The sequence below is a fragment of the Copadichromis virginalis genome, linkage group LG4 (assembly GCF_057382275.1).
Source record: "Copadichromis virginalis isolate Kocher_CV1m ecotype Utaka linkage group LG4, C_Virginalis_male_GT1.1, whole genome shotgun sequence".
NCBI lineage: Eukaryota > Metazoa > Chordata > Actinopteri > Cichliformes > Cichlidae > Copadichromis > Copadichromis virginalis.
In genome coordinates, this window is record NC_140621.1 from 36,036,335 (window position 1) to 36,107,218 (window position 70,884).

The 70,884-nt window shown below is 45.2% G+C and overlaps 4 protein-coding genes across 6 annotated transcripts in view; 1 reads left to right on the forward strand and 3 right to left on the reverse strand.

Moving 5' to 3' along the window:
• Positions 1-834: 834 nt before the first annotated feature.
• LOC146712083 (uncharacterized) lies at positions 835-12,257 on the forward strand. 3 transcript variants are annotated; one of them, XM_085455219.1, is made up of 3 exons: positions 835-1,064; positions 2,377-3,087; positions 8,063-12,257. In XM_085455219.1, the coding sequence occupies exons 2-3, from the start codon at positions 2,623-2,625 to the stop codon at positions 9,185-9,187; spliced, it is 1,590 nt and encodes a 529-aa protein (XP_085311345.1). In that variant the 5' UTR covers positions 835-1,064; positions 2,377-2,622; the 3' UTR covers positions 9,188-12,257. The 3 variants fall into 3 exon arrangements, with proteins under 3 accessions (XP_085311345.1, XP_085311346.1, XP_085311347.1); XM_085455220.1 differs by having other exon boundaries at positions 858-888; XM_085455221.1 differs by lacking the exon at positions 835-1,064 and adding an exon at positions 1,459-1,675.
• Positions 12,258-12,756: 499 nt separating this feature from the next.
• LOC146712084 (keratin, type I cytoskeletal 13-like) lies at positions 12,757-17,454 on the reverse strand. Its single transcript, XM_085455226.1, has 8 exons — positions 16,917-17,454; positions 16,087-16,169; positions 14,963-15,119; positions 14,730-14,891; positions 14,525-14,650; positions 13,908-13,982; positions 13,677-13,822; positions 12,757-13,098 (listed from the first exon to the last, which is right to left on the reverse strand). Exons 1-8 carry the CDS (start codon positions 17,379-17,381, stop codon positions 13,026-13,028), a joined length of 1,287 nt encoding a protein of 428 aa, XP_085311352.1. The 5' UTR covers positions 17,382-17,454; the 3' UTR covers positions 12,757-13,025.
• A 13,014-nt stretch (positions 17,455-30,468) lies between these two features.
• LOC146712085 (keratin, type I cytoskeletal 13-like) lies at positions 30,469-41,340 on the reverse strand. Its single transcript, XM_085455224.1, has 14 exons — positions 40,870-41,340; positions 39,638-39,720; positions 38,884-39,040; positions 38,570-38,731; positions 38,365-38,490; positions 37,988-38,062; positions 37,755-37,903; positions 37,344-37,670; positions 31,876-31,971; positions 31,686-31,779; positions 31,484-31,595; positions 31,238-31,391; positions 30,993-31,120; positions 30,469-30,879 (listed from the first exon to the last, which is right to left on the reverse strand). The coding sequence occupies exons 1-8, from the start codon at positions 41,281-41,283 to the stop codon at positions 37,550-37,552; spliced, it is 1,287 nt and encodes a 428-aa protein (XP_085311350.1). The 5' UTR covers positions 41,284-41,340; the 3' UTR covers positions 30,469-30,879; positions 30,993-31,120; positions 31,238-31,391; positions 31,484-31,595; positions 31,686-31,779; positions 31,876-31,971; positions 37,344-37,549.
• Positions 41,341-69,811: 28,471 nt separating this feature from the next.
• LOC146712086 (keratin, type I cytoskeletal 50 kDa-like) overlaps positions 69,812-70,884 on the reverse strand; it is a 4,176-nt gene continuing 3,103 nt past the window's right edge. The window contains exons 5-7 of the mRNA XM_085455228.1: positions 70,516-70,641; positions 70,213-70,433; positions 69,812-69,984 (exon numbers count right to left, since the gene is read on the reverse strand). Coding sequence (XP_085311354.1) covers positions 69,885-69,984; positions 70,213-70,433; positions 70,516-70,641 — 447 coding nt within the window. The 3' untranslated portion in view covers positions 69,812-69,884. The remainder of the gene's footprint in view (positions 69,985-70,212; positions 70,434-70,515; positions 70,642-70,884) is intronic.

Genomic DNA, 70,884 nt, shown 5'->3' on the forward strand with positions numbered 1-70,884 from the left:
CCCCAACAGGTGGTTTGATTTAAAGTGACCCCTGAAGGGGATTTGGGTCTGTGGAATCAAACCACACTCACTTTCACTTTGCCCTGAAACAAACACCTTGCCACCCCCTTCCTCAGCCAGTATTCACCTGATTGGCAGGTTTAAACAGCAGGTGGGTAGGGTCTCTTAAGATGACCATATAAGGACAGCCAATCTGTGTGACTGTGATCAACATTAACAATGAAAAAAAAAAATTCTGCATTAATACAAGGTGTATCAGAAACAGTCATCTGATTTCAAAAGGCTTTGAATAAATTTCAAGTTTTACATACACCAACTGGCAACTATGCGAATGACAGCTGTTTCATACACCTTGAACTTGTTTCTGTAAAATTCTGAACTGGTAGCAGGACAGATGGCGTGCTCTTATTTTTGATATTTTTTGCAGGAAAAAAGTATTTTATTTGAAAGATATTTTCAAAGACGCCCACCTGCTTTTGTTCAGCTAGCTGACCCCAGTTTTAGCAGCTGATACCCGCCTTAATAAAAAAAAAAGACGCCGACCCCATGGACACGTGCTGACGTCACTCGCCTGCACTTGACTGCCTTGACCCGGCTCTGCGGGCGCGTGCTGTTCCCTATTGATTCATATTAACACACCGGCGCGTGCGGATGGAAACAAGCCGAGATCAAAGGGAGCGCGAGGGGATGACGGTGTCTGTGTTGCAACAATGTAGCGAGCGCATACCCGCCCCGCGCGCGCACACACCGAGAGCTGTACCCACCTACTACCGTTGTCATAGTTACCTACATACCCGACTGAACGGGTATGTGCACGAGCGAGAAGGGAGGGAGGGAAGGAAGGAAAGGGGGGGGAGAAGCGAGAGAGGAAGGAGGGAGGAAAGGAAGGTAAGAAGGAGGGAGGGAGCGGAATTAGTCAGTGATAGAGGGGAGGAGAGGAGGCGAGGCGGCGGGTGTTCTGCCGAGGTGGACGTGGCGGGTCCGGCGGAGTGAGCTACGAGTGACGGGCAGCGGAGCCGAACCAAGGTGGACAGCCAGCCGGCCATGAAGCGGACCACCCGCAGGTAACGTCCGGCCGTTATCAGCCGCTTGCTCGGCGTCGCCGCGTCGCTCCGCTCGGTTTCCTGCCGTTTTACCGCGCCGCCGGACGCTCGATGACCGCCGTGCCGCCGCTCGGGCTCCGTAGTTTATTGGCTCCTTTTGTGTTGCGATGTCAGCCGCTCGCCGTAGCGCCGGAACCCCGTGGAGGGGGCCAGGCTAACCGCTGCCCCCTCTCCCCGCCTCACTCTCACTTTCTCCCCCTGCTAGCAGTAGCAGCAGCAGCGCGCTAGTTTAGCAGGCTGCAGACGATAAACAAGATGGCCACTGGCTAGCTGCTAGCTAGCTAGCTAGCTAGCTAGCCAGCCAGCCAGCCAGCCAGATAGACATGGCAGCCTGCCCGTCTTTGTAGGGCTGTGAGGCGGCTGCGGAGCGTGTCCTTCCGCTGGCAGCCGTGGGTTTGTGTGTGCGAACCACAGTAAAAGTTGTGCAGAGTTGGCGAAGAATGTGGAGGTGTTAGAGCGAGAGCGGAGAGGAGCAACCTCCGGGGAGAACCACCGCCAGCAGCCCGGGAGGCAGGCAGTGCGGCGGCTGCGTGGCGAGTGGAGGGGCCACCTGAGTGCTCGCGGGGTGACAGGTAATATGGAAGGGAGGAGCAGGTAATGTTCACCTGAGCGGCAGGGAGGCTAGGAAGCTGCAGCACTGTGCACAGAGCGGCTGTTCTACTTCACCTGAAAACTTTTCAGCGCATGTGTGTGGGAGGCCGCTGCATACACACAGCTGCAGCAGCTGACTGTCTCTTCTAATGACATCCTGCTCCTGCAAACAGCGCACCTCTGCAGGCCGACCTGTGCCCCATTTACATCTGCCACCACATCAGCTTTGTCTGCATGATGGCGGTGACCGGCTGACTGCAGTCTTACTGTTGTCATGCACCAGTGCAGAAACGGAACCGCAGCAGCTGTTTATAGGGATGTTCCCAAGAGTCATCTCTAACATTGGCGCTGGTATCTGCTCCCCTGAAAGTGTAAAAATGTTTGCTGTAAAGTTATTCAGACTGAGTTTTTCAGGCGTGCTCATGCTGCAGGTGCAGCCTCAAAACCTCAGTAGAGTCTCACCAGTCGCCACACATTAGGCGCCAGGGCCGGACACTAACGGTGGTGGCCTCAAGCCCCTGGGGGGCGGGGGGAATCCCAGGGAATCCTGGTTTCAAACTATGCTTGCATACCTGGCTTTCATGCTCAGAGGTGCTGCAGTGTTGGGGGTTTCCTCATGTCACTCTGATTGGCTTTAGCTGCTGTTGTCATGGTAAGCAACTCCTCTGTCTTCTCTCTACAGGCTCGTGATGGTCAGCCGTACCTGCTGACATCTGGCTGATCTTTCACTACGTCATCGTTTTCCAGAGGACGCTCTCAGGGACTCCCAACCCCCCCCCCCCCACCCCCCCAGCCCCTCCTCCTGTGAGGGCCAGCAGACTTCACCAGCAGGAGGGGAGTGGAGGAGGAGGAGGACTTTTACCAACCTCAGCGATACCTCAGGTGTTGAAACGGAGCAGGTGAGGAGGATTAGCTCCGCCCCCTCACCATGACAGACTTGGAGAGTGAGTGCCTGAGCCTGGGCCTGCCCCCCGAATGCGGCTCGCCTCCCCTGCCGCTGGACTCCTCCCTGCAGGTGGACTGCGGTGCCGGGCCCGTCGGCTCAACCCCGACGCCCACTCTGGCCCTCCTCTCCTCCGACTGTCCCACGCCCACGCTCAGTTCACTGGCGGCGGAGATCGCAGAGCCGCTGGTGATGCTGCCGTGCGTGAAGAGCGAGCCGGAGGACTGTGACCTGGAGCCCATCAGGACCGTGGACCTGTCAGAGATCCAGCCGCTGTCCACCGCCGAGCTGGGCCAGGACCAGATCAAGATGGAGATCAGTGGCCTCGACTACATCAAGTCTGAGCACCACGGGAACCACCACCTGGGGCCGTTTCACCACAGTGACGTAACAGAGCTGGACTACAAGTTGCACTACGAGCCGAGCTCAGTGTTCGACTACATCTCCCAGGTAAAACGCCAGAGGCCGGCAGCTGAGAGCGACGACGCTGTTATTGTGTTATTATCGTTATTGTCATTCGTGCTTTTTCAAAGTATCTTCATAAATTGGGTATAAAGTTTTTCACATTCTGTGAATAAAAGCGCCCACCAGAGTCCATTTAAAGTTCTGCTGATGTAACAGAAACCCTGAGGTTGTTTATCCTGTCAGAGCAGCGTAAAAGGCTCAGTCCAACTCAGACGCCGTCAACGCCAAGCTGTTTTTTTTTTTTTGTTTTTTTTTTTGCTTCTGTTGTGTTTGAAAGGTCTGAATATATTATATAAAGATGTGGCGTGTGTTTTGTTGTTGGTGGTATCTTTGTAGAAGTTTTGCGATCCATCCGAGGTGCGCTGTGAGTGTGCGTCCACTTCATGTTGTTAGTGCGATGGACGCTCTCACCTTTATGGACATCTGAGGTGATGTCGGGCGCTTCACGATTGCAGCTGCTGCCTTGTTTTCCTCGGCCTTCGTGCGGCTGTTATGCTGCAGGTTGTCATGTTTTGTCGGACGGTGCAATCAGTTACGCTCTTTGCGAGTGCTTCACCTTCCGCTGTGGCTTTTGGTTGCGTCCTGTTTGTTTATCTGACTTTAATCTGGTGTGCAGGGGACAGCTGTGATTGGCTCATGTAGGAAGAATGAATTGTCACTATTGGTTGATCGTGTTTAATTAAGTACGGGGAGACAAAATCACGGCAGAGATTAAAATTCAGTAAATTTGCAACCCTGAGAATTTTGCCAAAGCAGGAGGAGCCCAGGGGTCAGCTCAGGGCTCAGGTGTGTGGTTGGCAGGTAACTTGTCGCACACCTGAGGGTCAGAGGAGTGTGAGGAGGCCCTGTGAGTAAACCAAAGCATACAGAGGTTATTAAAAGTGGTAAGAGCAACACAACGAAGTGATAACTGTGACTTGAATAACTGAGTTTAATTTTTGCCATATTTGAGAAGTTGTAGTGTTTTTAGACGTGCTCTCCCTTTATGAGACTCTGGACCTGATCTGACGACAGCTGTACTAAGAGAAGCTCCTGTGATGACGTTCACAGAACTCTGGTGATTTATCCCCAAAGTTGAAACCTGTTAGGACAGCGGTCCCCAACCCCCGGGCCTTGGACCCATCATTTGGTACCGGGCCGTGCGAGTTGAGGCTTATGTGTGAAATGTCTGGTTTTCAGGGTTTTTATCGGTTTTCAGCGTTATTTTGTTATTGTTTTGATCGTTTACTCGGTTTTCCTGGGTCTTTTCACGTGTGTTATGAATAAATCTTCTTTTTTTCGGTGCCGGTACTAGTTTTATTTTGTTGTATTTATCCGCGACACCTTAAAGGCCGGTCCGTGAAAATATTGTCGGGCATAAACCCGGCCCATGGCGCAAAAAAAGTTGGAGACCGCTGTGTAAGGAGATCAGAGCATTTTGGAGATGACTTGGAGTCAGAGCTGTTTGTATATGAAGGAAAGGGCCTCAGTGCTTCCTTTATGACAGGGATGGGGGGACTCCAGGCCTCGAGGGCCGGTGTCCTCGATCCAACACAGCTCATTTAAATCTCCTGAAGTTGTAATGAACTAATCATGTGATTCAGGTGTGTTGACCCAGGGAGTGATCTAAAACCTGCAGGACACCGGCCCTCGAGGCCTGGAGTTGGACACCCCTGCTTTATGAGCTCCTTTAGTGTAGTAAACACTTGAGGGTTCATTTATGAAAGGAGATATTTCCATTGCATAATTCATAGCAACACTGTCAGACTGAATTGAACCACAATTAATGATAATCTGGGTTTTTATTATCTGACTTTTTACTACAACCCTCATTTACAAACACTCTTTCCTGTGCCTAATCACCTTGTCTAACATTCCCACTCTCGCACTCTGGGTTCAGTATCTTGCCCGAGGGCACTTCAGCCCACTGACCTTCTGATTGGTTGTCTCCCTACCAATCAGAAGGCTGTGGTTCTTGCTCAAAGTGCATAATAGGTTCTCTGCAGTTTAGTAGTGTCTGCTGTTGTGTTGCTGTCTTACATGGTTGTTGTGACTTTTCTCTTTTGTGAGTCGGGTCAGCGATGGAGGAAATCGTAGATGACCCACAACATGAAGTGGCTTCCCTCCGCTGGTGTCCTTCACTGTGTTCATGATGATGTTTTTATGATGAAGGTTCCTTCTTCGTGTAGATGGTTCCACATTTAAGCTGCTCAGTAAGAAAATGCTGTTTTCCTCGGATCAGGAAGAACCTCAGTGAGCCGCTGCAGGTCTGTTGCTGTGGCATGGAGGGAGCTGAGGTTATACCAAACTGTCGTCTAACTGTTGTTAGACGAAGCTGGGAGCCGTCGCTGCGAGGAGCTCCGAGAGGACTCTCAGCTTCTCCTCATCATCGGGCTCACGACTGCAAATCCTTTTAAAGCAAACACCTGAGCTGATCCCACTCCTGTTTATCTCATTTAAACAGCTCAGAGGGACAAACCACACACTGCATCATTCTGAACACTTATTTGAATATGAAGTAGGGGCGATATGGCCTAAAATCCATATCGCGATATAATTTGAAGCATGTGCGGTAACGATATATATCACGATATATTCTTTTCTTCACTATAAGGACTTAAAATCCTTTAATGTTCTCAAAAATCGAGAGTGTGCCTTATGTATGAATTCTGGTTGTGCTTACTGACCTCGAACCGATTTTGGCAGAAATCTGTTAAAAAATGTTTTAGTACAACTTTGGTAAGCTGCACTGTTTGATGGATCGTCAGAACATTACGGCTGCCGTAGGGAGGAGCTTCGCGGAGTAATCTGGGTCCAAAACTCCGTCTTCTTCAGGTCCCATAGTCAAACGAACACTGAGAGTTAAAAACGTCTAAATTCTTTCATCTTTAATTAAATCATCAGCGTTGCTGCTTTAGCAGGTGTAACTATTAAGTTTAACATCCATGAAAACAGAATTTATTAAATTTAAAGGAGTTAGAAGTTAACAGGAAGTTAGCTCGCTAGTTTCCACCTAAACATTTCATAGCATGTTCTGACTGAGAGATTTCTGAAAAAAATCAAACGTACAGCTCTGTTATCACTTCAAACATAAATGAAGACAGAAAACTAAACAGCAGCGGCGTTTGTAGGGTTACTGAAGTTGGGCTAGCTGGTATATAATGTTGTGCTACGTGATTGCTAGCGACACAGCTATGTTAGCATAACATTAGCACAGTGAAGCTGGAGGATGAAGCCAACTTTTTTTCCACTCGATAAAAGTTAACGTGAGGGATTCTGGTGGTCAGGGACAAATGCAGTCGCATAGCAGGATGCTGTACACGGGCCAAACTTCAGTCAGGAGAACAACTGAGATTATTCATCCACAATACGAGGTTAGTTATTAATATACTGAAACAACATGGGAACAGAGCAGCTGCGAGAGAATTCAGCATTAATGAATCAATGTTACGGAAGTGGAGGAAGCGCAGTTTTTGGCTTTCCCCATATTTCAAATGTGCTTCATCTCTTTGCTATGACTGTCGCCCGCCATCATTTGCAGATGATAATGGTTGTAACCGCTGCGATGCTTTTGACCAAAACAAGCGCAGCTTGATGACATCATCAACATGTGCTATCGCGATAGAGCGGTATAGTCAAAATTTCTATCGTTGGCCAAATTTATATTGTTTATATCGCCCACCCCTGATATGAAGCAGAGTCTGAGCTTTAGCCCTGAGGCTAGCCATCAGTTTAGTAATCGGGTATTCTATTGATTGAGTAATTGGATACTTTTGTCTTTGAAAATGCAGTGTTATCTATAAAAAACATTTCATTTTGTATTTATCTGCTATGTTTCTTTTAAAGAAAACATCTTCGTAAGAAATTACAAGTACAGTGATGTTAAAATAAGATGCATGCCTTAGTTTTGGCTGTGTGTGTGTGAGCGCCTTTAAAGAAGCACATGGTGGCTGCAATGAAGGAAGTCGAGCGTGTCGGCATTCTCGCTATCGAAGCAAAAACTGTTAGTTTGAATAATCGAGTTATTTGATGAATCGTGGTGAGGCTGCTGCGTCATTGTCCGAGGTCTGAAAGCAGATCAGGGCTGAAACTCTCAGACAGCCTTTCATGGAGGTCGGTCACACAAGACTCTCTCAGTGTGTTTTTATCACAGCCATGTGAAATTTGTCCTTTTAAACAGCTGAATTCACAATAAAGTCATTCTCACACTGTGTGGGCCACGCCTCTGTGAACTCAGGTGTTTTTAAGCCTGAGTGGCACAGGCGTATAAAATCCAGCACCTGCAAACTGGAAGTGCACAAAGAGCCGTCCATGGAGGTATCTCAGGCCCGCGATGTGAACGTCCCACACACACTGACGTCTTGTAGGAAGTCTTCCAAGATCTAGTGGGGGTTCATAAAAGCTGCAGGTCTGTGTGGACAGAAAGGGTGTGATTGAATCCCCGCCCACATTAATGCTGTCTAGTACTGACAGTGATGCTTCCTCTGTAGTCTTTTATCATGCAGTTTACTGTAGAGTCAGTTGAGCAATAGCAACAAAGAGCAGAGAAATGCAAAGATTTGTCTGAGAACAGAGTGCAGACACGCAGCAGTGTGAAAACAGCAGAACAGCATCAAACATGAGTGCATGAACATCTGCTGCATCAGCAGCTGAAGGTCACAGTTCTTGTCTTCCTTGAGGTTTTGTCGCTGAGAGCAGACCAGAAATCAGAGGCTGATTTGCTGTTCTTTATCATTTAGCCTGGAGAAACGGTTTGTTGCTTTATAAGAAATCATCACTGTTTGAAGAAAATAAGAACAACCCAGGTTTCTCTTCAGCTCTGTAGCCAGGCTGACAAACAGAGCTCTGTTGAGCCAACCATCCCTTTAACGTTAACGTTTAACGTTCATAACTTCTTCACTAATAAAATGTTGGTCAGCAGACCTGATGTGCTCGATGCTCAGGTTGAGCAGATGTGACTGCAGCTGTTTTCTTGTTGTAGGTCACTGACACTCTGGAGTACATCAAGTCGGACCACCACGTGGACCTACAGTGTTACTACACCACCGATCTGAGCGCGCTCAAGTCGGAGTACCCCGAGACCAACGCCATGTCCGCCCACCTGCAGCACAACGGCCTCGAGTCCATCCACATGGCCGAGCTGCGCACGGAGCTCAACAAGCTCCGCCCCGACTCCCTGCACTTGGACAGCATCGGCAAACCGGACGCTGAGTTCGGAGGGGGGGCGCTGTACGAGCTGCAGCCCACACACGTGGGGAAGTCCTCCACAGAGGCGATGATGGCGGCAGGAAGGGCAGGAGGGAGTCTGGTGGTCACGACTAAAACACAGAGCCCAACGGTGAGGAAACCTCGCAACATGCAGGGTGAAAAACCATTCTCCTGCACGCAGTGCGGGAAAAACTTCAGCACGCTGGGAAACCTGAAAACGCACCAGCGCATACACACGGGCGAGCGGCCGTACACCTGCTCACAGTGCGGCAAGAGCTTTGGCCAAGCGGGCAACCTCAAGCGGCATCAGCTCATCCACACAGGCCAGAAGCCGTACGTCTGCGCCCACTGCCCCAAAGGCTTCACCAAAGCCGACGACCTGCGCTCACACCAGCGGCTGCACACCGGCGAGCGCCCGTTCATCTGCACCACCTGCGGCAAGAGCTTCAGCCAGTCCAAGGAGCTGAAGGCGCACCACCTGAGCCACACGGGCGAGCGGCCGTACTGCTGCCAGCACTGCGGCAAGAGCTTCACCAAGGAGACGAGCTACCGCAACCACGTCCAGATCCACACCGGCGAGAAGCCCTTCACCTGCTCGCAGTGCGGAAAGACTTTCAGCAACTCGGGCGTCTTAAAAACCCACGAGAAGATCCACACGGGCGAGCGGCCGTTCGGCTGCACGCAGTGCGGGAAGAGCTTCGGCCGTCTCGGCCACCTGAAGGCGCACCAGCAGATCCACACGGGCGAGCGGCCGTACGCCTGCCCCCAGTGCGGGAAGACTTTCAGCCAGTCGGGCCACCTCAAAGCACACGAGCAGATCCACAAGCGAGAGCGAGCGGACACGGCGAGCACCAGCAGTGACGGCGGCAGCAGCGCCGTGGGCAGTGACAGTAGCTAACTGCAAACCCTTTAACCTCCGGAAAAACAAAGTATTATTCCTTTTTTTTTTTTTATAAATACGATATATAAAGCTTTTCCTCATGAGTTTTTCTTACATTTTCATACCTTTTGTGCTCTTTTTGCATTTTATCTGTGGGCAGGGCGGACTGACGCATTTGCTCTTATGCAAGTGTCTGTGTGTGCATACACGTTATATACCGTGTGTCTGGGGTGGCGGGTGGGTGGGGCTGTAGATAATCTTTAAACTGGACTGACTGTAGAGTACCAGGACTTATTTTTGGAGACCTTAACAAGCACAAATACTTAAGAGACCAACAGTTTGAGTACTTCATTTTTGTATTTCCTGTTTTTTACTGACTCAGACCAGCAGTTCCTGACAGACCGTGACCCCGTTTACCGAAAACTGCACACTCACGGCACTGACACGCCATCTCGGTACGCTCTAAAGGAACACGAAAGGGTCCAAAATCCCAGCCTCCCATTCTACAGCGCGCTAGAATCGGGCTTCGTAGTCCAGTCACTCTGTGTTGTCGCTGATAACTGATGGAAGCTTTATCCTTCCTCTGTAACTTAAATCTATGTGACCCGAACAATATCGGCTGCAGTTCTGATTCATTCAGGTTTCTGTGAAATATCTCACGAGTCTGCTGTGCTCTCCACCGTCCCTGCAAAGAGATCAGCCTGGAGAAATAGTTTGCTGCTTTATAAGAAAGCCCTCCGCAAAGCCAGAACATCTTACTATTCATCACTGATTGAAGAAAATAAGAACAACCCCAGGTTTCTCTTCAGCTCTGTAGCCAGGCTGACAAACAGTCAGAGCTCTGTTGAGCCAACCATCCCTTTAACGTTAACTAGTAATGACTTCATGAACTTCTTCACAAATAACATTTTTATCATTAGAGAAAAAATTACCAATAATCATCCCACAGATGTAATATTATCTACAGCTACTCTTAGTACCATTGATGTTAAGTTAGACTCTTTTTCTCCAATTGATGCTTCTGAGTTAACTTCAATAATTACTTCCTCCAAACCATCAACGTGTCTTTTAGACCCCATTCCTACAAAACTGCTCAAAGAAGTCCTGCCATTAATTAATTCTTCGATCTTAAATATGATCAACCTACCTCTAATAATCGGCTATGTACCACAGGCCTTCAAGCTGGCTGTAGTTAAACCTTTACTCAAAAAGCATCTCTAGACCCAGCAGTCTTAGCTAATTATAGGCCAATCTCCAACCTTCCTTTCATATCAAAAATCCTTGAAAGAGTAGTTGTCAAACAGCTAACAGATCATCTGCAGAGGTTTATTTGAAGAGTCAAAGGAGCTTGCAAAGAAAAGCGTCTGGACTTCTTTAAGTTGCTTGAAGACGTTTCACCTGCACTGCAGTGGTTTGTATCATATCTATCTAATAGACTCCAGTTTGTGCATGTAAATGGAGAGTCCTCTTCACACACTGAGGTTAATTATGGAGTTCCACAGGGTTCAGTGCTAGGACCAATTCTGTTTACATTATACATGCTTCCCTTAGGCAGCATCATTAGAAGACATAGCATACATTTACACTGCTATGCAGATGACACCCAGCTCTATCTGTCCATGAAGCCAGATAACACACACCAATGAGTTAAACTGCAGGAATGTCTTAAAGACATAAAGACCTGGATGGCCGCTAACTTTCTGCTTCTTAATTCAGATCAAACTGAGGTTATTGTACTCGGCCCTGAAAAGCTTAGAAATATGGTATCTAATCAGATTCTTACTCTGGATGGCATTACCTTGGCCTCCAGTAACGCTGTGAGGAACCTTGGAGTCATTTTTGACCAGGACATGTCCTTCAACGCACATATTAAACAAATATGTAAGACTGCGTTCTTCCATTTGTGCAACATCTCTAAAGTTAGAAATATAGAAGCTGATCACAAACTTAGTTACTGATCAGAGCTCAGATTTTTTTTTACAGGAACTGTAACTTTTTACAGTGTTGCTGTTGTAGTAAAACCTACAAACTAGCTGGAATGGTTTGGTCTACACTAGGCTTTTATTTTGAAACTCGGTGGAATCTCTGTGCCTATTCTGTCCAGCCGGGGGATTGTTAGTTTTTTTTGTTTTTTTTTTTGTTTTCTTTCTCTTATACTTGTCAGCCAGAAGTGACTTGAATGCGTGGCGTTCACTGACAGCAGAGCGATCAGCGGTCCCGCTCGTGGAAAGGGAAGCTCGCTGTTCTTCCAGTTTTGATTTTTCTCATTGATTCTCGAGGGTAACCTTGTGGGCGATAAACGGGTGTAGTGGGTCATGAGGTTGAGCCACAGCTGCAACATGAAGCCCCTAACAGAGCCTTCAGTATTCTCATAAGTGTACGACGTTCGTGTCTGCGAGCTCGCGTGAATCTGACCTTGGACCGACTCTGTTACAGCGTTGTAGTTTTTATGTGAAAAGAAGAAACGTCGCATTTCTCGGTGAACGGGGTCTGACCTCTTCAGGTTCGTCCATTTGTGTTTTTGGCAGTCAAAGTACTTAAACTCAGGTGAGAGTACTTCCTGCCAGTTTACTAGTATTTTACTTGCAGGTGTGGGTACTCGCAGGATGTGGATGTACTGTTAAACTCTTTGATCTTTTCCACGTTTTTATTGAGCAGTATTGATTGATCGGGACACGGCAGGCGTCTTTTTGTTGCTGATGATAATCACGTGACGGTTTATTATTATTATTATTATTATTATTATTATTTTAAATAATTTGTTAAAGTCAGTTTTTACCGTTGTTGGGCTCCAGAGGACCAAAATTCATCATCAGCACAAAGGAGCCCAACCCCCCCCTCCCCTCCCGTCTAGATCGCTCACTGTGTACAAATCTATTGATTATGTCATTCCTACAAAATAAAATGTAATAAAAGTTAAAAAAAGAGAAACAGAAGGTGGAGGCAATTGAGCATCTTGTACTGGAAGAAAGTTAATAAAGAAACTAATGATACATGTTGCAGTTTCCGTCTGTTTCTGCTGTAATGTGTCGGCTTGTTTTCAGAAACAGGAAGTCTGCCGTCCTCACAGAGTCATGAAGGGGGGGGGGGGGGGTGGTTTATCTATTGAGACCAAACAGGTTGTATGGAAACAAACTCAAAAGCTTTAACATGGGAGTCTATGGGGACTGACTCACTGCTGCCTCTGCTGGACACCAGAGGAACTGCAGGTAGGAGCTGCTGTTGTTCGGTCTCTAACGCCGAAACATGTCCAGCAAAAATGCTGAGAACTAGTTTTTGAAACATCCTGCAGGTATCCACCTTCTCAGAGTAAGAGCTGTGCCATAAAAATATGGATGATTGTGAATAATAAGCTGGAGTAGTTCATCTTACTGTGATCGATTTCTTTAACAGCTGATGCAAAGATGTATATGTTTTGAATTTCTGTTCATGAAGCAGAAGAAACAGTTGCTATGAGGTGAAAAGGATGTGAAGGTGTGTTTTAAAAATACTTTTTACTGCCTTTGGTTGATATTTGAGAATAAAGACGTTTCGTTTGAGTAACGCGGAAGTTTGTGAGCACAGACATTCATTTCAGACACTTTTTGGGTTTTGTTGCGTTTTATTTGTTGAAGCGGAACACAGAAGACCTGCAAGCACAGCAGTAAAGTTTCACCAGCATAAGCCAAGAAAATGCTTCCCCTCACAAACCCTCCATCTTTAGACCGCCTGTGGTTTCCTGTGAAGCAGGAAACTGGTATGATGTGAAGGTGAGAAGCGATCTTCAGGTGGAGGTGTGCACTCGCCCAGCATGAAGGACGGTGAAGAAAGGTGGAGATCCGACTCCAACCCCGGGCAGGCAGACACGTGATTGGCCTCAGATGGTTTCCTCCACAACCTTTGTGATGATTGTTTTGGTTGTGGTGGAGGTAGAGGAGGAGAGCAAAGATCTGCGTGGGAAATGAGACAAAGCTGGTCAGAGATGCTCGTCTGAAAAGCAGAACCCGCTCACACGTTTACAGGTAGGTGCTGTAGTGCAACTCCCAAGTTTCCAACATCAGTTGACCAAAATGAGCAGAAGCCAAAACATCTACAAACTGAAGTAAAAACGAGTGCCAGACGGTGGTTTTGTGTAATGCCAGTTTGCACCACAAGAGGGCACAAAGAGGCAGTGCAACTTCCTGTGACCAGCAGGACAGGAAGAACATGAATGTGAGTTTGGACACTGTCAGGCTCCTTAGATAAACACTCTTTTTCTTCTAAGCTAACGAGGAGCTTAAATTCTGCATATTCAGAAAACTGTGGTGAACAGTTTACTTCTATTTTACAGAGGGGAATTACACAATGTACCATTAAAGGTACATTGATCAGGACGTTCCAGATTGAACTAATGTTAGCAGCCGATGGTAACACTAAAACTAAGGATATTTCCTCTGTATATTTAAGTTTTCCAAGTAACCTCTGTAAGGAGAAGGAGGAGAGAGCAGGGCCACAGAGAGCCGAGGCCGTCCTGGTGAGCTCTTCTTACCCGCCTCCCTCTCCGTCGAGCAGCCTCCTGTACTCGGCGATCTCCAGCTCTAGTCTGGTCTTGATGTCCAGGAGAATCTGGTACTCCTGTCCCTGCCTCTCCAGGTCTGCTCTGAGCTGCACCAGCTGCTCCTCCAGACTGCTCACCTGCACAGGTGAACCCGGTGTGAGTGTAAAAGCTGAAAGCAGCTGACGGAACATTTGGATGCGACCCCATGAGAGCAGAACTCACCCTCATCTGGAATCCTTCCATCTTCATGCCGTAGCTGCCCTGGACTTCGGCGAGTTGGGCTTCAAGGGACATTTTCTGTAAAAACATGAGCAGGTCAGAGACAGAAGCTCTACCTGTGGATGAGGTCGTGACATTGGGCTACATTTCAGCCACCTCTCTGCGACTCAGGATTTTAGGAATCAGAGGAAACGAGGCCACGATGTGAAGATGTAACTGAACCAGCCTGATGTTACTCCCCAGGGAGGATTTTCTAAAACCCAGAACTTAGGACCCTCACAATTCCTGTTCTTTGACTTTGTCCTTTGACATTTTGAATGAGGACCCCTCTGTGCCCTCTTCTAACTCCCTCTGTCCAGCAGCCTCGGGCACTAACATTAGAGAGACTGGTGGCTGCTGTATTCTTGTTTATTTTCAGGGATCAGAACTGACCCTGAGCTGGCTTTCCTCTGGCTAATGTTAGCTAACAGTATGTTACCTGCTCATAGGGCTCGATGCTTGGACCACTGATGTTCAAGCTCATCATTAACCGTTTGACATTTTTAATGAGTTGCTCTCATTAGATAAAGTTATTATTAAAAATGTATTGATGTAATTATGAGTTAAACGGTTCATCTCACCATGCTGAGCTGAGACTGGAGCTCAATCTCCAGAGCCTGAAGCTGACTCTTCACTTCCTTTACTTCCACGGTTGATGTCTTCAATGTCATTTCTGTGGCTGCCACCTCCTTGGTGAGGACCTCCGACTGAAAGAAGAAAAAGAGGAAGTAGTGAACAAAAACGAGCTGCTGCAGGTTTCTGTTGAATAGCAGAAAGCTGACGTACCTTGGCCTGGAACCAGCCCTCTGCGTCTTTGAGCGCTTTGGCGGAAACGGTTTCGTAGTGCTCTCTGATCTCCTCCATGACTTTGTTGAGGTCCTGCTGAGGAGCAGCGTCCACCTCCACATTCACCTGACCGCTCATCTGAGTGCGCATGGACACCAGGTCCTAAAGGACAGGGAGGCGGGGCTAAGGATACCAGTATGTTTTAACATTGCGTGTGAGACGGATCTGCTTACCTCCTCGTGGTTCTTCTTCATGCTTGCCAGATCGTCCGTCAGGGCTTCGATCTGCATGTTCAGGTCAGTCTTGGCCACGTCCACCTCTCCCAACAACGCCTTCAGCCCGGCGATGTCGGCCTCGACCGACTGACGCATCCCCAGCTCGTTCTCGTACCTGTTAAAGTTAAAGACACAGACAATAATGGGTTAGTTCTCCATCCATCCATCCATTCGCTTCCGCTTATCCTTTTCAGGGTCGCGGGGGGCGCTGGAGCCTATCCCAGCTGTCATAGGGCGAGAGGCGGGGTACACCCTGGACAGGTCGCCAGTCTGTCACAGGGCCAACACACAGGGACAGACAACCATTCACACCTAGTGACAATTTGGATTATCCAATTAACCTATCCCCACAAGCTGCATGTCTTTGGATGGTGGGAGGAAGCCGGAGTACCCGGAGAGAACCCACGCAAACACGGGGAGAACATGCAAACTCCACACAGAAAGACCCCGGCCTGATGTTGGAATTGAACTCAGGACCTTCTTGCTGTGCGGCAACAGTGCTAACCACCGTGCCACCGTGCTGCCCTTAGTGCTGGGTTAGTTCTGATGAATAAAATCCAAACAACAATTCTGTGAATAACTTTTATCAGCATTTGGTGTTTGTGCTGATTTCGAGACAAAAACCAGAACTCTATTTTTTTCTTTTAGTAATCTTGAGGCTCGTTTCTACGGATTAAACAGTTAAATGTTCAAATAAACTTTAATAAAGAGAAATGAATCTTAGACTTTCTGAGAAACATCTGCTAAAATCATCTTTAAATTCTAACAAATGAGCTCCAATGAGTTCTCATGTTTATCTAATCTAAGTCTAATTTTTGCTCTTGCTGGACGATGTTTGGGGGATTTTTCTGGATGAGAGAAAATCAAAAAATCAGACTGAGGAGTTTGTCTGTTCTTGATGTTTTTCTACCAGCAGACAGCAGAGGGGGCTGAAGAGAGGCAATATCACAGTAGGGAGGTTTTCACTGTCAGGACGTCTATTTCAGAGCATTTTTCTGTCAGAAGAAAACGGCAGCAAGAAAGTACAAAGAACACATGAAGAGAAATAAAAGGTAAAAAAAGAAAAAAAAGGAGCCACTGACTTCAACCTGAAGTCGTCTGATGCGAGCCGGGCGTTGTCGATGCTCAACATGACGGTACCTTTGGCGATGATGGCATCCTGGATCTGAAAACCAGCACAGAGCCACAAAAAAAGGGAAATCAATCAATGGTAGATTATCAATAATGCTAATCAGATGATGCCATTCAGTAAAGAAGGGTTAATAAATCAAACATTACAGAGAATAACAACAAAGCCAATCAGATCTCTTCACGTCGTAACACGCCCATCAGTCGCAGCAGCTTCTTTAATGTGAAAAACCAAAGCTCGTGTTTCCTGTTGGAGCCAAACGAAGACCAAAAACAAGTGACTGGTTTACAGGTGACATCAGTCTTGGAGGGCGTGGCTGCTTCACTCGGAGCACTCTCACACAGGTGTGGTTCACCTCAGATCTCCATCCCCTCACTGGGAGCCTCCCACCAGATTACTGACACTACTCTTCTTTCCAGCCTCTCGGTCAAAAGCTGCTGTGATTACAAAGGTTTTCTATTCTTTCTCAAAATCACCAGAAGGTTCGAGTGCTTTTTTTAAATTGTAAAAGTATGAATGAAGCCCCAGCAGTGCAAACATCTTTCTGGACTGCACTGTGAGTGGATTTGTTAAAAACAAGAAAAATCAAATGTAGGTTTTCTCCAACTTTAAATATGAGTTTTTCAGGCACAACAAAACATTGTTCACTTGAGCTTCCATGCAATTTCAAACTTTATTTTTATGTCTTTTCATAAAACATTATGTGATTTCATAAATGTAAACTTTAAAATGTGGACCAATAGGAGCTGAGACCCCTGAACACCATCTGCCCCGTTTCCTCACCTTGGCATGCAGCTCGGCGATGGTGGCGTAGAAGGCGCTGTAGTCCCTGGCGGCCGGGCCAGCCTTCGTCTCCACGAACTGCTTGATCTTCAGCTCCAGCTCGCCGTTGGCCTTCTCCAGCGACGCCACTTTGGTGAGATAGTTGGCGAGACGGTCGTTCAGGTTCTGCATGGTGAACTTCTCGTTGCCGATGACGCTGTCGTCCATCCCTGCTCCTCCGCCAAAGCCACCCCCAAATCCTCCACCTGCAGCAAATCCTCCACCTGCACCAAATCCTCCACCTGCACTGAAAGCTGCACCAGCTCCTCCACCGAGGCCGCCACCAACGGCGAAGGTTCTCCCGGCCTGTGAAACCCTGACACTACCGCCTCCTCCAGCAACGCTGTATGAGCTCATGCTTCTGGATGAACGGCTGCTGCCAAAGCCTCCACCGATGGAGCCTCGTGAGAGCATCATGGTAGTCATAGTGATGGAGCAGAAAAGAGGAGGTGCTTGTCAGTCTGTCTTCTCCGGTGGAAGGAGCAGGAGAGAAGTGAGGAGAGAGTGAGGAGGTCGCTGCTTTTAAAGCTTCTCAGGTGGGCTGAACTGCAGGTACAGGGGCAGGATTAGGGGGGAGGGTCGGGGAGGGCAGGGCTGGAGGGGAGGGCCGTGGTCCACAATGTCCTACCTCCAGCTTGAATTCTTTTCTCCGACTTCATTCGGCACTTTTGCACACCATGACATATATTTACACACATATTTTTGTCCTTTTATATTTTTATGTATATTCATGTTTAGCCCTATATCTGTAGCTCAATATGTATCTATTGATATCTCTGTTTCTACACTTCATGTTATATGAATGCTTGGCGTTTGTTGTATGTGTGCTGCTGTGACCGCTCAGTGTCCCTCTGGGATCAATAAAGTCTCTCTGATTCTGATTCATGAGACACAAACGGGAGAGACGTTTTCCGTGTGAGGCACGGCAGAGCTCAGAGGCTTCATGTTTCCATGTTATCTGTCTGAACACGACAGCAGCTGAGACCAAATCTTCGTCCTGACCCGGCTGCTCTGACAGATCCTCAGCTGATCTGCAGAGACACAGAGAGCACATTCCTCCATTATTAACTTCTCTCGTTGTTTGAGGGGAATTTTTGCTTCTTTCCCGTTACACTCGTTACATCCATCAACACACACAGCTGCCCCTCCCTAAGCCTGCAGTTCCTCTGACATCCACTAGAAGCTCCAGCAGTGAGTCAGTCCTATAGACTCTCATTTTAAAAAGTTAATTTCATCCATTTTCTTCTGCTTCTCTGGGGTTGAGTCCTGGGGACAGGAAGACAGGACAAGGACAACTATATGCTTTAGCAAAAAGGAAAGTTTGAAGCCTGATCTTGAAAGTAGAGATAGTGTCTGTCTCCTGAATCCAAACTGGAAGCTGGTTCCACAGAAGAGGGGCCTGAAAACTGAAGGCTCTGCCTCCCATTCTACTTTTAAATACTCTAGGAACAACAAGTAGGCCTGCAGAGCGAGAGCGAAGTGCTCTAATAGGGTGATATGGTACTACAAGGTCATTAAGATAAGATGGGGCCTGATTATTTAAGACCTTGTATGTGAGGAGCAGGATTTTGAATTCTGGATTTAACAGGAAGCCAAAACAGGAGAAATCTGCTCTCTTTCTAGTCCCTGTCAGGACTCTTGCTGCAGCATTTTGGATCAGCTGAAGGCTTTTCAGGGAGTTTTTAGGACTTCCTGATAATAATGAATTACAGTCGTCCAGCCTGGAAGTAATAAATGCATGAACTAGTTTTTCAGCTTCAAAGCTGCCGTCGAGTCTGTATTGTCTGTATTGAAGTAAACACAGTTGGGTTGAAATGGGCGTGTGTGGAAAAGCATTTTACGCATAAAAACATGGTTTAGAGGAAAACATGCAGAGTGCATTAATATGTTCATGTTTTCACCACTTTACAGTCACATCTGCAGAAACCCATCAGATTCTGTTTTTCAAAGGTATGAAGGTGTGATTACATCAGTGCCTCTGGCCTGCATGCTATAACTTTATATAACATGAAGTGAATATCGTGTTCTATCACTCAGCACAAAGAGTCTTCAGTTTGATGATGACAGCAGCTGGAATGCCCTCTGGCACCCAGCGCTCATCTATCACCTGTCAGCGTCCTATTTAAGGTGCTCACTGTGGGAAAACGCCCCCGGCTTAGCGTCTGTTTGTAGGATCGTCATGGAGATCAGCATCTTAGTGACTTTCTTTTGTCACATAGAAGCGCTCTTTGTTGTATAAACTCTGTGTGAAGTTAACCTCTGCAGCTCAGCCTCCACCTCACAGCAAGCAACATTTCGTCCTCGCTGGAAAACGTCTCCAAACGCATCACGGAGGCAGAGCAGAGAATCTCAGATGTAGGAAGATGGGGTGACTGACCTCGCGGGAAGACTGGCTGAAGCTGAGGAGAAGATTAAGATCATGGCAGGGGCGATTTTAGCCCATTTTTGGGGGGTGCTTCACCCCCAAAAATGAATCAAAGCACCCGAAAGACTTCTTATTTTTTTGACAATATTTGCTGTTTGTGGGACACACTACTAAAAATACAAAAAGCATACAGTACTTAATTGAGATGGAACATTTTAACAACAAAAGTATAGATACCCCCCCTCCCAAAATGGTTTGTTCCAGCTCTCCCCTGCTCTGGCTCTGGCGCCGTTGCTGCCAGAGCGATGGCGGCTGAGACGCAGCAGAGGGAGGTGGAAGAGCCTGGCTTAAAACAGGACATGTTAGCTGCCTTTAACCTTGCGTTACTCTTTGTACAGTTGGTAGGAGTCAGACCATGTTTCTTTTAGCTGAAAAACATGACACCAGGTAACCTGCAGTGTGGGAAACGTGTTTCCCCACGATGTTTGCTGCCCTACAATCCGTCCTGCTCTGTAGTGAAATCAGTGATATTTGACCGCCCTGTTGCTCCCATTGAAATGTATACAGCCTATTTAAAATCTAAAACGTAACATTGTCTGTAGCCTGCTGTTGTTACCACTGTCCTGTTTGAAAAGGAATGAGAGAAGCTGCTTATTTTGTCATATGTGCCGATATTAAACCCAAGGTACTAACTAGCTAACTGACTGGATTCCCATTAACCTTATAACTGCTGTTGTGTGTGTGTGTGTGTGTGTGTGTGTGTGTGTGTGTGTGTGTGTGTGTGTGTGTGTGTGTGTGTGTGTGTGTGTGTACAGAGACAGTCAGGTTCATAATGGATATGAGGAAGTTTTTTCAAAAAAAGGAGCCACGTCAGGTAAAAGTGTAAAAACAAATCATCCGTCAATAAAGATTAATGTTGGATCAGTTTCAATATTTATATCTTTTATTAGATGTTCATGTGGTTTGGTTATTTGCCTTTTGGTTGAAAGTACACTGAGAGGACTCTTTGTTGGTGATCTTAATAGTATTTTTTAATCTAATTGAATCCAATCTATTTGTGTATGATTGTCAGTCCAAAGAGGGAACGTGAGGAGAAAGTACAAGGTCAGGAAGAACCAGGTGAGGACACAGACAGGGAGCAGTGACAGGCAGAAACTGTTAATCCGGCAAAGGAAAAAAAACAAAACAAACTAATTTTACTCACAATCTGGAAGTTGTGTTGTATTAAAGCTGCTATACAGAGTCTGCAAAACAAACTGGGTTGTCAGCCCTGGCACTGCATCACCATACTGAGCTTCAGTCAGAGGAAGTCACGGTTGCCAAAAACTTTTTGAAGCTCGAGAGTGAGGCTGGTTCCATCCCAGATATGTTAACATTGTACAATCTTCTGGATAATCAGATCTTCCCCACACTGAAAACTGTTATTCAGGTTGCCCTAACAAACCCAGTTAGCAGCTGTAGCTGTGAGAGGTCGTTTAGTGTCTTGAGTCAGCTCCATACCTGGCTGAGAAGGACCATGGGTCAAAGCCGACTCCAGCACCTGGCTGTGATGTCAGTTGAGAAAGATGCTTGAGAGACTTGACCACCAAAATGTGACAGATTTACCAACCTCAAGCTGAGGCGACGTAGGATAAAAGAAAATAAAAGATCTGCAAAGCCATGGAAGTGCAGTAAAGATCTTTTCATACATTGTACCAGAGGCCAAGGTGTCTCCATTTATCTAATTTTTTAATAATATTTTGTACATTTCAAGCACTCTTCTATTTTTGGAGTGTATTTTTATATATCTGTATTATATTATACGAACACTTTAAAAGTGAATCTCTGTCCAAAAAATGCTCTCAGTTCACTTTTTACTCACTGTGAGCATCATTTTCATCATCAGTTTTTATTTTTTAAATTCCAATCCATTCTTCTTTGGCAGCATTTAAATAACCTTGATCAGATTTGATGGTTTTGTTACAGACTTTTCAAAAAGGTGTTTTGCTTTTCTTGCACAAATGTGGGTTTAAATTGTGTTAAAATGTACAAAGCAGTGATGTCATGTTTTGTGACGAGGACCCAGGCACAGAGAGACTTGATGAATTTAAGAATCTTATGATTTAATAAAGAAATTTGCAGACTTGCACAGAGATTGTAAAATTATGATGACTGATAACGGAGACGAAGACAACAGACGATGAGGACAGGGAGGAACAGAGGGAACTCGGGACAACTGGAGACATTTAAAGATGCAGGGACTGACAGAGACGGGGAAAACGTCTCATCGTGATGAGTAAAGTTGATCTTGCCTGGATGGGCAGCTCTCTGGGTGCTCAGCACCCCCAAAGCTCTGATCCTAGAATCGCCCCTGGATCATGACAAAAAGCTTGGATGATTTAGAGAACCGCAGCAGGCGCGACGACATCCGCATTATTAATCTGAAAGAAGGCGCAGAGGGTGAGAGTCCTATTCAGCTTTTTGAAGCCTGGCTGGGGAACAGCTCCACGGGTAAAGCCCGCATTAAAATTGACTCACCCCAGGCCGGTGATTATTAAGCTCCACAACTCCAGAGACAAACCACAGATCATGGCAGCAGTGAGAGCGGCCCCGGAACTTCACTACGACGGACAGCGGATCTTTATACACCAGAAGTTTTCCTACGCGATCCGTGAGAAACGTTAACCTTAATTGACAAGGTCATCCGCTTCAGAATGCGCTACCCAGCGACGCTTGTGCTGAATCACAATGGCACTGAACACAAGTTTGATTCGCCTAAAGATGCACAAAGTTTCATCAATGCGCTGGAAGACAACTGATACTTGTCCCGTACAAACTGTGGCACTGTTGGATTTAACTTACAACATGACATTGGTTCAGCTCGCCATAAGTCCACAGTGTTTAATGCAGCTTGAGGGAAAAGAGACAGTTTAAAGGTAAAATAGAAATTTGTTCATTCTTTGTACCTAAAGTGGCTTTAGGGCCAATATCTAGTATACAGTACTGATTGTTTACTCAGTCTTTAATTTTGTTTCACAACTGACAGTAACCCGATTTGATTCAGGTTTGGGAAGCGGGGGTGTCTTCTTTTCTTTTTCTCCCGTGGAGTGAAACTTCTTTTGGCTACACTGGTCTTGTAATACCACCCAGTGGGTGGCTTTTTCGTTTTGTTTGTTTTGTTTCTGGCTTGTGATATTTTGACGTTTATCCTAATTCCTATATTCTCATGCAGTTTGTTGTGTGTGTAAGGGTTCCTTTGCCATTCGTTTATGATGGTGTTGTTCACGGCCAGTCCAGACCATGGGTTAAATCTTTTACAGTGTGTTTATTATGATGGGTCTTTTTTGTTTGCTTTGGGTTGACAATCTTTGTCCAATGACTGACAACTTTTACAATGAGTAACATAAACTCTCAATGTCAAGGGAATTAATCACGTTATTAAGAGACGCAAAATATTTTCCTCACTCAAAAAAGATAGAGTGCAGATTGCATTACTGCAAGAGACTCACCTCACAGATTCTGAACACACTCAAGCGTGATTGGGTGGGACAAATTTACTATTCCTCTTTTAACTCTAAAAGTAGAGGCGTTGCAATATTGATCCATAAAAATCTACCGATTACTCTAAATACTATTGTAAGGGATGCAGACAACGATTTATTCTGATTACTGGGCTTTTATATGGGGAACAGATTCTATTAGGAAGTGTTTATGCACCAAATACTTTTGATAGATTGTTTTATTCAAACCTTCTGGCAGAAACCTCCTCTGTGTGTCCCAATCACGTAATAATTGGTGGGGATTTTAACTGTGGTCTGAGTCCTGAAACTGATTATAATCCACCAAAATCTCAACCACCTTCAAAAATGGCAAAGGCTACAATGGACTTATGCTCAGATCTCGGCCTTTTTGATGCCTGGAGAGTTTGTAATCCACATGTGAAAGCTACGAATACTTTGGAAATGAAGTTGGAGACACTAACACGCAAGGTAGAAGAGCTGGAGAATAATAGCCAAAGAAATAATATTCGCTTGGTGGGCCTCCTTGAAGGAGACGAGGGCAAAGATATGTGTGGATTCCTAACTAAGTGGATCCCAGAGGTGCTTGGGATTCAGTCTTTCCCAGAACCCATAGTGATTGAGCGAGCCCACAGAATCGGGAGACCCCGGGATGTTTCAAAGTCAACAATAAATCCAACACAACGAAGGTTGTTTGACCCGGTAAAAAAACAGCTGTTAACACTTAGCATCCCGGACCTCCGTTTTGGCTTCATCTACCCAGCAAGGATGTTGATAACCTTTCAAGGGGACCGACATATTTTTGTTAATCCATCTGAGGCAAGTTCATATGTACAACAGCTCAAGCCAAATGGACAAGAGAACGTTACGACCTGAAAGGCAAATGCTCACTTACCAGTAAAGCTTCTGTTGTCATGATTGTAATGTTGGATTTAAGGGTAATTTCCTTCCAGGCCATATAGTCAGTGAATAACAAATATACTTTGAGTATAGAAGAGTCATGGCCTGATTTAATTCTTTTTCGTTGTGGTGGTAATTTACTGTTGTTATTTTATAATATCTGACCATCCATTCTTAGTTAACTTTTCTACTTTATTAGTTTTATTATTAGAGAGCGGCTTTGTTTTCTTTTGTTTGTTTGCTTGTTTGTTCTGGCTGCTCCTCTGCAAGGTATGGATGGATCGGCCGTGAACATTAGCCAGGCCTGTTTAAACTGGGATGGATCGGGTGCACACCAGTATGAATCACAAACGTACTTTGGTTTAGTTTGTCTTGGTGTTCTAATGTTACGCGCTGTGCACCTGTTTTCTTTTGCACTATTGTGTTGCTTTGTTTAGGGTTTTTTTGTTTTTTTTTATCTTCAGGGCAGACTTGTACTTGTCTACATCTTTCCTATTATAAATGCCGACAGCTCCAGATCTGAACATAACCTCCTGGAATATTCGAGGGATGAATAAACTGGTTAAACTGAAACTTTATCAGTGTTGATAAATCAACTGGAGTCGATTCAGCTCATAAGCAGTCTAGAAAGGAAGTACTACCATTTATGACTGAACTCAATTAGTTGATGCTTGGAGAAACATGCACCCGGATATGATTACTTTCTCTTGCTACTCTAGCACTTATGGCACCTTTTCCAAAATTGACTATTTCTTACTTTCTGCATCTTTGGTACCCATGGTAACTAAATCCTGGTATGATAGTGTTGTCATATCAGGTCACTCCACCGTTTTGTTTCAACTAAATTTACCTAACTTACCATAATTTACCTTAGAATACATTGGAAAGCAAATAGATTATTACTTTGCTTATAACACAAGTCAAACTACGGCGACTATAAAATGGGAGGCCTTTAAAGCTTTCCTGAGAGGCCAAATGATCAGTTTTACAAGCTTTAAACATAAAGCATCCAGGATGGAACTGGTTCATTTGGAGAAAAAGATAAAAGACATTGAGGAAGAGATATTTATATCCAAATCTAATGCTCGAATTCTAGAGTTAAATCAACTCAGAGCTAAATTTAATATTTTGTCATCATATAAAGACTGAAACAGTCATATTATGAACAGGGTGAAAAAGCAAGTAAAACACTGGCTTGGCGTATTAAACAGGTTCAGGTTGAAAGAACATTAAACTCCATAACTACAGATGAAGGACAGATCACAGCTGATCCTAAACATATGACTCTTTTTGTACTTTTTATAAACAGCTATACAAAACTGAGCATTTAAATTCATTTACATCAAAACAAAAAATCTTTTTGGATCAGCTGCATTTTCCTAGACTACCAGAAAATGATATGGATGAACTAGAGCTTAATATAACAGTAGAAGAAATTACTAATGCTATAAGGAACATGAAAGGGGGCAAAACTCCTGATGCAATACCAATAGAAATATTCAAAATATTTAAAGATAAATTGATCCAGCCCTTATTGGATATGTATCAGGAATCATTTGAATCTGGGTCTCTCCCCCCTTCACTTAATGTGGCAACAATCACTCTGTTACTGAAACCTAATAAGCCAGCAACACATTGTAGTTCTTATAGACCAATCTCACTGTTGAATTACGATTACAAGATACTTTGCAAACTATTAGCTATGAGACTAGAGACAGTCTTGCCTAAGACGATTCATTCAGACCAGAACGGCTTTATCCAGGGGAGGCAGGGGTTTCACAGTATACGGAGGGTCATGAATATCATTTATGAGAAAAAAGAGACAATGCGTTAATCTCAATGGAAGCGGAAAAAGCCTTCAACAGTTCAATTCAATTCAATTCAATTTTATTTATATAGCGCCAAATCACAACAAAAGTCGCCTCAAGGCGCTTCATAGATACAGAGAAAAACCGAACAATCATATGACCCCCTATGAGCAGCACTTTGGCGACAGTGGGAAGGAAAAACTCCCTTTTAACAGGAAGAAACCTCCAGCAGAACCAGGCTCAGGGAGGGGCGGGGCCATCTGCTGTGATTGGTTGGGGTGAGAGAAGGAAGACAGGATAAAGACATGCTGTGGAAGAGAGACAGAGGTTAATAACAGATATGATTCAATGCAGAGAGGTCTGTTAACACATAGTGAGTGAGAAAGGTGACTGGAAAGGAAAAACTCAATGCATCATGGGAATCCCCCGGCAGCCTACATCTATTGCAGCATAACTAAGGGAGGATTCAGGGTCACCTGGTCCAGCCCTAACTATATGCTTTAGCAAAAAGGAAAGTTTGAAGCCTAATCTTGAAAGTAGAGATAGTGTCTGTCTCCCGAATCCAAACTGGAAGCTGGTTCCACAGAAGAGGGGCCTGAAAACTGAAGGCTCTGCCTCCCATTCTACTTTTAAATACTCTAGGAACAACAAGTAGGCCTGCAGAGCGAGAGCGGAGTGCTCTAATAGGGTGATATGGTACTACAAGGTCATTAAGATAAGATGGGGCCTGATTATTTAAGACCTTGTATGTGAGGAGCAGGATTTTGAATTCTGGATTTAACAGGGAGCCAATGAAGGGAAGCCAATACAGGAGAAATCTGCTCTCTCTTTCTAGTCCCTGTCAGGACTCTTGCTGCAGCATTTTGGATTAGCTGAAGGCTTTTCAGGGAGTTTTTAGGACTTCCTGATAATAATGAATTACAGTCGTCCAGCCTGGAAGTAATAAATGCATGAACTAGTTTTTCAGCGTCACTCTGAGACAGGATATTTCTAACTTTAGAGATGTTGCGCAAATGGAAGAAAGCAGTCTTACATATTTGTTTAATATGTGCGTTGAAGGACATGTCCTGGTCAAAAATGACTCCAAGGTTCCTCACCGTGTTACTGGAGGCCAAGGTAATGCCATCCAGAGTAAGAATCTGGTTAGATACCATATTTCTAAGATTTTCAGGGCCGAGTACAATAACCTCAGTTTGATCTGAATTAAGAAGCAGAAAGTTAGCGGCCATCCAGGTCTTTATGTCTTTAAGACATTCCTGCAGTTTAACTCATTGGTGTGTGTTATCTGGCTTCATGGACAGATAGAGCTGGGTGTCATCTGCATAGCAGTGTAAATGTATGCTATGTCTTCTAATGATGCTGCCTAAGGGAAGCATGTATAATGTAAACAGAATTGGTCCTAGCACTGAACCCTGTGGAACTCCATAATTAACCTCAGTGTGTGAAGAGGACTCTCCATTTACATGCACAAACTGGAGTCTATTAGATAGATATGATACAAACCACTGCAGTGCAGTACCTGTAATACCTACAGCATGTTCTAATCGCTCTAATAGGATATTATGGTCGACAGTATCGAACGCTGCACTGAGGTCTAGCAGGACAAGCACAGAGATGAGTCCACTGTCAAATAAGAACAGGATCGAATGGCTGTTCTTATTTGAAGTTTTGAAAAAGTTTGGTATTGGAAACAGATTTTTTAAATGGATTCAGTTGATATACTCCAACCCTCAAGCAGAGATTTTAACTAATGGTCTTTTTTCCGCACCATTCAGATTATATCGTGGAACTAGACAGGGGTGCCCCTTGTCACCTCTCTTGTTCACCTTGGCAACTGAGCCTCTTGCGATGGCAATTCAGAATCATAAAAACATATCAGGAATTACAGTAATGCTGACCACCGTATTGCCCCATATGCAGATGATGTGATCCTGTTCTGCACCAATTTAAACAAATCAATACCATCCATTTTAAGTCTCATTAATACATTTAGTACATTTTCGGGTTATAAAATAAATTTTGATAAATCCGAAATATTATTTTGAATAAAAATGAACGACAAAATCCTCCAATCAACACTCCCTTTCTGCTATCTGAACATGGGTTTACTTATCTGGGTGTGAAATTATCTCATCACAATTCCTTAACGACGTCAGTTACTACACTTCTAAACAGATGGATGAAAGTACCTATATCTTTAATTGGTCGTATTAATATACTAAAAATGTAAATTTTGCCAAAACATCTTTACCTTTTTCAATTAGTATCTCTCTCTCCACCAAACTCTTTTTAGATTTGCAAAAACTATTCCAAAACTTTATTTGGAACAACAGAAGACCAAGACTCAGAATCTCATTACTAAACCTTCCTTATGAAAGAGGGGGTTTACAACTTCCAAATTTAAAGTGGTACTTCTGCTCAAATCAGAGCGGCAATGTTTTATTTTGTTAATGAGCAAACTCCAGTGTGGGTTTCTATGGAGTCCACAGAAATCAAAAGTCCCCCGAACTTATATCTTTACTCAGCCGACAGGAAGACACTAAATAAGCAAACTAAGAACCCCTTTTTAAAAAACACTATAATGATCTGGTTTGAGACACATAACTACTTCGGAGAAATGATCCAACTGTCTCGGTTTACTCCGATATTTGGAAATAACAGCTTTCTTCCTGGTGGGACGGATGCAGGTTTTAGATTTTGGTTCGATTGAGGTTTAAGAAAAGTGTCTGATATATTTAGGAATAATACTCTTATGTCTTTTGAACAACTTAGAAGTACTTTTTCTATTCCTGTCAAACCTTTTTTAAATTTCTTCAATTAAGAAATTTTATCTTAACCACACAAGGTAACAGTTTAGAAATCCCCACCTCCTCCTCTCTAGAGAACACAGTTATAAAGCATCTAAATGGGAGAGGCCGAGTGTTGGAGCCAAGTCCAGGCCAATAATTTCACTCAGTTACATCATGCCATATTTAAGTATTTGTCATGATCTTTAAGTTTCCATTATAATCTTGATCATTTTATGTTATAATGTAATATGCTGTGCTCCATAAATTAATCCTGCTTTATTAGTCTGTTGTTGTTGTAAAGTGTTGGTAGATGTCATAAAGGGGTGTGTATTTGGCCCGCATGCGGAGGGGTGTGGGTAAAAAAGGTTAGGTAAGCAAGCAGGACGTGGAGCAACAGTTTTCTGACCGTCGCCGTTCTGACCGTCGCCGTTTTAATGTTATTTTTTGGTTGTAACATAAAGGAAATATAAACGGAGCGCCCACCAGAGGCATTTGTTTTGTACCTTTCGATTTGTTTGGAAAATAAATGTTTTGCCCCTTTTCTCCTTCGCCTCGTTTTTTTGCTACCGGAAGGCATCCAAGCGACTGAACAAGAGCACGAGTCAGAAACTTTACGTTCTGCAGAAGCGGCAAAGAAGGACCGAAGGCTGCCGCTACAATACCGAGTTTCTGCATTGTATAAATTATTTATGGAAAATTCCAAAGAATCAACACAGTCTATTTTAGAGGCTTGGAGGAAAGATTTGCAAATGGACATATCTGATGATGAGTGCTATAAATCATGCTCCTTGGCCCAGAGTCAGACAATTAATGTGCAATCTAAACTACTTCAATATAAATGGTTAACAAGACTCCGTCAAAAATGCATCATTTTAACTGAAACATCCCAGACTCCTGTATTAAGTGTGGAGTGGACAGGCACTTTATTTCACTGTATATGGGAGCGTCCACGTGTGAAAATCTTTTGGGAAAAGGTAATAAATCTGTTGAGTCAAATTATTAGCGATGTGATTCCACTTCATCCTAAAATATGTATTTTAAATATATACCCGAATAATTTTGTACCTGCTGCAAACAATAGAGCTCTGTTAACGACTGGACTTTTGGAAGCCAAGCGCTGTATTGCTATGTGCTGGAAAAATCAAAAAATATGTGGACTATCTCAGCGGCTTAATGGACTGACATCTATACTATCTATGGAGAAAATAACTTATGCATTAAGAAATAAACTGTACAAGTTTGGGGCTTTATGATCAAAATTCTACAATGTTTTGGAGAACTGCAACGTGCACACTGTGGCCTTAACGGCCTGAAGTGCTAACTTGATTTGTATATCTGTCTAGGGCTGTGCGATATGACCAGAATCTCATATCCCGATATAAGACATCTATCGTCCAATAACGATATAAATCACAAAAATGTAACATTTTCTGTAAATTCTGTGAATCTCGAGCAGCTCGACTTGCTTGAAGTGTTTCCAGCTGCGCATCATGTAGCTGGAGTCGAGTGTTTTAACCGATGCATGAAACGCCGTTTTCTTTGTGAGTATTTATTACACGGCGTGCTGCGGGGAAAAGCTGTTCTAACGTTTGAGTCTAAGGTTTTGTTTTTTTTTAGCACCTGGCGTCTTTTTTTTTTTTTTTTTACTTCTCATCCGTAAATAATCTGCTCTTTCACGTGATTCAGTTTATTTTGAAAAGTCTCAACCGGATCTTGAGCTTTATTGTGAAAAGTTTATGTGGAACATAAACAAGCGGACACGCGATGCTGTTACCGTCGTTGTTGCTAACGACAACGCATAAAAACAGGCGCTTGTCCGTCTGTAGTGTGGTTATATTAAATATAAGAGGAAGAGAGAACTTTATTAATACAGCCACTACAGTGACATCAGAACCATGAAAAAAAATTCCCGTAAACAGTTTATTTTGCGACACCACGAAACAAACGATAGCGTGAAATGAAACGACAGACGTTTTTATATCGTCATCAGATATATATCGTTATATCGAACAGTCCTATATCTGCCCTTCCCTTCTGTTATGGTTTGCTTTGTTTTTGTTTCTGTTACTATGTTGTTTTTGTTGTATGTTCACGGTGTATCATGTAAAACCGGTTAAAACCAATAAATAAATGTTAAAAAACCCCAAACAAAACTATCAGGACTCTTTTCCAGTTTATTGTCAACAAGTCTGCGATTGACTTTCAGATTAATCAACATCTGAAACATCCCGAATTTTTACAGCAAGTCCAAATCATGATGAGCGAGACGAAATTAAAACCTCGAAATGAAGCACATCGAGACAAAGAGCTCTCACAACACATGCAAAGACCAACCCAGAGGTGACCACTGTAAATCCGTCCTCAGGTCAGAACGCTAACCTGTGCTTCGTTTTCTGACGTGTCACAGTAATGTGTTTCAGGCTCCACTGAGTATAATTCAGGGTTTGCAGAAACCCCAGCAGACCCGCTGTTGTCTTGTTTGCTTCTTGTGGATCCCTGAGTAAGATGGTAGGGCTGACTGCTTCGGGTGATGTTGTCTAGATGCTGCTGTACACTGGTTCCAGCCTACAACAACACATTAAACAACAGTATTAAGTGACTATCCTCTGACAGTAGATTAGCTCAACTCACTGTCCATGAAAATAGAGGTGATGGAAAGTATATTTTAAACAACATACCTTTGGGAATTTGATGAGGTTATTGACAGCTTGAGATGCAGACATCTTTCCTGGTCTCTTTCGCCCTTGTGCAGATGGTGGTAGCAGATGTAGCAGCAGCAAGATAGTAGACAAGTCACTGTCCCAGCCTACAGACGAATAAACAAAGAATTATTCCAAAAATACATTGAATTGACAGAATTACCTATATAACCAACAATGGCAAATAAAAACAGTCACAATCATAGCATTCTCAACTTCAGTACCTGACTCAGCATTGCACATTAACTCCAAGAGCTCTGAGGTCGGGACAAGTCCATGACTTTCCTTTACAACCTTTGCTTTGAGATTGGTGAGCCACCTCTCCAAGAATTTGCTCCCAGTGACCTCACAAAACAGGAGTCGGAAATCTTGTTCTATCTGTAATGCAAAAATACAGAACATAGAGAGGTGTATGATTGAATCCTGCCTACAAATTACATCGGTATCATTTAAATGATAAGTGAACTTACTTTTGGGAGATTTGCAAACTGAGACGCTTCTTTCCTCCACAGCTTTTCTTTGAATGGTCTTCAACCGCCATGCAATGTATCCTGAACTGCTCTCTGGATCGTAGTAATGTTTCTATGTAATTAAATAAACGAAGAAGGACTATGTTATCAACATTTCTGAGGGCAATTATGTATTTCATGTTGAAAAGTTCCCTTTACTTACATATCCATGTTGTGAATATGGGTCTTCCAGATATGGAGACAGAGCAACAATGCCCTGCGCATACATCACTCTTACGTTTTTAGGGGGAGATGTCCTAATGTAGAAATTCAATAATTGGCATTAAATATCACAATTAAAAATAATACAATGTTTAAAATGTTTCTTTATATCTTACATTTTTGATTCTTACCCATGTCATTCTGTCATCTCAGCCTCAAGTATGTTTCTCATCCGTCTTCTGGTTGCATCTCTCAGAGATTTGGTTTTTGCATACTCTTAAACCTTTCTATAAAATAGGAACATTACTTAATATTACTTAACATGTCATTAACATTGCTATCAGTTAATTTACACAAAATACATATTTCTTACTAAATAATGAGCAAAACTCTAAAGTAGTGTATGCCTTTGGCATTTGCTTAAAATAATATAAACCAGTAAAGTTAACTTTATGGTAATGTTACCCACTTTTTCTGAAAGTATGTTCGCTTATGTAAGCTAATTAGCGATTATTAGCTTACCGATAAACGGTAATTTAGTTGTTCAAACTGTGCGATTTGACATGTGACAATGGTATTATTTAGACAGCAGAAATACATAGTTAAAATGTTTTAGGTTCATATTAACGCAGTGAGAAGATAACGAACATCTTAACTTTTAGCAACTGCTAGCATGTAGCTACTGGAATGCCATTAAACCTATGGGTAAATGCTGCTAACATGTCCTCGCTCGACATCAGTGAAACTATAAAGAGCTACTTAGTTTAAAAATACCTTTTAAACAATGTGACCAGTATGGGAACGTTAACTGTGGCAGTTCTTCGGAGAAAATTCCCTGCGCATTAGAGCTCTGAGGCCGCACACGCCTGCGGACTGGTAATAATCAACACTGTGTGAAGTCTTCACTGCGTGACTAACAAACTTTACACTGACTTTTAACTCTGATGTTAGAGCTGGTTTACTCCTCATAGAGTTGTAAATACTCTATTTGGGTTAAAATAGGTTTACTCTGAAATATTGACACTCCATTTTTTACTGTGTACATAACAAAATAACTGAGTCGTGATTGGCCAGTCGTGTCCAAAGGACCGTTAAGCTCCAATATTCCCAAATCAAACACAATAAGTCACCAAAACAGAACCACCGTGTCCTGAATCGAGTGCCCACACAAAGGTCGACCAGAAACTCTGTAGCTTTGTCAACAGGTTGAATCTCCACAAAGACACAACCAGCACATTTCAAATAAACCTCCGAGATCAAAACCCAAGAATTTTATCAAGTGGCTGGACAACACAGCGAGTCACTTTCCCGTCAGAGCTTGGTACGGCACTGTAACCGCATCGCTGATCACTTTGTTGTCTGTTTATATTTGATTTTATTTTTTCTTTTATAATGTTTCTCTCTGAATCGCTGCACTGTGTGATGTACGGTGCTCGTGTTCAGGCGTCAGTCTGGGGAACGCTTCGACTGCAACGATTACTCGCTCAAAGTGGCCGACAGCAAAATGAGGTCTGATCTTTGGAATGACAAGAAGTGGATGTGGCTGGCAGTTGAAGATCTGCTACCACATGTACCAGCCCGAGCCCTGCAGCTGAAAACACCACGGCTGATTTACAGGCTCATATTTCTGTATATGCAAACCTGCAGGCATGTGTGAGCCCATTTATGAACTATTACTGCTGAAAGTCAAATCTCCAGGTCTCGTTTTGTAATCTTCCACTTCAAAATGTCGACTCAGGTTTAATTTGAATTTAATTTAAAAGAAATTGTCACACTTCTTTGAACACGGCAGCATGTTCAGTGTGCTGGGGGAACGAAGCCAACAGACTCACAACCTTTCCTGGTAAAACACAGTACAAAGATGTACAGACAGACCAGTCTCAGGATGAACCAAACCAACAGCTCCAACAATGAGTTCAGGTCAGAGACGGGTCCCGGGTCATGTCCACAGCTCGGTGACAACACGATGCTGTTTCAGAACAAGAGCATCAGTGTCCAAGTCGACTCCCATCAGTTCAGGTGATTTTAATTTGAAATGTCTCATGTAGCTTAACTGGCTCGCCTCATTTTAAGGTTTTAACATATTACCAGATGACCAGCTGCCACTTCAAGATCATGTTCAGCTGCAGGCTCGACGTGTGCATTAAAAAGGTAGACGACCTTTAGAGTGGCAAAACCACCGTTCGTCTGTTAAAGGTCGGTCCGTTGGGAAGTACCAAGGAGGTGTCACTGGTGTGCTGACGTTGGGACATGCTGATCAAACTGTTACCTTTTAGATGATCTCTCCAACAACAAAAGCAGATATGAGCCTACAGCTGAGCCTAAGAGGGCTGAAGACTTGCTGCATGTGAAGCATTGATGAGCTGGACGAGTAACTGTGAAGCATCAGCAGAACTGACCTCAGGCTGGTGTGAACGAGAGGAGCAGATAAAAATATGGAAACCAGCGAAACCAAACTGATGGTGCAGCTTCACGTGGGCTCGGCTCAGCACTGCTTCAGTCTGGCTGTCAGCCACGTTTGCCACTTTCAGTTCAGTTCCTTGCTCAAGGGCAGTTTGTGGTAGCAGGCAACCCTAGCTCTCCCACCTATCGGTGTTTATCGTTGCTGCCTTCAGGTTATTCTCCGGTGATTCTGTATAATCAGCTCCAACAATGAGATTAACCACAGTGAGAGGAACAGGTGTAGAGAACATGAAACTCAACTTTCCCTGGAAAGTTTAAGCCCTATGGGAGTGTCCCCAAGAGGGCCGTGGACCTTCTATTGATCCTCTACCTAATCACATGAGCCAAAACTAAAACCTCCTGATGCATGCTCAATCATCTCTCACCATCTTACATGCTGTGATTGCAGCCATTCCCCAACTCTCTGTGAATGGGACTCATGGACATTGATCAGTGGTTGTTGATCAATGATCATGAGAATTTGCATAATTAAGATTAAGGAGCTGACCTACCAGCCCATTGTTCCTCACTGGGCTGGTTCCAGTCATTATGCAAATGTCCTGTTTATAAGATTGAAACCTGCAGTCAGCTGAGACTGAAGACGTCACCTGGTGATGATGAAACGTTTCTCCCACTGAAAACGTGACAAAGATCAAATTTAGTCCAACAGTTTCTTTAAAACAAAAACCTGACGTTGGCATCGTTGAAGAGTTTGACTTCTTTCATAAAATAAAAATGGCCAACCAATCAAAAATGCTCCCTCTACTTTAAATGTTTGCAAAACAATGAAAGTGTTGATTTGGAAATAGAAACGTCATTAAAGATGTTTTTGTCCTGATGAGATTTGAATATGATGCCAAGTTTTCACCGAGTCAACAGGAAAGAACAGTTGTGAAACATCTCACAGCTAATTTGGATCTAATTAGCAACACGCTCGGCTGCACCGAGGCAGGAGGCAGGTTTATATTGAGCTCGCAGTCATTTAAATTCAGGCCTGCGGCGTGGGAGTGGTAATGACACTGTAACTGTCACGCTGTGTTGAAGTCGTGTTAGTGCTGCACAGGTCAGCACACTGCTGCAGGCCGACTCCCATAAACTGTCATTATGAGTTCACAAGCATCAGATTAGAGATGCAAACGTGTTCAGTGCCAAGCAGCAGCTACAGCAGGCGCTCGGTTTATCGCTATTTTTAGAGCAGTTTTATTGACGTGTGTTGACTTGGATAGATGTTTGAACCTGCCCATTAAACCTCAGCGTCACTCTGTGTTGGGCTCTTTCACATCCTCCTTTATGGGAACCGAGTTCACAGCCAAGACTTTGAGGAACATTTTAAAATGCAGTGAGAACGGCGAAAGCAGTAAAATCACACACAGAGCCAGAGGGTGACTGAAACCAGTGTTCAAGTCACCGTATTTATGTTAAAGTCGAGCTTTTATGTGGGAGAAACCAGCCAAAGCAGGAACACGGTTGGGAAAGACTTTAAGAAAGTCTCGATGTGTTGGACACTTTGTGATGATCACATAAAGTTACAACATTTGTTAAATGTAGAGGTCGTCGCTGAAGGTACTTTTCTATTTCTATCATATTTTCAGGATAAGACTTCCTGGACACTGAGGTGGTTCCTGATTCCTCACGCTGTTGTTGTCAGGACACGTTTTGATAAATGGTAAATGGTAAATGGCCTGTATTTATATAGCGCTTTACTAGTCCCTAAGGACCCCAAAGCGCTTTACATATCCAGTCATCCACCCATTCACGCACACATTCACACACTGGTGATGGCAAGCTACATTGTAGCCACAGCCACCCTGGGGCGCACTGACAGAGGCGAGGCTGCCGGACACTGGCGCCACCGGGCCCTCTGACCACCACCAGTAGGCAACGGGTGAAGTGTCTTGCCCAAGGACACAACGACCGAGACTGTCCAAGCCGGGGCTCGAACCGGCAACCTTCCGATTACAAGGTGAACTCCCAACTCTTGAGCCACGATCAAAGTGCGAGTTTCATGGAAATTGGGTGAGAACACCTTTGTTTGTGTAGCGTCTTCTAAATAGTGACACACACAACGGGACAGTGGAGGGGAAGAACCGGGAAATGAACTTCTCCAAAATAAAGACCCGTTGTTTTTCCAGAGCCGTGTGAGGGCGACTATTTGGATTCAGGCTCATGTTTAGAACTAGTGTTAGGTTGAAGTTGTTTTGGGGTTTTAAGTCCTGGTTATCAGGACAGGCCGGGTCCTCATAAGTACTGTAAACGAGTCACAACGTGACGACTGTGTTCAGGAGATTTTGTGTTTCTACTTTTACTTATTTATGAAAAACGTGTGTTGAAACACAAAAACATGACGACACAGTGCAAACCTGCTCATCGTTCACCTCTCACGGCTTTTAAATCGAGTGTCTGATTAAATGTTTAAAAATGATGACTTCCTATGGTAAATGCACTGATGTAGCGCTTTTCTACTCTTCTGAGCACTCAAAGCACTTTGCAGAACTTGTGCATTCAGCCATTCACTCCAGCACATTTTCTGAGTGCTTTCTAACTAACACACACTCATACTCCGATGGATGCATCAGAGTATGGAGAGTAATTTGGGGTTAGCATCTTGCCTAAGGACATTTGGCATGCAGTCTAATGGAAGCCAGGAATTGAACCACCAACCTTCCGATCAATAGATGGCCTGCACTACCGCCTGAGCTACAGCCATAAAGCACTTTGCTTAACAAAGTGTGGACATCGAGCCAGCGTTGGTCTTTATTAATCCTCGTGACGGTGGCAGGTACAGCTGTGCTGGGACTTCGCTAACAAATACAAAAACTTATTAAAAAAGCATAAAAACAGGTCAAACTAATGATGTTTGATTTGTGCATTTGTTATGCAATCATATTTTTGCTGCCTGACGCTCTGATTTATATAAGAGCCACTAAACTCAACCTGAGCAATGACGCCCTGAGGCATGATGGGAGGAAACCGAGGCTGCAGCGGTGCGGGGCATGAAGCAGCCTGCAGAGTCGCTGCAGCTGCTGCCAAAACCCTCCGAGGGGTTTAAATAAAGTTCGAATGAAGGGCGAGAACAGTGACGCCAACATGACTGTGTGGGCCGTTCAGGTTTTTCAGCCACTTTGTACCCCGAATGCTTTACATATAAAAAAATGACCTTATTAAAAAATGTATTTGACCCAGAAGGAAAAACATATTCAGTTGTCCCACACTTTACCCAGAATGCACTGCAGGTACGCTGCAGGTTACTCTGATGCTTCTGACTCCCTGATTGGAGGAAACCTGAGCGCTCTTCTTCTCTGAGCTTAAAGAGGTGGAGGTCTGCTGTGCTGGCGCTGAAATAAAGACACACTCTGAGTTTTTATGTAGACTCTCGGTTTATTGTCAGCACTCTGAGAGGAGACGCTGATTGGCTGCAGCGGCTCAGCTGGTTAGGACAGAGGAGGACGTGGAGGAAGAGGAGGACACCACCTTCCCGTCAACAACCTCCTGGACCACCGTCACCACCCGCTTGGTCGTGGTGCTCGAGGACTTGGTGGTGACACTGCAGACCAATCAGAACAGCGCACAGGTTAGCGTCTGCATCGCCCATTAGCTTCAGCTTCACTCATCGAAGCGCGAGTCTCACCTGCTGGTGGCTTCTCCGTCCAGCAGCCTCCTGTACTCAGCGATCTCCATCTCCAGCCGGGTCTTGATGTCCAGCAGCATGCGGTACTCCTGCCCCTGCCGCTCCAGGTCGGACCTCAGCTGCGTCAGCTGCTCCTCCAGCGACATCACCTGCAGGACAACAGAGTCACAGGTGAGACTGAAGAGCAGCGTGCTCAGGTACAACCCGCAAGCTCAGGATGAACAGCGGCTCACCTGCATCTGGTACCTGGAGAGCTGCATGGAGTAGCGGTTCTGCGTCTCAGCCAGAGAGGCCTCCAGCGACGCTTTCTGCAGAGGAACGCAGCGTTTGTGAGGTCAGCTGATCAAAAGCTACACCTGCAGTCAGACCCTTATTCAGATTTGACTCATCTCAGCCGTTCCTATCCTAAAACCTAGTTTTTATTGATCTTCCTCTCTGCTTTCAAACCTCGGCTCATGTGACCCGTCAGTGTTCAGACAGAAGATTAGAAACAGCCTGAAGTTCATCGGACGTTTATCGCCCGCCTCTGTTCACAGCTCGCCCCTCTCTCTTTTACAGTGAACAACCTGAAGCTCCTCCAGCTGCAGAATGGAGGTCATGTGACACTCACCATGCCCAACATGGACTGCAGCTCGATCTCCAGAGACTGCAGCGTGCGCTTCACCTCCGTGACCTCTGACCTGGACGTCTGCAGCGAGGTGGTTTGAGTGATGACCTCTTTGTTCAGAGTCTCAGTCTGCGCAGGAAACACGCACACAGGTTAATACACAGGAGACGTCTGCGGTCACAGGAAGTGATGTCATGGTGGTAGGTACCTTGGTCTGGAACCAGGACTCGAGCTCTCTCTGGTTTTTGGCGGTGACGGCCTCGTAGTGCTCTCTGATCTCAGCCATGACCTTTGTGAGGTCCTGCTGTGGACCGGCGTCCACCTCCACATGCACCTGACCGCTCATCTGATTCCGCATGGCGAGCAGCTCCTACACACACACACACACACACACACACACACACACACACACTCATGTTCAGCTAAAAACAAGTTTTCTTACAGTAAAAGAACAAAATCTGTGTTTAAGCAGCTGACTCCACACTCCACAGGCAACAACACTGATTTGACTCTCACACTCACCTCCTCGTGGTTCTTCTTCAGGAAGATTAGCTCCTCCTTCAGGCCCTCGATCTGCATCTCCAGGTCGCTCTTAGCCAGCGTCAGGTCATCCAGGACTTTCTTGAGCCCGCTGATGTCAGCCTCCACCGACTGACGCATGGCCAGCTCATTCTCATACCTGCATGAGGAGGATGGATCACAGGTGAGGCTCAGTGATTCAATCTGAGCTGCTGTGGCGCCACCTGCTGTTCAAACTTCCTAATATCATTGGACCTTTTCCCCTGCAGTAACAGGAGTATTAACAATGACACTCATATCAGAGGAGATCCTGCTCCTGTGCATGCTTTATTTCAAATGTTCACCATGACACGCCGCTCTGATCTGCTGCTGCTGATGGAGACTCCAAGCATCATCTGAAGCTAGGGCTGCCAATTTTTTAACCATCAAATAAGGGACACAACAGAGTGTAAATATGCACTGTGTGTGACATCGCAGATAGAATGAACCAGATTTGCTGATTATACGGAATTTCCCAGTTGGCAACTCTATCAGAACGTCACCGATGCTCCGTCGATGTCTCCACCTCGATGTCTCGAGAACCCAAAACATCTCATATTAGCACCACGTGGCGACAGTGGGGAGGAATAACATAATGCGAAGTTATGTGCTAACATTAAGTAGCACGTGATCTCAGACATGTGGACTGATGGCTGCAGCAGCCTCTGCTGGGCGTCAGAGGAACTGCAACCCGCTCTGCGGGTTCCTGCAGACTCACTTTGTCCTGAAGTCGTCAGCAGCCAGCCGGGCATTGTCGATGCTCAGGTGAATGGCTCCGTTTTTCTTGGTGGCTTCCTGAATCTGGAGACAAAAAACATCGTAATGGATGAAGATGAAACTTTATTGATCCACATTAAGGTGCTTTTATTTTGTAATTACCGATGCAGTGCAGGTCTTTTAGTTTGAAGAGTGTTTGTACTACAGGAAACACAAGGTCATGTTTCTTAATCAAGATAAATACTTGGCTGCCAGTGAAAGTCAGCAGGGGGCGGGGCCACAGGATTACTGATTACTGCCACGCCCCCTGCCAGTTCTAACCAATCAGACAGAGCAGTGATACTTTCCCATTTTCCATTTTTATTCACTTTTCATTTTCCAGATATTTCAGAACTTTTAATTAACCAAAAATTTATTCTAATTAAAACAGACTTTATTCATCTTTGTGAGGAAAACCCAGATTGTCAGAGATGACTGAGGTTCAGATCAGAAAAGTAAAACCTCCTCAGACTGTGTGCTGGTTCACCCAGTTGGAGACTTCCTGCGTGATTAGATTTGACAGTTGTATAAATGCATTATTTTACATTTAGTTTGTATTAACTGAGCTACAGCGTGTAGGTTTATGTTCTCTTTTCTAATTTTAGATCAGACATCCTTCAGTCCTCTGATTTCTGAAGGCACCGCTCCAGTTAAACGGGAGATTTGCTACCTTTGTCTGCAGCTCTTTCTGGGTTTTGTTCGGATGCGGGGTGAGGTGCAGCGCTGCTGAATGAAGCCTTTTGTTGTCCCTTCATGAACTAAAAGCAGCGTCCTGCGAGCGTAATCCTCAGATTTAAAAAGATGTGACTGTGGGGATGATGACTTCATTGAAGGACAGGTTAGCAGAAAGTTAAAGATCTAAAGACCAAGGACCGCTCAGCGAGTCCGGAGGAAAAACATTAACAAAGAGTTTCTGTGAGAAACAAACTGAAGATGAGTGAGAAGTAAAGCCTGGATATGGCCTGTAGAGGGCGCTCTGTGTCACAGCTTGGAGAGAGTGTAGAAAACTAAAGTTCTGCAGAGGAACAGATCCTGCAGATCATGATGAACGACGTTCAAAGGAACAGGACGAAGCTCGCAGTGACATCACCATTCAAAATAACGTAAACATGAAATAAACAGAGGGTTAAAAACGCAGCGCAGGTGAGAGCACCTGTGGGACCAGCTGTCAGAGGGAAGGTGAGGAAGCTTTACCTTTGCAGTGATGTCACTGATGGTGACGAAGAAGGTGGTGTAGTCCCGGGTGGAGGGGCCGACCTTGTTCTCCACAAACTGCCTGATCTTCAGCTCCAGCTCGGTGTTGGCCTTCTCCAGCTTGCGCACCTTCTCCAGGTAGGAGGCCAGACGGTCGTTCAGGTTCTGCATGGTGAACTTCTCGTTGCCGATCAGGCTGTCGTCCATGCCAGAACCGTTGTAGCTGACGGAGGACAAGTAGCCTCCGCCGAGTCCTCCGCCGAGGCTACTATTGAGCCCTCCACCCACAGAGGAGGAGGAGATGCGGACTTCGGAGCCTCCAGCTCCACCGTACACGCTGCTGGCCCTCATGGAGCCGCTGCTGCCCATGGAGGACCTGACGGAGCGGGAGTATGAGCGGGTGAAGGAGGCCATGGTCGATGCTGCGTTCCTGCTGTAGCTGAAGACGACAGAGAGCAGAGTGAGGAGCTGCAGAGCTCTCCTCCTTTTTATAACTCCTGCAGCCTAAGAGCTGTCACTCAAACAGAAGGTGAGGCTGGGCGAGGCATGGGGGGGGGTCACGGAAAAATGTAACCTGTAACACACTGATGCTTTTATCAACCCTGCTTCACCTGCAGGCTTGGCACGACCTTTGCATCCTGAAAGGAGGGAGATTAATTAGCAGACGACGCTTCAGCCAAAGCCTCAGTAAACATCAGCGACTCCTGAGGAATGACGGGTGTGGAGGGGGTGGTAACAGCTCGAGGAACAGCCCGACAGCAACAGCAGGCTGCGATCAGGCTCCCTGCTGCACACACGGGCCAAAGCTAGACCAAGGAGGCACCCTGCAGAGGAGCGATGACAGTGAAGCAGCTTAACACAAACAAAAACATGAATCTACAAAGTTACAATCAGTGCAGATCATCAGATATTCATCAGATAACCAGGGAACTGTTCAGAGCTCGGATGTTTTTAATGAAAGCTGTAAAATGTGACAGTTTGCTCTAAACATGGCTCGGTGGGCTGAGGTCACAGAGGCAGCGAAGAATCTCCAGATCCTCGAGCTGGAGGTCGGGGAGAGCGTCTCTGGACCTGAAAGCAGCTCCGCCTGTGAGCCCAACCTCGTGTTCAGGAACCAAAACACTGAACCAGCTGTATCCTCTCCAGGATACTTCAGGAGCTGCCTGCAGGACAGATTGTCCCACTTTCATCATGCGAGCCTCTGAAGGTGTCAGAACGAACACGCGTTTAACCTTTAAAGGTTAAAGCTCTTAATCTGAACACACCCTAACATCCTTTATTCAGTCACATCAAATCTATGCAGGGATTTAGGAAAGGTTAGTCCAAATCCACCCGGGACCTTCTCCAAGTCGCTCCTGCAGACTCTGACATCACCTCTGTATGTGTTATCATATTTTTTATTTTCTATCTTTCCTCAGCAGCAGTAATCAGAGTACTCTCACAGAGAGCTGTGTACTGAGAACTCGGGATATGAACGCAGGTACGTTTTGCAGTGAGCTGATCGCTGACTGTTTCATGAGGCAGTTGAGGATTGAGAAATCCAAACACGGCCGACATGTCGATGAGCTCTGTGAGAAATGATCTGAGGTTATCAGGTGCGAACACACCTGTGGAGTCCGAGCAGGTCGAGGGTCGCTGCCGTGGGAGTAAAAGGAGAGCAAACACACACGTGGGCGTTCAGGAACGCCGTTCACTCAGAGAAACGCACCAATAATTTCTAATTAAAGCCAAAACAACATGTTTTACTTTATTTAAAGCTGCTCTGTGAGTATCCTTCATGTAACCCTCTGTTTTCAGGCCGTTATAAGAAGATTGTCTCTTGCACAAACAACACGCAGCAACACTACATGAGCGGGAGGAGGAAGGTATGGGCCTGCAGCTTGGCTCACTCTGGCTTCTGCTCCGTGGGTGCTGGGTGACCCTCGACACCTGTGTGACACCTGTGTGCACCCAGGTGTGCTAAAGAACCAAACGGGACAAGAACAAAAAGCGTCTCTCTTCCTCAGAGGAGACTTTCTCTGCTCTCAAACAATCGCCTGTGTTTGCCAGCTGAATGTCATCACTTTTCTTTGGAAACATCCTGAGCTGGAACACTTTGATCTCCTGCCCTTTGAACGTGCTCATTACTCTGACTGTCGCTGTGTTTATGACCGCCCCTCCCCATTCCTTTGTGAAACCCCACGCCCAGCTCGCAGCGTCCCATCTTTCATCGCCAGGGCTCGGAGCCGATCACGCCCTCCTCAGGACTGTAAACCTGCCCGTTTCACACAGCGAGGGGAGGGGATTAAAATCACAGTGAAACTGCCCTCTCGGTTCGCTGCCATCAGTGAATGTCGCCTAACCTGCTTCTACACCCTGAGCTGACCTCTGACCCTTCCTGGCTTTCTCCCAGCGTGATGCTTGACTTTCACTGTATGACACGATGACAGCCGTCACTCACCGAGACGTCTCTGACCCGCCCTGCAGGAGAAGCCGAGCCGGTCTCTGCTGATCGCTCTGAGCTGAGGTTCCAAAACTCGACATGGCAACAATTATCAAAATGTTCTTAATTTATGTTTCTTAACAAACACACGACACAACAGAAGAAGTGTTTTATTAACAAAAGAACAACAAACATGTCAAACGTTTAAACTAAGAAACATTTTAAGAACTTTTCAGTTTGATTACATCAAAATGTCTCTAAAAGGTTGAGATGGAAGCAAAAAGTCTGGAAAGGTCAGCAGTGCTAAAGAAACAGCTGGAGGAAACTGTTTCTGCTGTTTAACGCCCGATCATGTGACCTGCTGACAGGTCACATGATCGGGTATCAAAAGAGTGTATCAGAGAGGCAGAGCGTCAACAACAAACTGAATCATGTTCCTCACTGTGAACATCTCATCAGCTACACAACACGACATCATCAGCAGAACCTCTGTGCGCAGGGACGAGGCCGATAACCGTGACCTTCAAACTCCGCTTCCAGAAACCGGCATCTACGAGCAGCTCAGTGAGCCGCCCACACGTGCAGGTTACAGCGCCATCAGGCAGAGAAGCCACACGTCGCCACGATGGAGAAACAGCGCTGTTGAGTGTCCGTGAATGCAACAACAGGGTGAAGCAGAGCCAGGACTGCTGCACAGCTGGAATCCTCCATCAGACCCGAACAGCTGCTGTGTTTGTATTTAACTGAAGAACTCATTTCCAGCTAAGCTTACCTGGAAAAAAAACAGCGATTTGTCAGGAGCGACAGGTGTGCAGGGCGTTACACTTTTAGTAACCAGGTGACAGTGTTTCCTGAGAAGGAACGCACATACCATCCCACCGGGGAAAGTACCACAGCTGTAGAAGACCTCCTGTGTGGTACCGGTACCAAAGACCTCCCATCCCAAGGACCTCAGCAGCTACAGGCTGGTAGCCCTGACAGCACATCTGATGAAGACCCTCGAGAGGTTGGTTCTAAACCATCTGCGCCCCCTGGTGAGGTCTTCATTGGATCGGCTGCAGTTTGCTTACCAGCCTGGCATCGGGGTGGAGGACGCCATCATCTACCTCCTGCACCGAGCTCTGACTCACCTGGAGAAGCCTGGAAGCTCTGTGAGGATCATGTTCTTTGATTTCTCCAGTGCTTTCAACACCATCCAGCCACGACTTCTGAGGGACAAGCTGGAGCTATCAGGAGTGGACCACCACATGTCCCAGTGGATACTGGACTACCTCACAGGATGCCCACAGTATGTGAGGTCACAGGGCTGTGTCTGACACGCTGGTCTGCAGTACGGGGGCCCCACAGGGAACTGTGCTGGCACCGTTCCTCTTCACCCTCTACACTGCAGACTTCTCCATCAACTCCCCACGCTGCCACCTACAGAAGTTTTCTGACGACTCTGCCATAGTCGCCTCATCACAGGTGAGGACGACTCAGAGTACAGACAGTGGACTCTGGACTTTGTTGACTGGTGTCAGCAGAACCACCTGCTGATCAACGCCGGGAAAACCAAGGAGTTGGTGGTGGACTTCCAGAGACGCAGACCCACCACACTGACAGCGGTGAACATCCAGGGAGTGGACATTGAGATAGTGGACTCTTATAGGTACCTGGGTGTTCACCTGAATAATAAACTGGACTGGAGCCACAACACTGATGCTCTGTACAGGAAGGGTCAGAGCAGACGCTACCTGCTGAGGCGGCTGAGGTCATTTGGAGCACAGGGAGCGCTTTTAAAGACCTTCTATGACTCTGTGGTGGCATCTGTCATTTTTTACAGTGTTGTATGTTGGAGCAGCAGTTTATCGGCAGCTGAGAGGAAGAGGCTGGATAAACTCATCAGGAAGGCCAGCTCTGTTCTGGGATGCACCCTGGACCCAGTGCAGGTGGTGTGAGACAGAAGGACTCTGGCCAAAATAGCATCTCTGATGGACAGAGTCTCCCAGCCCATGCATGTAGATGTTGCTGCAGAGCTGCTTCAGTGACAGACTGCTGCATCCTCGATGCATGAAGGAGCGTTTCTGCAGGTCCTTCCTCCCTGCAGCTGTCAGACTGCACAATCAGAACTGCTCCCAACAAACACAGATGTTTACATCAATGCTGTAATTTGCACTAATCAATGAAACAACTACTACTGTTGTAACTTGCATATTATTTTTCTCAGAGTATATGAAAAAACCTTTACTTTAATCTTAATAACTGTACAGTACTCTGTTTTTGTAACTATTGTCCATGATGTAAATATTTTTTCTGTAGAAATGGTTTGTGTTTCTGTTCTGTGTGTAAATGTGCTTTTATTCTGCTGCTGTTCCAACCAAATTTCCCCTTGTGGGACAATTAAAGGATTATTCTGTTCTGCCAGAGCTCTTAGCTTAAACCACAGTATGGCCTCACTGAAGGTTTCCACAAACATGCAGCTGTGGTACTGAGAGTGTTTCGTTTCCATGTGAGCAAACAGTTTAACAACTGGATACTAGTGGTGTGCGATGCTGCATTTTTTTGGTATCGATCTGATACCAAATAAATACGGGCCAGTATCGCAGATACTTTTCAATAAATAAGGTGGATGCGTCATTGAATTGCAAATCTCAATGAATTTCCATGACCTTGAGTGTTTTTTGTGATCCATTTTATTTTAAATAGTTAAACCCCAGGACATAATTAGGACAAAGTTCATAATTAAATAGAAAATGAATATTATCTTTTTTTTGGGGGGGGATCTTAAATAAAAATGCTTGCAAACCAGTAAAGAAATTAAAACAAACAAGTACTGTTGAGACACTATAATACAAAAATTACAATAAAAATTCTCAACAACAACAACAACAACTGCTGAGAATATAAATAACAGCTGTTGCAGTGTTCCCCTCAACAGGCTTCCTCCAGGAGCCCTGAACAAATGCACGAGCCGCTCTGAAGTCTCGGGTCTTTGATATTCCAGACCTGAACGATGTGGAAACTGCTTTCTTCCAGTCTCAAACGACACAACTCCAACAGACCAAATCACCAGTTAAAGTAAAAGGCATCTCTGTAAATGCCGTTGAGCAAAGCAGATACGTATAACCAGCAGACGTCTTACAGCAAAGCTAAATGCTGTCACATGACGCCTCTGCACGAGGATCCCAATGTGCTACAGCGAACACACCAAAGCCACATGTGACCTGCACACAGAAGCACAACAAGACAGTTACAAAAACCAAAAGTAGCAACACCCAGTGATCTTTGTCTCCACCCCACAGACAGTCGTGTACCATGTGGTCCTACACCATCAGCGCACGACTACAACTACACCCTCTACACCAACTCAACCAAAGGCCCACCTGCTTCAGAACCATAACTAATGAAGGATCTCAACCTGCTCCCAGTTCCCTGCAGAGGTCAGAGCCACTGGTTTACTTTGAGCAACTCCCAATAATCTGATACACAACACCAACAACAGTAACCTCACTTTATCAGAGGCGCACGGGGCTCGAGGAAACTAAACCCAAACTCGGGAGCGAGCTACCAAACTCCTCAGTGTACCCCACCCAAGATAACCAAAGAATTTAATTTATACAGCAACAAATCACAGCAACAGTTGCCTCAAGGTGCTTTATATTGTAAGGTAGACCTACAATCATACATAATAAATGCACATACTTCGATGGAAGGGCAGCACAGCCACCCAGCTGAAACACACTTAGTAAAAAGAGTTTACTCAATCACCAGGAACACATGAACCATCAGTCACCCACTACAAAAACTCAAAAACATCCAACATAGGCAAGGCAAGTTTATTTGTATAGCACAATTCAACAACAAGGTGATTCAAAGTGCTTTACAGAGACATTAGCAACAAAAACAAATAAAAAGCATGATTTATAATTGATTAAAACAAGCAAACAAACAAACAAACTAATTAACAAACAAACAAAACAGTATATAAAATCAAAACAGATAAAATCAGAACAGTAGATAAAATCAGTAGTTAAATGTAAGTTTTGAAATTTAAGCTTAAAGTGTGGATTTGGTGCTTTATTCAAATGCAGCTGAGAACAGGTGAGTCTTCAACCTGGATTTAAATAAACTGAGTGTTTCAGCTGATCTGAGGCTTTCTGGGAGTTTGTTCCAGATATAAGGAGCATAAAAGCTGAATGCAGCTTCTCCGTGTCTGGTTCTGACTCTGGGAACTGATAAAAGACCGGATCCAGATGACCTGAGGGATCTGGATGGTTCATACTGGGTCAGGAGGTCATTGATGTATTTTGGTCCTAAACCATTCAGAGCTTTATAGGCCAGCATCAGAACTTTAAAGTCTATCCTCTGATGGACAGGCAGCCAGTGTAAAGACCTCAGAGCTGGACTGATGTGGTCCACTTTTTTGGTCTTAGTGAGGACTCGAGCAGCAGAGTTCTGAATGAGCTGTAGTTGTCTGACTGATTTTTTAGGTAGACCTGTAAAGATGCTGTTACAGTAATCAAGCCTACTAAAGATGAATGCATGGACTAGTTTTTCCAGGTCCTGTTGAGACATCAGATCTTTTATCCTTGAAATATTCTTGAGGTGATAGTAAGCTGACTTTGTTATTGTCTTAATGTGTTTTTCTAAGTTTAGGTCTGCATCCATCACTACACCCAAATTTCTCGCCTGGTTTGTGGTTTTTAGATGTATAGATCGAAGTTCTCTGGTGACCTGTAATCGTTTTTCTTTGGCGCCAAAGACTATTACCTCAGTTTTGTTTTTGTTTAGCTGGAGAAAATTGTGGCACAACCAGTCATTGATTTCCTCAATGCATTTACCAAGAGCCTGCACAGGGCCTTGGTCTCCTGGTGACATTGTGATATATATTTGTGTGTCATCTGCATAGCTGTGATAGTTTATTTTGTTGTTCTTTATAATCTGTGCCAGTGGGAGCATGTAGATGTTAAACAGAAGGGGTCCCAAGATGGAACCTTGGGGAACTCCACATGTGATACTTGTCTGCTCAGATGTGAAGTTACCTATTGATACAAAGTATTTCCTGTTTTCTACGTATGTTTTGAACCAGTTTAGTACAGTTCCTGAAAGACCTGTCCAGTTCTCCAGTCGTTTGAGTAATATGTTGTGGTCAACTGTATCAAATGCTGCACTGAGATCCAGTAAAACTAGGACTGACATTTTTCCACTGTCTGTATTCAGACATGTGTCATTGAACACTTTGGTCAGAGCGGTTTCAGTGCTGTGGTTCTGTCTAAAACCTGACTGGAAGGCATCGTAGCAATTATTCTGTTTTAAGAAGTAACTGAGCTGTTGAGAAACTGCTTTTTCAATGATCTTACTTAAAAACAGGAGATTTGAGATCGGCCTGTAGTTGTTCATTTGTGTCTTGTCAAGATTGTCCTTTTTCAGTATAGGTTTGATTACAGCAGTTTTTAGTGATTCTGGAAACACACCTGACATTAAGGAAAAGTTGACGATCTGTAACAGGTCTGACTCCAAAGTCTTTGAGACCTTTTTGAAAAAACTTGTTGGCAGGACATCTAAACAGCAGGAGGAGGAGTTCAGTTGACCTAAGATGTCCTCCAGGTCTTTGCTGTTAACAGGGTGAAACTGTTTCATGGTGTTTAAAAGAGTAAAGTATCCGTGTGGGGCCTGTGGAGGTGAAGGCGATTTGTTCATTCCTCAGCCTCCAGTGATGGTTCACCATGAACTGAACCATCTGAATAAAAATATTGTTAAAATATTAAAACATCCAACTCGAGTTAGAACTTCATATTTAAGATTGAATTTACTGAGCAGTTCGTGTCTTGATGGATGATTGAGCATCAAGACACGTCTGAAAACAATCATCTTCCTCTTGTTGTTTCTCCGGCTGTCTGGGTGGAGGCGCCACATGTCCGGCGAACTCCCGCCTCTGTTTGTCCAAAGTTCACAGAACTGTTTGTTTGCTGAGCTGGGACTAAATGCCTCTCTAAACTCAGATACAGGTTATGAACTTCCTGACTGATGTCTGCAGCATGAACGAACGGAGGTGATGAGGAGGTGAAGACGATGAGTAGGGGTGTAAGCAATCCTGGGACGAGATTATGCTCTGATTTGTTGAGCACAGTGTTGGGAAGGTTACTTTTAAAATGTATTCCGTTACAGAATACAGAATACATGCCCCAAAATGTATTCTGTAACGTATTCCGTTACGTTACTCAATGACAGTAACGTATTCTGAATACTTTGGATTACTTAATATATTATCGTGCTTTTTACAACAACGTGAATGTACTATTGCTGTGTGATTTATTACTATTACTGAAGGTCCGCGACTCCGAACTGTAGTAAAGGGACCTCTGACTAATACGGGGGTCCCTGTCGGCTCGTAGCCGAAAACTAGCTTTACTTTGTTGTCTGGGTCAACTTTTCTTGCGAGAGACAGAGAGAGGCGTTGAAAGGCTGCTCCAACAGAACTTGTTGTTTTCGGAGGAAAACACGAACACGGTGTACAGTCGAGTCTTAATAGCTTACTTACAGCTGGGCTCGTCAGGCTCTCTTCTTGGCTGCAGTGGTTATTATTATATTTACATGCTTCCAGCTCCCGTTTTTCCTCAATGACAACTCCTACCTTTCCACTCCCCTTTTTCTCCCTCCTCGCTCACAGACACATAACGTGTATGGCAGTCCATTCTCCCTGCAGCACGGACTACACTGCCCATGATGCTGCATTCTTTAGAGCTATGCTTGTAGCATTCTGCCTGTTAGCTTAGCACAACAACAACAACAACAACAACGAAAAGGCGCTCTCTCACCCAGGAAACACACACACAGAGAGAGAGCGTCGCCCTGTAACCATGGCAACCGTAACGCTGCCGCCTGGAACAGCAGAACGTAGCTGTCAAACAAAACCCAAACAGTCCTGACCCGCGACAATATGAAACAGGAAAGTACCGCAGTGTAATCCATTTATTTCAACAAAGTAACTGTATTCTGAATACCACCTTTTTAAACGGTAACTGTAACGGAATACAGTTACTCATATTTTGTATTTTGAATACGTAACGGCGGTACATGTATTCCGTTACTCCCCAACACTGGTTGAGCAGCACCTCCGTCTGCACCTACTAAGGTAACTTGATTTATATTTTGAGGCAGCAAACTGCCTTCAGATTGAACTCATCGTTGACTGAAAGATGCTCCAGTCCAGCCCAGTTTTCTTTATTCTTTAAAATATGAATTTGTTTCTATTCCGTTTTCACTCGTGTTCATGTTCATGCTGCAGACATCAATGAAGCCGTGGTTGTGGCACCAGCTTAGCTTATTTCAGAGGAAGTTTGGAGTAAGAACTATGGAGGACGCAGAGCTGAAGACAGAATCAACGGGGAACTACAAATATGGCTCCCATCGAGCAGCAACAACATGGGTTCGTGATAGAAACGGATATCAGCTACTGGAGCTGAAGCTGGTTCTGCAGACCTGGTTCTGGTTCCTTATTTCCTGCCAGGCATGATGTGTCACGGTCCGCTGTGACGGACCGAGTGGAGAGTGCGTGGAGGACTCAGGTGCAGACACGAGTGATAAGGAAGTGAACTTAAACAAAAGCGAGCCTTTTATTGTGGCTGATGAATACAAAAGAAGCAAACCAGAATAAGGGCAGCACAAGAGCAATAACTAAACAGAAACCTAAACTGGGAATAAACTAAGGTAAGGCTATGACTTGGAATACAATAGACCGGGCATGGAAACACGGAGGGTGGGAACACAGACGACGCGACACAGACTGTACGAAACACAGAGACTAAATACACATGAGGGATGATCAGGGGAAGTGGATGCACACGGGGAACACAGGTGACACTGATAATCATAACAAGACACGGCAGGAGTGAACGTAACACTGATGGGAGATGGGCAAAGTAAAGCAGGAAGTACACAGAGGTTCAAACAGGAGGAGAGAGAGCACGGGGAGAACGCAGACATAACGGGCTGGGGAAAACATAGAATAAAGCACAGAGAGAGACGAGGGCTCATAAATACACAGAGGGGCACACAGGGGGTAAGAGTCACGAAGGGAAAACACATAAGGAACAACGTAACAGATCAACCCAGGAAGCATGGCCTAAATAAAGAACAAAATACAAAAATACATGAAAACTAAGAATACTGGGCCCACATGGCCCAGGACCATGACATGATGTGGTTTATCCCTGCAGAGCAGCAGACGAGCTGAAATCACTCTGCTGAATATTTTTACTATCGTGGCCTCTGAGTTCACTCTTCCTAGAACTCGTCGAGTCTCACTGGTATCAAAAAGCCTCAAATATCTCACTGATAATAACAGACGCAAAGCCTTCCAGCAGTTTCTAAGCCTCAGGGCTGTTGGACTCACTCCAGCATCAAATAGCACAACCAGCAGTTACACAAACACAAGTGCGACAGAAACGAGGCTGAAAATAGGCAGACAGACGGGTTATTTACTGACCTCGGCCGCACGTGTGAACAGCACTGCTGCTGTTTATCAGGAGTTCAGTCTTTCCCATTAGTTCAGTTTAAGGAGCAAATGCACACATCACAACTCTTTACGTGAGTCCTGCTTTGACTGTGCAGGCTGTCCCACAGGTGTGCTCACTCAACTGATTCAGCAACACAAAGGACGCACAATCATTCAGCCACAGACACTGAAGCAACCACGGCAGCTTTCAGAGCACTGAAACAGAAACATCTTTGTTGGAGTTTCAGAAAGAAGCTTCTGAACCGGTGAAGATGCAGAAAGTGTAAAACCGAGTGAACAAGAAGCAGAGTTTGCGTCTGTGACTAAAAATCCCTCAGAGCTGTCCAGACGTTAATGAAGGCGCCGTTACTGCGCACGCGTGTGCGTCGCTCCGGTTTCCCTGCTTATTAAAGCCCGACACGCTGATACAGTCACGTTAAAGCTGCAGCTCGGCACACGTTCAAATAAACGACCTGTAGAGGTGTGTTCACAGAGAAGATCAGTTCAGGATCAAACGTCTCTGCATCTGCGCAGAAATGAGACTGAAAACCTGAAACTCAGTTTCAGTAAAATCCAGGTTTTCCCATCCAAGTAGTAACCGGGCCCGGCTTAGATCCGGCGAGCTCGGGCGTGCTCAGGTGGTGTGGGCCGTGGTTTGTTATTGAGGGCTGTGAACGTGCAGGGTGAGGACTGGGTCAGAGTTCAGCCACAGCACACCCCGTTTGTGCAGTGTTGGTGAACCTGTGAACTCAGTTTTTTTTTTTTTTGTTTTTTTTTTTTGCCTGTCCCGTTTGGCTCTTTTGCATCAGAATTGTTGTCTAAAGGCAAAGAAAGATGCCCAACGGATTTACTTTACCAAATTGACCATCCCAGCCTTGCCGTAATGGTCCATTTGATTCACCTTTTATTGTTTATTTTATTTTCACTTACTGAATACGGGACAGACTTGACTGGGGGAAAGAGAAACAGCTGAGAAGAGGGACGGGGGAGAAGGGCAAAAGACAAAAACCAACAGAATGAGCAGAAAAAAAAATGCATATATCAATCACCTGGATCACCTGCTGAGAAAGAAAAAAGAAAACAAGCAGAAGCGAACAAGAGTAATAGAATAAACAACATCACAATGATATATGGGAATATGACAGTAAATACTAAATGTTAAACATTATTGTGCAGCACATAAGATCAACAGAACACAGTGTGCTTTGAGGTAGGAGCCAAAAAGGGTGTAGTTTGTGGGTGTGATCACCCGTGTGTACACCTGTGAGCTTGTTTTTTGTTTTTTTTAAAAGGTTCCTTCATGTAATGATCTGCTAGAGGGTGTGGGGGGGCCACAGCCCCGTCCTCCAGGGCGTGAAGCAGGTATGGAGGAGATCAAAACTCCAGACATCCAGAGGCCCCCAGAACACAAGAGACCATGGAAGACCAACAGAGGGGCAGCCGCGCCACTGTCCCAGAAAGAGCTGAGGAGAGTCCCAGATGAGGGCTCACTCAGCAGCCGCGGAGCAGAAGCCAGGGGGAGTTGCAGTGACGCGCCCGTGAGCTCCGCCGGCAGCCAGCTGTGCCTGAGTGACCGAGCCCCAGGCCGAGAGGCCGGGGGCACCCCACCTCCGAAGTGGCCCGAGCGAGCCCCAGGCTCCAGGCCCCGATAAGCGGCCGCCAAGGAGTGAGCCGGTGTGTACCCGGACGCCCATCCCCGGACACAAAGAACCACCAACGCACCGATGTCTGAGGGGGTCCGCCACTGGCAGGGGAAGTGGTGGTAGGGGGAGATAGGCCTCCAAACCTTGGAGGGCCTGAGATGTCCCCAGAGAGGTGGCGTCTGATACCCAACCTGACATATAGACACAGACATACAGGCACACACAGACACAAACATCCATTCCCACCCTCATGCTCTCATATGCACTTACTCCACACTCAACCAACGTGGAGACAGACATAAAGAGACGTTGTACACACGATCACACTCCCCAAGCGTACTCTACAAACCGGGTCTAGGTGCCCCCGCCCCTGGAGGGGGGAACTGCACCCAGACCCAGGTGGTGTTTCCCTTTTCCCTGCGGTGGGGGGAGGCAGACCGCCCCGACTCCGCAGCAGCAGGAAGGCTCCACACTCCAGACCACAGTCGGACGGCCAACTCCTCCTCCTAGCCCCCCTGCTCCAGCAGGTCGCAGAGAACGGGGGTGAGAGAAGACTCCAAACCTCCCTCCACCCGCTCATTGTAATGTTGATGCATGTGTGTTCTAAGGTGCATTTAAAACCCAGGAGGGCATGGAGCTACCTGCCAGAGAGCAGCAGGTAAGTGCATAGTCCCTCCTGCTGGCCCTCAATGTCTACGTGTATTTAACATTGAGAGGTGGGCAACGATGCCAGGGGTGAGGTGTACACCCTGATGGTAATTTGGACTCCGTGTATCGTGCCCACCCCCAAGATCCTATATGTATGTGTAATGAGAGTGTGAGTAATGTGAATGTCTAAGTTGTGGGATAAAATTGAGGCAGAGGCAGCCAGAAGGGGACAGAGGGGGGGGTAGCCTCCTCTGCACCCTGGTGACATACCCCCACTCCAAGGCCCTGCATGTGTGGGTGGTTGTGGTGGAGCGGGAAGAGGGAGGCAGCTGGAGATGGGGAGGGAAGGAAGGGAGGGGCAAGTGACCCCTCCCTGGGGCCAGCTCCCCCGCTGACCCCAGTAGGCACCCCCATACTCTGCGACCCGCCAGGGAAAGGGGGCCCAGGCCCATCCAGACCGGGCCCAGTGCAGCAGCGCCGCCCGGCCCCACAGAGCCCGGGACAGTCCACCCAACCCCACCACAGAGAAAACTGCACCCACCCCACCATCCACTCATCTTCCAGACTACATAAGACAATAAACACCCAGGCTGAGATCTTCCTCCACCTCTCCTGTATCTCCCCCTCCTGCAGAGGGAGCTCCTGAGGAGAGGAAAGCTCCTGCAAGATGTGACAATCTCCCCCACCAGTTGAAGAGCCCCCCAGGTGGCTCGACGCACCGGCGGCACCCTGCTCCAGGGCTGGGCCCCCATGCACCCACCCGCCCACAACCCCGGCAACACACCAACCAGGACCCAAGCCCCCGAGGCCCAGTCCGGGTCCCAGCCCAGAGACGGAGCGCCCCCAGAACCTCACGCCCATCCCGGACCCACCCAGGGCCAGCCAGGTTGCCAGGTCAGTAACCCATGTCCATCAGCACAGACCCTCCCCTAGCCCCGCTGCATGCAGCCACGAGGAAACAGTCACCCGAGAGCCAACAGAGCCCCTAACCGGACATGACCGCTACCCCGGGTTGAGCCCCCCAAGGAAGATGCCTCCGGGGAACCCCCCGACGCCCTAAGCCTGTCCCTACCCCCACACCAATCACAACAGTGAAGGCGGGACCAAACTATGACCCCCCACCCCCACTAGGTGATGGAGCTGATCAAAGGAGCCCAGAGCAATTGATCTGATGTGGTGGCAGAGGCTGTATCAAGACTAATGTAATCTAATAGATAATTTCTATATTGGTTAGAATTAAGATTATTTTTATTTTTCCAGTTCATGAGGACTGTTTTCTTGGCTATGCATAGGGCAGTGAAAACCATATGGGCGATATTCTTTTCTGAAGTGACATTATCTAAGCTGCCCAACAAACACACTAAGGGGGAAGTTGGAATGTTACATTTCAGACACTTCGATAAGTCTTCACATATCTCGCGCCAAAACTTCTGAACTGGTGGACAGAACCAAAGAGCGTGGATATAATTGTCCGGTGAATTGGTTTGGCAGTGTGAGCAGTTGTTGGTAGACGTAAAGCCCATCTTGAACATTCGATGACCTGTATAGTGCACTCTATGTAATATTTTGTATTGAATTAATTGAAGACTGGGATTTCTAATTAGATGAAAGGTTTTTAAGCAAATCTGAGACCAGAAGTTTAGGTCTAAGTTAACTGATAAATCCGCTTCCCATTTTGCAATAGGAAGGGATATTGATTCATCTGTTTTAGAAAGCATTCTGTATATTTTGGATAGTAATTTGGGGGTTTTAAGAGTAAGAAATTGAACCACACTTGGTGGTGTTTGTAGTTCAACTTGACCCGGTTTACATTTCTTTTTTACTATAGATTTAATTTGTTGATATTCTAAAAATCTTTTCTTGTTGATCCCATATTGTGTAACTAGTCCGTCAAATGAAATAAATTCTGTTCCTTCTAGTATATGTTCTAAATATTTGATTCCTTTACCACTCCAATCTGAAAAGTTTATCATATTATTGTTTTGTAATATGTCAGGGTTGTTCCAGATAGGTGTACCTTTGCATGGGATTAATGAAGACGCCGTCAATTTTAGAAACTCCCACCATGCTGTCAGAGAAGAGCTGATGTTGATGCTTTTAAAGCATTCATGTCGTTGGATGTTTGAGCTGATAAATGGTAGGTCTGAGATCTCTAGATTATTGCAGAGTGCTTGTTCTACATCTAGCCAAGGTTCATCTAAGAGGGTGTGTTTTAGCCATCCTGAGATAAACTGAAGCCTGTTGGCTAAGAAGTAGTGCTGAAAGTTAGGCAGTTCTAGTCCTCCTTTATCCTTGGTCTTTTGTAGTGTTTTTAAGCTTATACGTGGGGGTTTATTTTTCCAAAGGAATTTGGACATACATGAATCTAGAGATCTGAACCAATCTTGTGGCGGTTTAGTTGGGATCATTGAGAATAAATAATTTATTTTTGGTAAGACCATCATTTTTATAGCGGCAACCCTTCCCATGAGTGATATGGGTAGACATTTCCATCTAGCCAGATCATCTTCTACCTTCTTTAAAAGTGGGATGTGGTTTAATTTAGTTAGATCTGCAAGCTTGGGAGAAACATTAATACCTAAATATTTTATATTTCCCGATTGCAGTGGTGTAGAAGAGGAATTATGGAGGGAGCAATTAATCGGTAGGACTGTAGATTTTGACCAGTTAATTGAGTAATCTGATATTCTTGCAAAAGACTTTATCAATTCAATCACCCCAGAGATATTGGTTTGTGAATTTTGGAGAAAGAGTAACACATCATCCGCATAAAGGCTGATTTTATGTTCCACGTTCTTGCATTTTATGCCCTTAATTACTGAATTCTGTCTAATTGCTGCTGCTAGTGGTTCAATAAAAATTGCAAATAGTGAAGGGGAGAGTGGGCATCCCTGCCTGGTGCCCCTCAAGAGACAGAAGCTGGAGGATGTCTGGTCATTTGTTCTAACACAAGCTGTTGGGGAATTATATAATATTTTTAACCAGTTTATGAAAGAGGATCCAAAACCAAATTTGTGTAAAGTTGCAAATAGAAATTTCCAGTTAACTCTGTCAAATGCTTTTTCTGCGTCTAAAGAGAATATTGTAGTTTCTAGGTTTTTACTGTATGAGTAGTCTATCAAATTAAGTAATCTACGTGTATTTGTTGATGAGTGCCGACCTTTTATGAAACCAGTTTGGTCAGGATGAATTAAGAGGGGGGTTATTTTCTCCAGTCTCTTTGAGAGAGCTTTGCAGATTATTTTAAGGTCTACATTTATAAGGGATATTGGACGATAGCTTGAGGGATATACAGGGTCTTTTTTTTTTTTTTTTTTTTTTTCTAAATGACATCAGAAACAGCAGTATGCGACATTACGTGATGGCAGAGCTTCAGTTCATCCTTTGTCATTTTTTTTTTTTTTAAATAAATAGGACAGGGGGAATGAATGAGAGAAAGAGGGGGAGAGAAAGAAAGAAAACCAAAGGGGAGAAGAGACGGTGAGAAGGGGGGGGAAGAGAGAGGAAAAAAAAAAAAAGAACTCCTGGGTCACCTGTATGGAGAGAAAAAAAAAACAAACAAAAAAAACAAACAGAGGAGACAGCAAACAACAAAGAGCAACATAATAATAGAGAAAACAAAGCACCAGGGATATACAGGGTCTTTGCAGACATCAATGAAGCCGTGGTTGTGGCACCAGCTTAGCTTATTTCAGAGGAAGTTTGGAGTAAGAACTATGGAGGACGCAGAGCTGAAGACAGAATCAACGGGGAACTACAAATATGGCTCCCATCGAGCAGCAACAACATGGGTTCGTGATAGAAACGGATATCAGCTACTGGAGCTGAAGCTGGTTCTGCAGACCTGGTTCTGGTTCCTTATTTCCTGCCAGGCATGATGTGGTTTATCCCTGCAGAGCAGCAGACGAGCTGAAATCACTCTGCTGAATATTTTTACTATCGTGGCCTCTGAGTTCACTCTTCCTAGAACTCGTCGAGTCTCACTGGTATCAAACAGCCTCAAATACCTCACTGATAATAACAGACGCAAAGCCTTCCAGCAGTTTCTAAGCCTCAGGGCTGTTGGACTCACTCCAGCATCAAATAGCACAACCAGCAGTTACACAAACACAAGTGCGACAGAAACGAGGCTGAAAATAGGCAGACAGACGGGTTATTTACTGACCTCGGCCGCACGTGTGAACAGCACTGCTGCTGTTTATCAGGAGTTCAGTCTTTCCCATTAGTTCAGTTTAAGGAGCAAATGCACACATCACAACTCTTTACGTGAGTCCTGCTTTGACTGTGCAGGCTGTCCCACAGGTGTGCTCACTCAACTGATTCAGCAACACAAAGGACGCACAATCATTCAGCCACAGACACTGAAGCAACCACGGCAGCTTTCAGAGCACTGAAACAGAAACATCTTTGTTGGAGTTTCAGAAAGAAGCTTCTGAACCGGTGAAGATGCAGAAAGTGTAAAACCGAGTGAACAAGAAGCAGAGTTTGCGTCTGTGACTAAAAATCCCTCAGAGCTGTCCAGACGTTAATGAAGGCGCCGTTACTGCGCACGCGTGTGCGTCGCTCCGGTTTCCCTGCTTATTAAAGCCCGACACGCTGATACAGTCACGTTAAAGCTGCAGCTCGGCACACGTTCAAATAAACGACCTGTAGAGGTGTGTTCACAGAGAAGATCAGTTCAGGATCAAACGTCTCTGCATCTGCGCAGAAATGAGACTGAAAACCTGAAACTCAGTTTCAGTAAAATCCAGGTTTTCCCATCCAAGTAGTAACCGGGCCCGGCTTAGATCCGGCGAGCTCGGGCGTGCTCAGGTGGTGTGGGCCGTGGTTTGTTATTGAGGGCTGTGAACGTGCAGGGTGAGGACTGGGTCAGAGTTCAGCCACAGCACACCCCGTTTGTGCAGTGTTGGTGAACCTGTGAACTCAGTTATTACTGCGGACGACCTCATTAGATATGAATTTCAGAGCTGTGTGTGTCACAATACAACAACCACGCAGGGAATCGAGATATGTGAGTGATAAATTCACCAAACCGTGAATCTCACAGTGATGAATACTGTAACAAACAGCTGACGCTGAGACTGCCTCAGAGCCTGATGTGGACGTGAGGGACACCCTGTATGCACCACAGCGCTCACGTTCCCTGTTCCCTTAAAAACACAGAAAACTGAATCAACTACAGAGCTAATAACCAATAATAATATTAATATTTATCAATATTTATTCTGCAACCGTCTCTTTGACCTGAACCATGAACAGGACCTGCACACACCGAGTGGAGGTCTGATGGCGGCTCTGACATGTACTCAAAGTAAGAAAGTAAAAGTAGCTCTTTGGAGAAGGTTTCCATTTTTGTGCAAAGCTAACTGAACCCTGAGCCTAATGTAACAACAAAATAATATCAGTAGATGTAAATGTGCTCAGCTTGAGTCGGTTACGTAGAACATGAGCTTTTCCTGTTGCCTGTGACTTTGACTCCAAACAGGAAAATGTGAGCAGTCAGAGGTTAAAGTGGATTCAGCAGGTGGGGGAACCTGAAATCAGCCGAATGTCTCAGTGTGGGAAAATAATCATAGCTCACAATCATCTACTGAGAGCTCCAGTGGAGCTAAGTTTTCTTAGTGCAGGCTGTACACACAGGTGTGCTCGCACCTGAATTCAACCAGATGTGAGCAGATGTTTCAATTGTCCTGGCTGGTTTCATCCTCCACGCTGTGTATGCTGTCTTTATATTAGACAGTCACACACTGGTCTTTACTTTAAACCATCACTGTGCAGCAGACTCACCTGTTCATCCTGCACTAACCTGCAGCCTTTAAATAACAGTCAGTCTGTTTAGCAGCAGCTTTATGAACAAACATCATGTGACACGTACAGATTTAACAACACTTCCATGTGAGCTTTAAACGAGCATCCTTCCTGTGACTCTAAGCTCTCTGCTTCCTCTCCTCCTTTCTTATCTGTCTCCATCTCTGAGTGAACGTAGCTCTCTGTCTTTTCTGTCCCTGTCAAATAAGCAGCTGGACTTTAGCGGCAGCACACTGTGGGACAAACTGCACACACACAGTTTGTGTGTTTGCTGGTGTTTGTTGACACTTGAAAACGTTACTCCCTTTGTGCTCACTCCTCTCCTGCAGCAGTAGCCAGATGCTGAAGTTGCTTTGATGATTGAAGGCTCGCAGTGACGAAATAACTGCGAGCCGGTACCGGTCCGAGGCCCGGGGATTGGGGACCGCTGCTGTATAAGACAGTTTCCATTTGTCCTAAAAACAAATAAACATTGCATTACAAAAAAATGCAGGAAGTAAAAATAAAAAAGTTGTCAGAGAAAAACTACCCAGCTAAAGTACAGATACCTGAAAATTCTACAAATACTTGAAGTATTTGTACTTAGTTACTTCCCAGCTCTGGATAGATTCCTGTGTCAGTGCTCTGCTGCAGCTCTGAGAGGCTGAAGCTGGAGGCTGTGTTTCCTCCTGTGAGCAGCAGAGGGCAGCGTTTCACTGAACAGCTTCACCTCTGAGACTCTGCTGTGAGTAGAAACATGTTCAGTTTGTTTCTGCTGGGATGTTTTACTGTCTTCATGCTGAATGGAGCTCCTGCTTCACTTTGTGAGTCACAGTTTGGTCCCTGAGGCCGGCGACCACATCAGAGGGTGGCGAGCTCATCAGGGCCCAACAATTGTGCGTTTTCTCTTCTTCTTCATCAGGTCTTTTTCTGCTGCGATGCCTGTTCCGCTCTGTTACAGTTTTACTCCTTTTTACTCCAAGTGAAATGGATGCAATTAAAACACGCTGATTTGATCTGAAGTGAAACTAAAGCTAAGAAGCTCTGCAGAAGGCTAAAGTTACCTGACAGCGCCCTCTAGTGGGAGCTTGGTCAAATCATTTGACACAAATAATTAATAAATTATAACAAAAGAAATACTGATAAAATACTGATGAGTAATGTTTAAATTAAGAGAATGAATTTTTGTTTGTGATCAATTCTGCTGGCGGACTTCATCTAAATTAATGCTAATAATCTGTTTTTTATGCAGATTTGTATGATCTAGCTGTTCTGCTCTGATGATTTTCAAAAGAATTTCCATTGTTTGAAATCAGGGAGATGAATTCTTAACTTGGAGGTCAAATGGTGGAGAGTCCCAGATATAAACCTAGTGGGAGTTTCCCCCCACAGAGGGACAAAAGGACCCCCTGATGATCCTCTAATCGCCTGAGCCAAGGTGTGTAACTGGGCGTGGGTCCCAATCAGCCAGAGTTTCGGGTGTGTTCATTGTGAAACCTGGCCCCACCTTATCATGCGAATTCCTGAGGTCAGATGGCCCAGGATGTGAGTGGGTGTTAAGGCGTCTGGGAAGGATCTCAAAACTGGATTATAGATGGCAGAGAGTTGGTGTCATAAACCATCAGGTGACGTCTTCAGTCTCAGCTGACCGCAGCTTTCAACCTTATAAACAGGACATTTACATAATGACTGAAACCAGCCCACTGAAGGAACAATGGGCTGTGAGGTCAGTTCCTTAATCTTAATTATGCAAATTCTCATGACCACTGATCAATAACCATGAGTACCATTCACAGAGAGTTGGGGAATGGCTGCAATCACAGCATGTAAGATGGTGACAGATGTACCCTTAGGCCCCTCCTCCATTCAGAGATGGTCTTTCCCTTTTCACGTAAATGGCCTCCTTGACTCCGCCCTCAAACCAGCGTTCCTCCCTGTCCAGGATGTTACATCCTCATCATTGAAAGAGTGTCCACTGGCCTGTAGGTGTGAACAGACTGCAGAGACCAGGGCCCTATTTCAGGAAGCCGCTTCAGTGCAAACTCTGAGTAAGTACACCCTGAGTTAACGAAAACTCTGGGTTTTCGGTTTCACAAAGCGAGTTTAGATTAATTCTGAGTGAGTTACTATGACGACACACTCCGTGAAGCTAACCTGCCCCCTAGCAGGTTTACTTCAACTAACCCTAACGTTCTCCGCCTCTTTGTCAGAAACCTGACTGTAGGAAGTGTCAGACATGGCGTGCCCCTTCCTTGAAGAGCCAGTAGATGTTGAAGCCCAAATTCTCCGCAGAGCTCTCCGCCGGGAGAGAGTGATCAGAGCGCGTTTGGACATTTTATCATTTCCTGATGATTTCCTGTGTGAACGTTACCGTTTTTCAGCACAATCTATAATTTATTTGAATAACATCCTCAGACCTAATATTGCTCATGTGACACATCGCGGACATGCTCTCAGTTCTGTACATATTATTTGTATTGCACTTCGGTTTTTTGCAAACGGGAGCTTTCTGTATAATATTGATGACGCTGAGCACGTTTCCAAGGCTACCGTCTGTCGGGCAGTCAGGAATGTTACAGTTGCACTGAAACGTCTCCTGTACTGGTTTGTGGTGTTCCCCGGTCATAGACCCACAAGATTTATCAAAGAGGGATGCCACAAAATTGCAGGTATCAGGATGAACAAAACTTAATTCATGATGTGGTGATACTTGAACTACTACTTAAATTTTACATTTATTCTCACGGTTCCCAGGCGTGATTGGCTGTATAGATGGCGCTCACATTCCAATCATTGCTCCTTCAGTAAATGAAGGAGACTATGTGAACAGGAAGTCTTTCCACAGCATTAATGTACAGGTACATAGTTCCCTGTAGCATGTCAAACTAACAAATTATTTCATTATAGTAATGGATGCTAATTTGTGTTCTCTGCACTGTGAAGATCATATGTGATGCTGCCAACATTATCACAAATGTGGAAGCCAACTGCTCAGCCTCTGTGAGTGGTGGTGGTGGAGGACCCCCACCTGTTTTTCGGGCCTCCGCTTTTTTTCTGTTGGCTATAACGGGTCACATTTGAGCATACAGAGTAAGCAAATATGTACTTGTAATGTGCTCAGATAATTTCAATAAGTGCTTACAGAAAGAAAATTAATGTAGCCTCTAACTGCAATTGATTTACATGGGACAAACAGACCAAGCACTATGGCTCATAATACAATTACACCTCACCTGTTTGGACTATATTTTTATATTTCATTTTTACTTGCTGCCAGGAACGTTTGGGGCCTGTTGGGTTGCACCTGCGCTCACATCACAGCACAAAATAAAATGTATGAAATAAAAAATAAAATATAATAAAATAACGTGTTAAATGGGTGGAAATCCCTCGATCAATGTTTATATTAACACTCACGCATTGACTCTGTCGGCTATGTTTTGCCATGCATGCTCACTTTCTTTTGCAGCTGTGGCTGTGTTACTTTTTTTCTGCAAAATTTGCATGTTATCGGCATATGCTGCCATCAGAATTTCGGCCTCAAGCGCTGTGAAATACATTGACCGCGCCTTCTTTCCCTCCGTCTCCATGGTGACTCGCTTAATCTGTGCTCCACTAATCAGGGCTTTATGTATCCTCGTGCGCGCGCTTAACTTGGGGTTAAAGCAACTCCGCGTTGACTGAACTAATTGTTATCAGCCTTTCTGAAACCGAATATTCCGAGTTGGACAGTTCGGGGTTACTCAACCGTGAGTGTCGTTTTTAACTCTGAGTTTTCTAAACCGGCTTCCTGAAACAGGGCCCTGGGCCCTGTTTCAGGAAGCCGGTTTAGTGGAAAAACTGAGTAAGTATACCCTGAGTTAACGAAAACTCTGGGTTTTCGGTTTCACAAAGCGAGTTCAGCTGCAGCCTGAGTGAGTCACTATGACGACACACTCCGTGAAGCTAACCTGCCCCCTAGCAGGTTTACTACAACTAACCCTGACTGTCTCCGCCCCTTTGTCGGAAACCTGACAGTAGGAAGTGTCGGACATGGCGTGTCCCCTCCTTGAAGAGCCAGTAGATCGTGAAGCCCAAATTCTCCGCAGAGCTCTCCGCCGGGAGAGAGTGATCAGAGTGCGTTTGGACATTTTATCATTTCCTGATGATTTCCTGTGTGAACGTTACCGTTTCTCAGCACAATCTATAAGTTATTTGAATAACATCCTCAGGCCATATATTACGCATGTGACACATCGCGGACATGCTCTCAGTTCTGTACATATTATTTGTATTGCACTTCGGTTTCTTGCAAACGGGAGCTTTCTGTATAATATCGGTGACGCTGAGCACGTTTCCAAGGCTACCGTCTGTCGGGCAGTCAGGAATGTTACAGTTGCACTGAAACGTCTCCTGTACTCGTCTGTGGTGTTCCCCGGTCATAGACCCACAAGATTTATCAAAGAGGGATGCCACAAAATTGCAGGTATCAGGATGACCAAAACCTAATTTATGATGTGGTGATACTTGGACTACTACTTAAATTGTACATTTATTTTCACGGTTCCCAGGCGTGATTGGCTGTATAGATGGTACTCACATTCCAATCATTGCTCCTTCAGTAAATGAAGGAGACTATGTGAACAGGAAGTCTTTCCACAGCATTAATGTACAGGTACATAGTTCCCTGTAGCATGTCAAACTAACAAATTATTTCATTATAGTAATGGATGCTAATTTGTGTTCTCTGCACTGTGAAGATCATATGTGATGCTGCCAACATTATCACAAATGTGGAAGCCAAGTGGCCAGGCTCTGTCCATGACTCACAAATATTCCGTGAATGTACACTGAGCACAAAATTTGGACATGGTGAGTTGAGAATACTTTAAAATATATAAAGACCAATTGCTTCAGGGACATTTGAACTGAAGTGTATCCTTCTGTCTTAGGAGAGTTCACTGGCTACTTGCTTGGTGATAGGGGGTATCCATGTTTACCCTATTTGCTTACCCCTTACCCTGACCCTGAACCGGGCCCACAGCAGCGATATAATCTGGCTAATTGCAGGACAAGAGCCAGAATTGAAATGACTATCGGAATGCTTAAGGCCCGGTTCCAGTGCCTGCAAAGACTCAGGGTCACCCCAGAAAGGGCATGTGACATTATTGTGGCATGTGTGATTCTTCACAACATTGCCACAATTAGAGGAGAACACTGTCCTTCTGAACCAAACATCAGCAGTGATCCAAACCATGAACATCCTGACCCTCCCACGGACATACAAGATGGAAGAGCAGTCAGAGACACCATATGTCACAATCATTTCTTTTGACCCATCACCTCAACATGTTGAAAGAAGAATAAACAGAGTTTTTGTTCAACTGGCTTTATTGGTCGCCTGTGTTTCCTGTACACAAAGTATTAAAAGATGTAAACCTCATAAAGTGTCTCTGTTGCTTCCTCCTCTGTAACAGCTGTCAATGTTTCTTCATTATTTTCCTGTAGTAAAGAAATAGACAACATTGCTGTTCTACTGTAAACTCATATAATCTGTGGAGTATTACTCACAACTGCATGTTGGTCTGGCTCAACAGGAGGCTGCACCAGATGCAGTACACCATCACCATCAACTGATAGAATATGAGGTTTATACAGGTCACTTATAACTTACAAGGGACCAAATGGCAATTAACAAACATACCAATCACCTTACACTTCATTGTCATTATGCTCTCAAAGACAACCAAGACTGAGGGAAGGCAAAATCAGTAGGAAAATAACTTCACTACAAAATAATCCATTATGGTAAAGAGTTTATCAAATGAATGAGTAGCACTGCAAAGGTGACTGTGAAGAAAGGATGTATGCACATCATGTATTATTTTGAATTTACCCCCTATGTAGGCACTTGTGTCTTGCGGGGTTATTGACTCAGAGGATGTCCCCGCAGAGATGCCTTCGGCCACAGGGCGCCCACTGTTTTGGCTGAGGGCCAACTGCTCAGCCTCTGTGAGTGGTGGTGGTGGAGGACCCCCACCTGTTTTTCGGGCCTCCGCTTTTTTTCTGTTGGCTATAACGGGCCACATTTGAGCATACAGAGTAAGCAAATATGTACTTGTAATGTGCTCAGATAATTTCAATAAGTGCTTACAGAAAGAAAATTAATGTAGCCTCTAACTGCAATTGATTTACATGGGACACACAGACCAAGCACTATGGCTCATAATACAATTACACCTTACCTGTTTGGACTATATTTTTATATTTCATTTTTACTTGCTGCCAGGCACGTTTGGGGCCTGTTGGGTTGCACCTGCGCTCACATCACAGCACAAAATAAAATGTATATAATAACAAATAAAATAACATATAATAAAATAACGTGTTAAATGGGTGGAAATCCCTCGATCAATGTTTAGATTAACACTCACGCATTGACTCTGTCGGCTATGTTTTGCCATGCATGCTCTCTTTCTTTTGCAGCTGTGGCTGTGTTACTTTTTTCCGCGGAATTTGCATGTTATCGGCATATGCTGCCATCAGAATTTCGGCCTCAAGCGCTGTGAAATACATTGACCGCGCCTTCTTTCCCTCCGTCTCCATGGTGACTCGCTTAATCTGTGCTCCGCTTATCAGGGCTTTATGTATCCTCGTGCGCGCGCTTCACTTGGGGTTAAAGCAACTCCGCGTTGACTGAACTAATTGTTATCAGCCTTTCTGAAACCGAATATTCCGAGTTGGACAGTTCGGGGTTACTCAACCGTGAGTGTCGTTTTTCACTCTGAGTTTTCTAAACCGGCTTCCTGAAATAGGGCCCAGGTGTTTGTTTACATCATCAGGAATACCTGACACCTTTCCCAGCACGCACGCCTCAGCAGACCAGTTTGCTGTTTGCTTTGCAAACACTCATCATCCTGTTTGCATCTCAAACATTTCCTGCAAACAGGTTCGGAGCACATCGTGGAGTCAAAGTGATCATCACATCAGCAGCTAGTTTTCACAGGAGTTAACCCACAAACAGATGGTTGGGGGGGGTCACCCTGCTGGGTGGGTGGCGTTGGCACCTGAGCTTTCTAATACAACAACTATCATTTTAAAATTGATACCCATTCATACCATGGGTCTGGGATTCATTTGGACTGAGTCACATTAACGATTTCTGTTTTTCCCGCAGAATCGATTCCTTTTTTCTGAACATGCTGTTTGGGCTTAAAATTACTTTTGTTGAAATGGCTGATGTGTGATTGGTGGAACCAACACCAGAGCGAATATTGTAGGCTCTTCAGCTAACCGTGAACCCGACCCAAACTGAGCTGGGCACGTTCAGGGCTGCCAGGGAGGCTGATGTGGCCTCGCCTGGCTCTGCAGCTCTCTGGTGAAGGCTATGCAAAAGCTTCCTGATCTTCTGCTCCTGCTCAGCGAGGGCCTCCTGGAGCTCAAGGATCTTCTCCAGGTAAGAGTCCAGGTGGTTGTTCAGGCCATCATTGGTGAGCCTCGTGTTGTCAGAGATGTTGACGAAGCATCGTGACCAAAGACTTTGCTTGTTGCCGACAGACGAGTGAGCTGCTTTCCTTTGACTTTATTAAATATCTTCATCGTCACAGAGCAGAAGAATTAAATTTAAGCAGCCCAGCGCTGCCCGAGGGCCAGATTTATCCAGAAACTATTAGCTCAACCACACAGTCACTGTTTATTTATGAATGAAAACTGTTTCTGTTATATAAACACCGTCGTTCTCCTTCAGCGACCTCTCTTCAGTCACACCCGTCGTGCCGTTTCCGGACTAAATCATGTTATTTACGCTTTCCTGACTCCTCGTGGCGTACTTCTCTTGGCACTTTGTTGATCATCAGTATAAATGACAGAACTCTCTGTATCTGATGCTCTGTGGGAATCTGAGCTGTGTGGTCCATAAATTAAAGCAAGTTTAGTGCTGCACATATAAGATCACCAAACGCTGAGTGCTGGGGTCAGAGCGTCACAGTTCACACACATCTTAAGGAAAGGAGCTCTGACTGTCATACTGATGACATCAAGCCACACCTGAACCAGAGACAGCGGCAGGAGAAGCTTACCTGGGCGAGGACAAAATGACTTGAGACACCAGAGGAAGTCGAGAGAGGCACAGATGGATTTGGGGTCGTGTGCTGGTGGTTGGTTCGTGGTGTCAGTGAAACATCTGTCAGGAGATCTCGGAGGGCTTCGTGCGCTCATCCACTGACGAGCTTTCTGGAGTTGCTGATTTCCTCGTGCAGCAGCACCTATGAGCTGCTCACAGCGTCAGACCTGAGGTCAGATGTTCTTACTGTGTTTGATTTTCCAGCAACTCTCCTGAACCCCACAGAGTCTGAGACACTCAGGTAACATCCAGGTGAGCTGATCGCCTCCATGCTATGCTTCGTATTAAAGGAGCCCCAACCGAACACGAGAGCATTAATGTGCTTTCCAGAAACATTTTTGATCCAAATGAGGAAAATCTTGTAATAGTTTTTCACGACCTAGAAGCCATAATCAATAACGATTGTTTCTAAAGGTTTCAGATATTTCCCTTCATGTGTAATGAGTACACAAAGAGCTGCAGCTCTGAACAAACATGTCTGGATGTGTTTGGTGGATCTTATCGGTGTTATCGGTCCTGTGCTGGTCTGTTAGTCACACTGAAAGAAGTCTGATCAGTTCTGTTGAAGTGCATCGCAGAGCGGCGACTCCCTGCTGTCACACGTCAGTGACTCACTGAGCTGCTGAACAAAGACCTTTACACTCATGCAGGTAAGAAAACACACCTGAGCAAACTTTATGGCAGTCCTGCATGCACGACTGTCATAAAGCTGAGGACGACTGCTGCTAACCAGCACACACACTCAGACTGTCTGCAAATACTGATGCTGCAAATCAACCAATCAGATCACACGAGAGCCGCTCCGTGTCAGGATCTGCATCCCACAATTCAGTTCACAGCTGGAGTGAAACACGGAAACTCAAAGTAGAATTCACGTTCCACCAGTTGCAGCGAGTCATCCTGAAGCAGACCATCGCAGCACCGCGTCCGCCTGCTGCTCTGATGGTCCCGTTATGAAACGCCGTTAGTCTGACGCTGATGTAGCGGGACTCGAACCTTCCACATAATTGAGCTTCTGTCTCATCAGTCCACTGAACATTTCCCCAGACGTTTCGGGGATCATCCCCTTGCAGCTCTCCAATGGAAAGCCTTAGAAATGTCTCTGTAAGCCAGACTGACGGACCTCAGTGACTTTGTTTCTCAGCTCTGAGCTCTGAGCCTCCTGACCTGCTGTCTGTCTACACTACGTGGTGCAAGACCAAAGCCAGGAAGCTCATGATGGACCCCTCCCATCCCAACAATGGACTCTTCTCACTGTTGAGGTCTGGGAAGCGCTTTCCTTAAGACCAGAACAGGCTGGACTCTCTCTTATACATCAGCAACTGTTTATTTGCACTTTATAATTTCCTAAATTTGTTCATCTGCACTTTGAATTTATGTTTTTTTTTTACCTTAAATTTTACTGTAAAGTTTTACATTTTAATTTGAATATTAAGTACATTTCTTGGTAATTTAGTTTTATGTTTACTTTTATGTTTAGTTTTTTATGGTCGGCATTGCACAGCAACATTTCACTGCGTGTTGTACTATGATTGCATACGTGACAAATAAAATTTGTGCTGCTTTTAGACATGGAGTCGCCTGCTTTGCTCCAGCAGACAGGCAAGCACTAAGAGAATTTTAAAACCTCCTCACTTTGTACAGCAGTTATGATGAAGGGTAAGTGTCTATAATTTGTCTGCAAATGTGTGTAATCTGTAATTTTTGCTGCATTTATGGGGACGGATTCAATGCTGGAGCCTCTGCTGGACGTTAGAGGAACTGCAGCTCTGAATGTTGATGTTCATTCATTTAACTGTATTTAGACATTTAAAAAGTGTAATGTCGCTGCTCAGAGGGAGAGAGAACTGAAACACACACATTGATCAGTTCATCAGGAGAGTTTTATTTGTGCACTTCTGAGAACGTTTAGGAACGTGTTGACGGATGTTTGTCGTCTCATTTCGTCTCCTGAGTTTCAGTGGTCACCTCTCCGTCCTCAGTGATCTCTTTGGTGATAATCAACACTTTGCGAGTGGTGGTTTTGGAGGAAGACGAGCTGTGGGAAACACAGAGACACAAATCCAGTTAATGTATCATCCTTTCAGCAAAAGCTACCTGTGCTGTTATTCAACATAGCAGTTGATTGAGATCAGTGCAGAGGTGCATCTGCTAACTTTCATATTAGGACGTTTAATCAGAGATCAGTAGCAAAGTGTTTGAAACCAAATCAGTGGGAAACGTGTAGCAGTAGCTGGTTCCTGATGATGGACGTGTGCCTGCTCACCTGTCCAGTTCTCCATCCAGCAGCCTTCTGTACTCTGCAATCTCCATCTCCAGCCTGGTTTTGATGTCAAGCAGCATCTGGTAATCTTGTCGCTGACGCTCCAGGTCGGCCCTCAGCTGCATCAACTGTTCTTCAAGAGACGTCACCTGCCGCTGGTAACCTGCCAGCATGCTGGCGTACCTGCTCTGGGTTTCGGCTAGAGTGTGCTCCAGAGACTTTTTCTGGGGATGAGAAGAAAGAGTCTCAGAAGATTTGCAGAATCGAACACTGAGGAAAAGTCAGCAGTCAAAGGTTAAAACTCACCATACTGAGCTGCGCTTGGAGCTCGATCTCCACACTTTGCAGGCTTCGTTTGAGCTCTGTGATCTCAGAGCGAGAAGACTGAAGAACCTCTGTGCTCTCAGTGACCGTCTTATTCAGCTCATCAGACTGGAAACACACGCACACACAGACACACACAGACACACACAGACACACAGACACACACAGACACACACAGACACGCACAGGCACACAGACACGCACAGACACACACAGACACACACAGACACACACACACACACAGACACGCACACACAGACACACACAGACACACACACACAGACACACACACAGACACACACAGACACACACAGGCACACAGACATGCACAGACACACACAGACACACACA

Bases quoted from the DNA above. Each gene is read 5' to 3' on its own strand.
- LOC146712085 (XM_085455224.1), bottom strand. From the start codon at position 41,283: ATGGCCTCCTTCACCCGCTCATACTCCCGCTCCGTCAGGTCCTCCATG. The intron at 38,063-38,364 runs GTGAGTGTCACA...GTTCCTCTGCAG, and splicing joins TGCAGTCCATGTTGGGCATG to AAAGCGTCGCTGGAGGCCTC. The intron at 37,904-37,987 runs GTGAGCCGCTGT...GTTGTCCTGCAG, and splicing joins TCTCCAGGTACCAGATGCAG to GTGATGTCGCTGGAGGAGCA.
- LOC146712084 (XM_085455226.1), bottom strand. From the start codon at position 17,381: ATGACTACCATGATGCTCTCACGAGGCTCCATCGGTGGAGGCTTTGGC. The intron at 14,892-14,962 runs GTAAGCAGATCC...CCTGTCCTTTAG, and splicing joins TGAAGAAGAACCACGAGGAG to GACCTGGTGTCCATGCGCAC. The intron at 13,823-13,907 runs GTGAGTTCTGCT...TCACCTGTGCAG, and splicing joins TGGAAGGATTCCAGATGAGG to GTGAGCAGTCTGGAGGAGCA.
- LOC146712083 (XM_085455219.1), top strand. From the start codon at position 2,623: ATGACAGACTTGGAGAGTGAGTGCCTGAGCCTGGGCCTGCCCCCCGAA. The intron at 3,088-8,062 runs GTAAAACGCCAG...TTCTTGTTGTAG, and splicing joins TGTTCGACTACATCTCCCAG to GTCACTGACACTCTGGAGTA.